The 55,195-nt window shown below is 44.4% G+C and overlaps 1 protein-coding gene across 1 annotated transcript; it reads left to right on the top strand.

The window, feature by feature from the left end:
• Positions 1–14,952: 14,952 nt before the first annotated feature.
• Positions 14,953–48,347, top strand: LOC115099639 (phospholipase D1-like). Its single transcript, XM_029617370.1, has 7 exons — positions 14,953–15,005; positions 19,436–19,714; positions 21,261–21,310; positions 25,490–25,624; positions 39,892–40,045; positions 41,146–41,263; positions 44,810–48,347. Exons 1-7 carry the CDS (start codon positions 14,953–14,955, stop codon positions 45,032–45,034), a joined length of 1,014 nt encoding a protein of 337 aa, XP_029473230.1. The 3' UTR covers positions 45,035–48,347.
• Positions 48,348–55,195: the final 6,848 nt, after the last annotated feature.

Genomic DNA, 55,195 nt, shown 5'->3' on the forward strand with positions numbered 1-55,195 from the left:
AAATTCAGGTAGCACCCTGAATTCTTGTTTACTGGTGAGGGACTCTTCCCTTCACCCAGGATTCCTTGAGGGTCTGGATCTTAAGGAAGATCAGGCAGGACAGCTGTGCCCAGTCCTTTAAGATGGTCTGAGTGAGTTTCCTAAGGCTCCCTCACATATCCTCCCCCTCAGCTCACCCTTTTTTTGGGTGAGTACCTGCCTGAACCAGGGAACCTCTTGGGACAGGAAATCTGCCTTGGTGGTTTCATTTCTTGCCCTATGCTATTTTGTAGTTGAAGGGCTGTAGGGCCAGGAACAGTCTTATCACTCTTGCATTGGACTCCTTATTTCTGTTTATACAAAGGAGCAGTTGGTGGACCATTACTAGCATGAACTACCATCCCAGCAGGTAATAGGGCAAGGCCTCTAAGGTTCACGTGACTGCCATGGCCTCCATCTCATCTGTTGAATGACGCCTTTCCCATGGCATCAGCTTCCAGCTAATATATGCCACAGGATGTTCTTGGCCATTCTTCTCTTGGATTAAGACTGCTCCCAAGCCTACTTCTGAGGCATCAGTCTGCATCATGTAGGGTTTGGTGACGTCTAGAATTATCATGACCAGTTTGGAGCATAATGCCTCTTTCAGAGTCCGGAAGGCCTTCCCTGCTTCAGCTGACTACTGGACCTTCTCCGGTGCTTTCTTCACCAACAGCCTTGTGAGAGGCTCTTCCTTCTCTGAATAACTGAGGATAAATCTTCTATAATACTCTGGAATGCTTTCACATTTGCTTTTGTTTGTGGGAATGGCACCCTGGTGATCGCTTTCCCAGGGTGTAGCCGAGATACTGGACTTCTTGCCCTCCCAACAGGCACTTCCTTTTGTGACTAAATAAAGTAAATACTTCTTATGGTTGGCCATCAGTCCTTCTTTCTTCAGACTTGTTAGCACAGCCTATGGTTGGCTTAGATGGCTTGCAAAATGTCCCATTGTGCTCTGGGGCACTTTGCAAATTTCGAACAGGACATAGAGCAGCAAGGAGTCCCAGTTCTTGCTGTCTTCATCCACAACATTTGCTTGAGCGCCTGGTCGAAGCGCTCAACGAGGCCATTGGTCTGCAGGTGATATACTGAGGTGCGCAAATTCTTTACTTTAAGCAAGGTGCAAAGTTGTTTCGTTATCTTGGACACAAAAGGGGTCCCCTGATCTGTCAAGATCTCCTTTGGCAGCCCAAGACATGAAAAAACTTCCACTAGAGCAGTCGCCACCGTTGGATTCTTCATGTTCTATAGCGGTACTGCCTTGGAATATCTAGTGGCATAGTCCAGAATGAGGAGTGGCCCTACCAGATCCATGATCACCCTTTCAAAAGATGGCTCAATTATGGACATTGGTATGAGAGGTGGCACTAATACGCTGGCAGGCTTTGTGAATTGGCAAGTAGGGCAGGTCTGGCAGTACAGCTGGACCTGTTCATGGCTGACCAAGATCTTCAGTTGTACCCATCTTGTTCGATACAGCCATTGGTCCCCATTTATGCATGTCAGGGTCACTACTCTGGACTCACTTCACTAATCTTTGAACAAGCATTGTCACACTTCCAGAGTTCACTAAGGCTTGGGTTGGAATGCCATCTAGCTCAACCACAATCACAAAAGTAGAGGCTCCCTGGCTGGAGACATCCATGAAATTACAAGTGTGGGGCTATGGCATTAACATCCATGTGTTCATCTTCTCTATGGGAACAATCTCTGGCAAATGGCCCCTTTCTCTACAACTGAAACATGGCAGCCCGGCTGAGGGGTGCGGTTGAGGTGAAAAGTCCAGCTGTACTGGTTGTCGGGGCCTCTGGCTCTTAGGACTCTGTTGTCTTTTACCCGGGTAAGGTGGCTTCTCTGGGAATTGTGATGACTCAGGCATAGTCTGGACTTGATAATAGGCCTCCGCTACTTCCAACGCCTTTTCAACCATAAGGTTTGGGAGTCCGCAGACCCACTGCCACATAGGCTGTTCTAGGCTGTCTAGGAACTTTTCCAGCAGAGCACTTTGGCTACCTCCACCCCAGTCTTCTCTTCTGGGTTCAGCCACTTCCAAGCAACATCTTTAAGTCTGTGGAATAATTCCTTGGTGTTTCTCTAGCCTGTAGAACTCCCCACCGAAATCGTGGTTGGTAGGCTTCTGGGGTGAGTCTTGCTCTCTCTAAAATGGTGGCCTTGACTTATTGCTATGTGGCCCTCCTTTCTGGATTGGCAGTTTGGAAAGCATCTTGACTATTCCCGGTAAGTGGATTCCCCAGAAAGCCCACCTGTCCTCTGGTCAGCCTGCAGTTGAGCTGTGTTCAGTTTTTCAGGAAACCATCTGAGTCTTCTCCTGGGGTCAGCTTAAGTAGTGTTGGTGACTTGGGAAGTGGACTGGTTACAGCAGTTTGCACAGCTTGTTCTATCTGGATTAACCCCTTATGCTGCTGCAACACCTTCTCTCGCATGCTGCTGCTGATCAATTTGCGTTTGCAGGGCATTCTGTAATTGTTGCTGATCTGTAGCAAATACTTGGATCACCTGCTCCATCTTCCTTGCTTACTGAGCTGCCTCCAAACTTTACCTCTCCGGGGAAAGAAGAGGGGGGAAAAAACAAAAAAAGCCTGCTGGCCTGTCCAGTCCTTTCTCACTGCTTGACCCCTGACTACACAGAGGCCCCCTTGGCTTGTTGTGTGAAGGTTGAGTTGAAGTGGAAGGTCTCAGGAAAAGGAAAAATAACTCTGCAGGGTTTTATTTTTCTTCCGTTGGTGGCTGTGGGCCCTGGCCAGTGCTTCCCACTTAGGCAAGAGATCCCACTTCTGCTACCATATGTGGCAACTTGGTGATAGTAACTTGGGAAACAGCCAGAAGGACTAAGGAGGCAGACTCTGGCTGTTTCCTTTAAGTGCAATTTATTTACATTCAGGTAGCACACAGACATCACACATATCAGGACCTTGCATAGAATGGTTTCCTGTCTGCTCCTTGGGGCCTCTCTTAACTCTTCTAGGCCCTGAGTTGTTGTACACTGGTAAGGGGCTCCTCCCTTCACCCAAGATTCCTTGCGGGTCTGGATCTTAAGGAAGACTGGGCGGGGCAGCTGTACCCAGTCCCTTAAAGTAGTCTGAGGGAGTTTCCTATAGATTTCCCTCACACAGGGCTTTCTGAGAAGTGTTGTTTAACATAGGACGTGATGATTTTTATTTGCCAAAGTATCTTTTGGCTGCAAAGGTTTCAGGCCTGATTTTGAGTGACGGGCACACGGAATAGAAATATTTTAAGTAGTCTCTTCTAATCCCTGAACCTGCTTATTCCAGGTGTGAACCGGCAGACTTTTTATGAACCAATGAGCTTGTCACGGCTGCGAGATTCTTTATTGTATCTGAGTAATTCTCGTGCCAAAACGTTTTGAATTACCGGGACTCAGAACCAATGTGAGGTAGAATTTCAGAATCCTTAATTAATATCCTCCCGCCTCGCCCGGCCACCACGGTGATGATCCTCGGCCAGCGGTCACAGATTGCAGCTTCCCTTTGGAACCGCATGCGTGTGTGCTCCAAATCCAGCCTGTGGCTGTCACCATTGACCAGTGGTTGGGACTCCCTCACCTAACCGGGGCAAGCCCAAAGAATCAAACCGAGCACCTCCGCGTGGCAGGGCACACCGCTGAGCTCCAGGACCAGCCCCCATATAGCTCGTCTTAAAGGGATTCACTGCAGTCAGTAACAACTAACGTGCGCTAGCCCACCAGTTTCCCCTCTGGCCGCCCTCCCCAGCTCCCATGCCGGCTGCCTCCCTTACTGGACTGCCTGTTTCCAAGTCCTTTCGGAAGGAGGAGGAGGAGTTTGTGAGTACAGAAAAAGGATATGGAGGTGTTGACGTAGAAAGGAAGGACTTAAAATGAAGCCCTCCCGAACTTGGCCTGGAGACCCACAGTCAGTCGGGTTTAGCAGCTGATGTAGCTGGGTAAATAGCTTTTGAAAATGTCCTTCAAAGTGCTTGAAAGGCAAATGCTGGCGATTCTTTCTTGTTTCTGTGGCTGGCAGGATCTGACCTGGTGGCATTTTCGTTGTAGGACTGGTTCTCTGGAAGGGAGGGAGGGAGATGAGATCTAACAGGATCAAAGGAAGATGGGGGTGGGGGGGGGGGGAGGAGGGTGGGGGGGGGGGGGAGAGGAGTAGGAAGAAGTGAAGCCAGAAGGGAAGAGAGCACAAGGGAAAGGGGGAAGGACAGGAGACAGCAAGGGAGGAAGGCGGGGAGTGGGGAGAATGGGGAGATCAGGGAAGAAGAGGGGAGAAAGAGAAGGTAGAATTTGAAAAGGACAGTGTGACAAAAGAACAAAACGGGGGCATAGCTAAGGATTCTGTGCCCCTCCCCCAGCAGCAGGATCCTGTCACTTCTTATTATTTATTTATTTATTTTTGGGTTTTTTTTATATACCGATCTTCTTACATAGTATGCAAATCAAATCGGTTTACAGAGAACATTTTAACTTGCTTGAAAGCATTACATATAACGAAGAACTATTTAATAACAAATAAATATAAGAAACATGTAAGAACAATAATTAACATGGTGATTAGGAAATAATCCTATTATACAGATGCCTTGCAGAGAGGCTAATGAAAAAAATCCTAATTAATTAACTAAACATGCGGAGGTATCGGATGAAGTAGGGCTGGGGAGCAGGGGGAGGATAAGCATTGGGAGGACAACGAGGATGGAAGGAGGAGAGGGACTTCTGCGTCAGCCCCTAAACATGCAGCTGTTAGAGGGCCTGGCCACACCAGAACCACTGCCAGTCCATGATCCCCTGGGCCTTTCAGGAGGCGAACCTCAGGGAAACAGCACTGCCCTTGGGCTAATCCTGTAAAGGTTTGAGGCCATCAATGTCTGTTTACTTTTGACAGGTAAATATCCCCTTCCTCTCAGCCCCTTCCAAGTTCAGGAATGCCAGGGTGGATGGAAGCCTTTTTACTTAACGGCTTACGGCATTTTGTCTAAAGTAACTGCCATGATCACAGACGGGCCGATTCAGTAAAGTCCGCCGGTGCGCCCGATGCAGTATTTAAATTAGGTCCGGCTATAGAAACGGGCCAACAGGAGGCGCTAGGGACACTAGCGCGTCCCTAGCGCCTCCTGTTGGCCCGGAGCGGCGGCTGTCAGCGGGTTTGACAGCCGACGCTCAATTTTGCCGGCGTCGGTTCTCGAGCCCGCTGACAGCTACGGGCTCGGAAACCGGACGCCGGCAAACTTGAGCGTCCGGTTTTCGACCTGACAGCTGCTGGCCGACTTCAAATTTTTTTTTTTTTTTTTACTTTTTTTTACCCTTTGGGACCTCTGACTTAATATCGCCATGATGATATTGAGTCGGAGGGTGCACAGAAAAGCAGTTTTTACTGCTTTTCTGTGCACTTTCCCGGTGCCCGAAGAAATTAGCGCCTACCTTTGGGTAGGCGCTAATTTCTGAAAGTAAAATGTATGGCTTGGCTGCACATTTTACCTACTGAATCGCGCGGGCATACCTAATAGGGCCCTCAACATGCATCGGTGGGTTGGACGCGCGTTTTCCGCCCCTTACTGAATAAGGGGTAAGGGAAAACGCGCGTCCAATGACAGGTTAACAGTGCGCTCCCTCGGAGCGCTCTGTACTGTATCGGCCTGAGAGGGAGCCAGGGCAAGGAGAAGATACAATAATTAAAGTGTTATGTAGCCATTGCTACATAGGATGGGGGAAGGGATTGGGGGAGGGGATGCTGCCAAAATGTCCCGTCCCCCCCATGTTAACCTTGGGCCCCCCCTAAAAATTCAGTTCCGTCTATGCCCTGGAACAAAGGAAAATAAATGAAGCATTCACTAAAGAGAAAAAGGCATAGAAAAAAAGAAACAAAACTGAAATGAAATGAAAAATAGAAAAAGGAAGGAGATCAGGTTCAGCAGAGAGATAGAAAAACACGGTGTAAAGAAGTGGAACGGAGGATGAGAATAAAAAAAGAGGGAGAAGCAGACCAGAAAATACAACTGCATGCACCCAAGTTTGGAAAACTATTCTTTGTTCTAAAAGAGCATGTCAAGTCAGGAAATCCGTACAGAAATTCAGAGACCCAATTCAAAGCATTATAATGTGGGTGTGTGGCGCACATAAGGAGGATTTATGTTCTGGAATAAGATGAATCTGATTGGCTTTTCCTGCTGTCTGTTTTCCCTTTTGCTAATATAGTTCCACTGAATTAAATAGCAGCACTAATATTTTATTGGTAAAAAAAACAAACAAACCCCAAAACTTAAAGAATATTTCTTCTATATTGGAACATTACATAATTTGAGGTTCATACTCAGACACAGTCCAGATAGCCAGATAAACTTACCCAATGAACTTTGGATAAATATTCAGTAGTGCAGCCGCACTGATGAATTCAGCCAGCTAGTTATAGCCGACAAACTGTAGGACAGGTCTGGCCCGACCAGACTTAGCCGGCAAAGTCATCCAGTTAAGTCTGAATATCAGGGTTAGCCGGTTAACCTAGCTCCTCCCAGTAATACCCCCAGAATTTACTTATCCGGCTAAATTCAACCTTCCTAACTTATTAGCCGGCTAGAATTTAGCTGGATAGGTACCCAAATATTCATTTAACCGGCTAACTTCTGAGTTAGCCGGTTAAATGCTTTTGAATATGGACCTCTGTGGGACTAGATTGGTAAAACCCTTCCTGAGGGTTACCTCCCCGACATCTTATAAACAGCTTCCGCACTGCCTACGTTACTAGTACCATGGGAAATGGATGTTCCAGATTTGCCTAGGAAAAATCTGGTAATCTTATAACAGGAACAGGAGCGCCAGTGCAGTGCAGCCCAGCCGGCTTATGCAGAGAGGTGACCAGAAGTATGTGCCAACAGGGAGAGGACTTGCAGGTGGGCTACAGCTCCGTCAGAGTCCTCACAGCTGTGCAGAGGCTCCAAAGGCAAAATGATGGTTGCTGGGGTGCCACGGCCCATCCTGTAGCCTCTGGGTGACTTGGGCTTAAGCTGGATCTATGTGCTGAGTGAGCAGAAGAAAAGAAGAGGGAGAGAGAACCAGGGATGGAGCTGAAGAGAAAGGGAGGACAGGATCGAGCTGGGGGGGGGAGGGGAAGGAAAGGGGGGGAGAGAGACACAATGACTGGGAGAAGGGAGAGAATACTGGTCTGGAAAGTGAGAGGGAGAGAGGATGGTTAATAATAAATTGAGCTCCTGCCAATAACTGGAAGCCCCCTTCAAAGGGTTCACTCTGCAGCTGGCCCTGATTGTGCCAAAAGTCAATATGCATATCCTTTGTAACTAGATATATGTAGTGATTTCTATAGGTTGGACTGTTGGTTCCATTGGGGAAAACCTTTTATTACTGCTTTTCTGATAAGTTTTTTTTGTTTTTTTTTTTGTTTTTACTGCGGTTCAAGCCAGATTCTTCATAACCGCGCCCTGTGCCTTCTCTTCTGGGAAGAAAATCTAGAATTTCACTTTCCTTCCATAATGCTGTCCTGAATCTTTTTTTTTTTCTTCATCAAAGTTTGTTTGCCATCTAGTGGCAAGTTTATGTCATTAAAGTAGCGTTACTTCTGTGTTTCTAAGTAGAGCATTTTAAAGCCAGCCACGTTCCCTCTCATTTTTGTGTGCGAGTGTGCACTACTTTTGTGCACATGATCTCTCCGGCGAATGGGGAGCAGAGAGCCCCTTCTCCTTCTGTGTGCTGTTCCCCCCCCAACATCCATACCATATTTCAATAGACACCATTATTTAAATGATATAATTTCTGAAAGTAACAGTGAGATTTTGAGGTGAAAATACCATTTCTCTTCTGTCTTGGTTGTTTGTTTTTCCTACTCCTGTCAATCTCATCCTTGATCTTGTCTGTCAGCGACGGCTGCCTTTCACCGTTCTCATTCACACAACTTTTCCTACTGTGTGTCTCTTCTCCTTTGCTGGCTTTCTTTCCATCTGTTTCTTGGAAATGTTTCTTTTACGTCACTTTACTCTCCTCTGTATCTCCATATTTTTCATATCTTACGCATCTCTCTCTCTCTGTCTCCTCCCCATTTTACCCACCATATCAGTCTCTCTCCTCTCCCCCACCCACCCCCAGTTTCAGCCCTCCAGCTTCCTTTTCCCCTCAGCTCTTCCTCATTGCTGTTTATCCTTACCCTCCCTGTTCTTCACTTTTCCCATTCCATTTCCCCTCGCTCATCTGAATCGTTCTGTAGCGAGGTTCCTGCCCCACAAGCTTATCATGTGTTGGAGCCTTACAGTGTGGACTGAGCTACGTTTGGATCTGTCAAAAAGGGGTTTTCAACCCTGCAGAGGCTGTAAGCTGCTGCAGCCAAGATGAAGAAATTAAAAAATACAACAAAACCCCCTGGTGAATAACAAATGTTCTGCAAGAACCAGCATCCAGTATTCACAGTGGTAACAAGTTGGGAAAAGGGCCGTATTGTTTAGCCTGCCCAGAAACAGCACTAAATAGCCAGCAGAGTAGGAAGCCAAAGGAATGCTGAGAGGCTATTTAAGGAAGAAAAGGTCAGGGATGGCTAGGAGTTGGAGCCAGGGAGAAAGGATTGTATCTGGAAGCCCTGCAATCCATTCTTCTCCTGAAGAGCTAATTATCAAGAGGGAGAGACAGAATCTGCGCTAAGTTAAGTAATCTAAACTTTGCATAGAGAGTATTTTAACAGAGGAGGGAGAAGGTTTATTTCCTTACATTTTCTCCCCAATTTTCAGTATCTCATTTTACTTGCTTCAGCCTTTTAGCCAAAGTCAAGCATAAACCCTTGCTGGCAGCTACTGGGAAAGAAAAACTGGTAGACCGTGGTCTTTCTGTAAGAGACCGAAACCAGGCCTGCTTTTTGTTTAGTACCAAGTAAACCATTTGGAGAAGCTCCCCAGGAGAGAGAGACCTTTCACACTGCAGTGCCACCTTTCACACTGCAGTGCCATCTATTTGGTTTGTCAACTAGCCAGCTCCTCCATTAAGAGGGACGTCTTCATTTTTTTTTATTGTTTTTTTTCCACACAATTTTGTGCTCAGGACAGGGTGCACCCTTTAAAACTGGTGACATTGGGGTCCACCTGTTCCCTCCCCCTCCCTTTTTGAGTTTAGGGCTAAAGACAAATTTTGTAAGCCGTTACTTCACTGCCTTTCCCCCACCTTTCTCTATTAGCATTCCCAATTTTTTTTTACTATCCATATGAGTGTATTGGTTGTCCTGGTTAACAGGCCATACCCAGTGTTATTTTTGCATTGCTTGATATAAAATATGAAAAATGCAAGTTTATATTATACTTCACTACAGTACCTTTACCACTTAATGTTCTGGTTGCGTTTACTGCCTACTTTCACAATACTAGTAAAAGGGTTATATTGCAGCTCCGCGGCCAGGCCTGCTCACCTCTCCCAGCTGACTACAAGCTCTGGTCTCACCTCCTCTGCCGGGCCCGGCCGTCCTTGTTGATCTCAGGCTCCCTCGGCATCCAAGGCCTCACAGCGGAGCTCCCGCGGTGGCTCCGCGTCCAGCATCTCCTTGGCCCTGCCCCTAGGCGCCCACGTGGCCGACATCATCCTCTTTTAAGGGACAAGCGTGGGAAACCCAGCTGAGACATGCCCGATGACGTCACTCAGTCCCAGCATAAATAGCGAGGTCCTGTCCCTAGGACCTCGCCTTAGCAATTGGGTTGATCACACTGTGATAGCAAGTTTGTTCCTGCGTTCCTGTGTCTCCTGTTCCAGTCTCTTTGTTCCAGCGTCTCCTGTGTCTCCAGTTCCAGTGTCTCCTGTGTCTCCAGTTCCAGCGTCTCCTGCTCCTTCATCTCTCCATTCCTGGTAGTACCCTTCGGACTGATCTCACGGTACTGACCTCTGCTTGTTCTTGACTGCTCCTTGATTGCTGCCTGCCCTGACCTATGCCTGGAACTCAGACTATCCTTGATTGCTGCCTGCCCTGACCTCTGCCTGGAACACCGACTACTCTCGTCTGCCGCCTGGAACCCGACCTCCTGTTTGACCTCACTACATCTGGACTGACCTTGCTACTGACCCTGCCTGGCTGACCATTCTGCATATAGTCTCTGGCCTTGATTCTAGCTATACACTTGGACACTCTATTCTGGCCTCCTGCGACCTCCAGTTCTCCTTATCTGAACACCGACCGCACACCCTTGTTCATGGTGGGCACTCCTTTGAACTTCCTCTCTAGGAGACCCTGCGAGGCCCACCTAAGACCAGGTGGCCCAGACTCAACCTGAGGGAACCCCAGGTTGCTATTGGTGAAGCTCCAGCACTCTAGCCTTCCGCCTCTCCATGGGAACTCTCCATGAAGAGGAAGATCTCATTGTATGTCCTGAAGTGTTCCACGCACTCAATAATCCTAGGACTGCCATGGCTCCATGGTGCATGGTCCGGCAATTCGGACTGGCATTCCCTATAACTAATCCAGTGGGGACCCCAGTTGTCAACACCGCTGCCTACGTCCAGTGTCTCCGCAGTCACAGGTGTTGAACTCTACAACCCTAACTGGGTGCCTGCCTCCGTATACGATGTATTCTCTAAACAGAATGCTGACATCCTACCTCCACTCCGGAGGTTTATTGCCCCCCCATTGAACTTCTACCAGGTACCACGCCTACCAAAGGCAGGATCCTACCCTCTCTGTTACCTGAGACTCTAAAGCAATGTCTGAGTACATTAAAGAGAAATCTTGACAAGGGATTCATAAGACCCTCTGACTCTCCAGCAGGAGTCGTTTTTTTCTTCGTGAAGAAGAAAGATGGCAGCCTCCCACACCCTGCATCGATTACTGTGGGCTAAACGCTGTAACCCATAAGGATCACTATTCTCTATCACTCATCAGCGAATTCTTGATTGTCTCTCAGGAGCCCCAGATCTTTACGAAGTTAGATCTTCGAGGGGCATACAATCTCATCATGGATCCAGAGACATTTGGAAGACCACCTTCAATGCCAGGGATGGCCACTATGCGTACGTAGTGATGCCTTTCAGACTTTGTAATGCCCCTGTGGTCCTTTCAACCGCTTGATGAACGAGATCTTCCGGGACCTACTATATTCATTTGTCATTGTATATCTAGACAATATACTGATCTTTTCCAAGATCTAAAATGCCATCATTCTCATACTCAGACAGTCCTTCAACGCCTCAGGGATAACCATCTCTATGCGAAACTAGAAAAATTATCTTCGAACGACTCATCTTCCGTTTCTTGGATATATTATTTCCAATGTGGTTTTACCATGGACCCTGAGAAGCTCCAAAGAATCCGAGACTGGACACAAACCTATAGGTCTCCACGCCTTACAAAGGTTCCTTGGATTCACAACTATTACAGGAATTTCATCGCCAATTACTCCACATTAGCTGCTCCACTCACTGCCATGACTAGGAAAGGCAGTAACCCCAAAGAATGGAGTCCAAGGCTCAATCCGCCTTCCAGGCCTTGAAAGAGGCCTTCTGCACTGGACTTGTCTTCATCACCCGGAATCTAACCACCCCTTCGTCGTCGAAGTTGACACCTCCGCCATTGGGGCAGGGGCAGTCCTGAGCCAGTACTCCTCCAAAGGAGCCCTAGTTCCCTGCTCCTTCTATTCGCACAAGTTTTCCCCTGCAGAACAAAATTATGCGATCGGAGATCGTGAACTCCTAGCAGTTAAGTTAGCACTCCAAGAATGGCGTCCTTGGTTAGAAGGAGCACAGCATAAATTTACGATCTTTACGTCTCACAAAAATCTTGAGCACTTGAAGGAAGCCCAATTGTTGAATCCCAGACAGGCCTGCTGGGCATTGTTCTTCGAATGCTTTCATTTCAAACTTCATTACCATCCTGCAGTCAAGAACACGTGAGTGGATGCCCTCTCCCTTTCTCTTGAACCAGAGGATATGCCTGACACCCCCAGGCATATCACTGACCCTGCCTGCGTAAACCTTGCAGTTACCCATACTGTGCCAGTGGGGAAGACGGTGGTCCCACACCGTCTCCGCGAACGCATCTTTCACTGGGCCCATGATTCTAAGTTGGCCGGCCATCCCGGCTGGGCTCGGACCCTTGAAATGCTAAGGAGGTACTATTGGTGGCCCAACATGGTCAAGGATGCCCGCAACTATGTGGATTTGTGTCCCATATGTGTGCAACAGAAGCCTCCGACGGGCCATCCATGGGGACTTCTCCAACCTATTCTGACGCCCAGAGAGCCCTGGTTGAGCATCTCCACTGAATTCATCATGGACCTACCTCCATCCAAAGGCCACACAGTCATCTGGGACATCATTGATCGATTCTTGAAAATGGGTCACTTTATCCCACTCCAGAAGCTTCCCTCAGCTCCTGAATTGCCTAAACTCTTCCTCAAACACGTCTTCCGACTACACGGACTACCCAAAGAGATCATCTCGGACCGAGGTCCACAGTTCACCACCAGATATTGGAAATCCTTATGCAAGAAATTCGAAATCACCTTGAGTCTGACTTCCGTTTATCATCCCCAGGCGAACGGCCAAGCAGAAAGAACAAACAGGTCCTTAAAGACCTTCTTACATTCCTACGTTAATGACCAGCAGGACGACTGGTCCAACCTGTTACCCTGGATCAAGTTGTCTCACAACACGCATGTCGCCTTCGCTACGGATGTATCACCCTTCTCGGTGGTATTTTGGCCGCCAGCCACATCTGCCTCTACCAGTCCCACTCTCAGTACCTTCACCTGCGGCCCAGTCAACAGCTCAAACAATCAGAAGATTATGGAATCAAGTTTAGGCGAGGCTGGGCCAAGCCGCTGAACAACCTAAGCGCTCTACCGATGCTCATCGTCGCACCGCTCCCTTGTTCCGACCAGGCCAAAAGGTCTGGTTAAGCATAAAACATATTAGATTGAGGCTACCCTCTCAAAGACTAGCGCCAAAATTCATCAGACCATTTCCTGTCCTCCGCCGTGTCGGAGCAGTAACATACCAACTCCAGTTACCAAGGTCAATGGGTATCCACAATACCTTTCACATATCCTTGCTGAAGCCACTTGTATTCTCCTGGCCATCACATAGGGCTCCTCCTCCTTCACAAGTTTCCGCAGAATCTGAAGAGACTACAAGAAAAGGAAGTCCTCGACATCAGGAAAAGGCACGGCCATTGGGAGTATCTCCTGTCATGGGAGGGCTTCGGGCCTGAGGAGAACTCGTGGGAGCCCTCCCACCACATCTATGACAAGCAACGTCTCCAGGAGGCCTAGAAGGGGGGTACTATTGCGTTTCCCGGCCCATCCACTCCACGGCCGGGCCTGCTCACCTTTCCCAGCCATCTACAAGCTCCGGTCTCACCTCCTCTGCCGGTCCCAGCCATCCTCATTGCTCTCAGGCTCCCTCGGTGTCCCAGGCCTCACAGCGGAGCTCCCACCGGGGCTCCGTGTCCAGCATCTCCCTGGCCCCACCCCTAGGTGCACGCGCGGCCGACATCATCCTCTTTAAAGGGACAAGCATGGGAAACCCGGCCGCGACGCGTCCCGATGACATCACTCAGTTCCAGCATAAATAACAAAGTTCTGTCCCCAGGAGCTCGACTTGGCAATCGGGTCAATCACTCTGTGATAGCAATTTTGCCTTCCTGCGTTTCCTGTGTCTCCTGTTCCAGTCTCTTTGAGCCAGCGTCTCCTCCTGTGTCTCCAGTTCCAGTGTTTCCTGCTCCTTTGTCTCTCCATTCCTGGTAGTACCCTTTGGACTGATCTCACGGTACTGACCTCTGCTTGTTCTTGACTACTTGATTGCTGCTTGCCCTGACCTCTGCCTGGAACTCCAACTATCCTTGATCGCCGCCTGACCTGACCTCTGCCTGGAACACAGACTACTGTCGTCTGCCACCTGGAACCCGACCTCCTGCTTGACTTCACTACGTCTGGACTGACCTTGCTACTGACCCTGCCTGGCTGACCATTCTGTATATAGACTCTGGCCTTGATTCTAGCTATACACTCGGACATTCTATTCTGGCCTCCTGCGACCTCCAGTTCTCCTTCTCTGAACACCGACCCTGTACCCTTGTTTGTGGTGGGCACTCCTTTGAACTTCCTCTCTAGGAGACCCTGTGAGGTCCACCTAAGACCAAGCAGCCTGGGTAACCAAGGGCTCAACCTGAGGGAACCCCAGGTTGCTATTGGCGAAGCTCCAGCTAGCCTCTGTCTCCTCCTGTGCTCTGCCTCCTGGTGGTAGGTGCTCTCCGGGTCCAACTGGAGAGCCGTACCAATCCTGCACCAGGCCAAGGGTCCACTCCCAGCGCAACAGGTTAATTACTGTTTTATTTTGGTGTGATGAATTTATCTGGTCTGTGGTGCCTCAACCAAGAGGCTGTTTGGGGAGGGCACAGAATTGTGGTATCAGGGTGACCGGGACCCTGTCTCATCCCCCCATTCAGGCTACAAACCCAAAGATAATATAATTTATAATGTGGTGTACTCCCCACCCCAAGCAAAGGAGTAATACATAGTCCTGACCAAGAGGGGGGGGGGGGGGACACACTTCTCTGTTGCCACATTTCCCCATTCCCATATCTATCCTTCTTTGTCCATCACTCTCCTGGCTCCGTATATCTCTAACCTACCCCTTGTCCTCATTCTTTCCATCTCTCTCCTCTTTCTCTATCCCTACTCTGTCTCATAATCTTACCCCTAAATCCCTCTGGGTCTCCTCCCTGATCCGATGTGCTCTTTCTCCCACCCCTATCCACCTCTAAACCCCCCTCGCTGTCATCTTTACTCAACGGCCTCCTTCCCCCAAGCCCCAAAGAAGGTCCTCCTCCCCTTCCTGGCTGGCAGGCACATGGTACTTTACTGCTTCTAGCCTCTGTCAACAATTGCAGCAGACATGCGGTATTTGAATAGTGTGGGGCTGTTAACATCTTGCATTTTGATTAACACAAGATGTAAAACTTCATGGGTGATTCAACAACATCTAGGCTACTGGAACAGACTGGCAGTGGCATGTGGTAAAGTACATCGTCCTGCCAACTAGGCAGGGCAGGAAGAAGGAACAAGAACATAGGCCGGGACCATCAGGTAGAGAAGTACACAGGAGCTGCAAGGGAGGAGCTGAAGATGTGCGGGGCCATGCACGCATGCAGCATATGTGGAACGTTGCTAGCTGGAGGTTGCTGTCCGCTGCCAGTCATTCAGGGTCTGCAGCAGCGATGTGTGGAAAAATTCAAACATAAGCCATTCACCATTCATAAGCCAAACATTCACCATACTCAGTCTTCTCACCCCCTTGAATCCCTCTCTCCACTACTTCCTCCCCCCCCACCTTCCCCCCCTCCCTTCCCTCATCCCCCCCACCTCTATTCCTAAATTACCTTACCAACAAGTCCCTAATCCTAATTTTATTTTATCAACAACACATTCATGTACATATGTTATTTTCTATAACCTTTTGTTATATCCTATAACCTTTTGTTCCATGTACCACTGTTATAATATGTTATAATTGGTTTTTTTTTGGTTACCATGTTATAATGTAAAATAGGGCGGACTACGCCCTATTCTCTTGGTTATCTGGAAACCGATGTGATATCTCGATTGAATGTCGGTATATAAAAGAAATAAATAATAATAATAATTCAGATTTCAGCCTGGTTTGAGCTGAGTGGAAATTCCAGCTCCCCCCCCCCTCCCCCCTTGAGAAAATCACCTGATTTTTCCTGCTAAATCTTCTCATAATCCAAAGCAGATCCAAAAAAATAAAAAAGCCAAAGCAAACCACCTATTCCAAGAGATCTGCTTGTATTTCCTCAGTTGTGCTCTGGAATTCACCATGAATGAGCATTTTCTTTAAAAAAAAAAAAAAAAATCAAATTCAAGCGAGGTGACAGCTTTGCAGGATAATTTGCACTTTTTAAATTTATGTTTATTGCATTATAATAATATAAGACAGCAAACAAGCATGTCAATGAAATACAGAGTCATATGGGAGCAAATTACAAAAAATAAAAAAATAGCTCCCATAGACTCAAGTACCAGGAAAATGGGAGAACCAAGGGTCATTAAGCACCATAAGACTAGCAGCAAAGGTAAAAAGCAATAATTGAGGGGACTACAGAGTATAAATGATTTCTGCCATAACCAAGTTAGCGAGTGTTTTCAGATGCAAATCAAGGAAAAACCTAAGTTGGGAGGGCTCAAAAAACAAATATCTATCATTGTTAAATTTAACTACACATTTACAAGGATAATGGATTATAATCTGAGCACCCATCTGACGAACTTCTTGAAACATTGCTAAAAATCTCTTTCTAAGCCGTTGGGTAGCCCTGTTGATGTCATATCCATAGCTTCCGGCCATAATATAAAGTATCCCTATTAAGTAGAAAAAGCTTTAAAACTAAGTCTTGATCAGATGGGAAAACAAAGGCGACAAGTGAAGTTCCACGATATTCCACAAGGTCATCTCCAGAGGAGGTTTCCAAAAACGCAGAGAGATCAGCAAAGGCAGTTGCTGGGCTAGGATTTTCCGGCGAAGTATTAGGTTTCCTCTCCTGGGAAGTACAGTAAATCCGAGAAGTAGGTGGAAGTGTATCAGCGGATATTTGCAGTACTTCCTGAAGATATTTTTTAAATTGATCACGAGGAGATATTCAGTTAACACGAGGAAAATTTAACACTCTCAAATTTAAAACCCTAAGAGAATTTTCCATATTTTCCATCCTTTTAGCCTTTATTACATCAGATTGAACCAATCCATTCGGAGTTGTTTGAATCTTCTCGACCTGTTGATCCAAATCAACTATCTTAGCATTATGAGAGGAAATTAAAGAAGCCATTGATTGCACAGATTGCTTTGTATCAGTCATCACCGAAGATAGTAAAGAAATAGAATTTTCTAAGGAAACTAATACAGCCCAGACTGAGTCCAAAGTAATAACTGCAGGTTTAACCAGATTTGACTTTTAAGATTACACTGGCCAAACGTTCCCTGTAGGATTTCTCCATACCTTCATGGGGCCCCACAAGTTCCTCTCATCCTTCCGGGGTGGACACCCGGAGAAACCCAAGATATTCCACTGGAGTAGCCAAAATATGTTGTTGCAAGGGCGGCATTAGACTTCCAGCTAAGCCTCCAACCCCGGCGTGCACAGCTCCAGACTTGAGAGTCCGCCCCAGCGGCAGCCGACAACGCTTTCCATCTGACTGGCTGACCCAGACTCGAGGTCGTCTCATGCAAGGGGGGAGAGGGAGTTATGGGTGCTCCGGGACTCAGAGTGACCTGCATGGCCAGCGGTAGAGTTGTGCGCTCTCCAACAACCGCAGCAGACTCAGCCAGAGAGAATCGCTCCATAGGAGTGAAGAAGCTCTGGAATTTGTTTCCAGAGAAGGTAATTAGTGTAGCTGGGTTTAAAAAAGGTTTGGATAAGTTCTTGGAGGAGAAGTCCATTACCTGCTATTAATCAAGTTTACTTAGGGAATAGCCACTGCTATTAATTGCATCAGTAGCATGGGTTCTTCTTAGTGTTTGGGTACTTGCCAGGTTCTTATGGCCTGGTTTTTGGCCTCTGTTGGAAACAGGATGCTGGGCTTGATGGACCCTTGGTCTGTCCCAGCATGGCAATTTCTTATGTTCTTAAGCCCTCCATGCACTGCTGAATGGCTCAAGTTAAGGGAGGTGCTGAGAACCCCCCTTTAGCTGTCCCTTCCTCCGAGTGTGCAGCATAACTTGTAACAAGGAAACTTTTTCTCGCAGAGAACAGAGCTTCAAACGCCACGTCCGTTCCCATAATTTGCACTTTTGCCAGATTGTGGGAAGGGCCGCAGACTTTTTTTTTATTGTTCATTCTGCCACCCCTCTGCCACCCGTCTGCAGTGCAAATTGCATCTGTTGCCATCTGTGTAGAATGACAAATTCCTGTATATGGAAGGAAAATATTGCTTTTCCTAAACAGATAGTGAAAATCACAGGATTAAAAGCGCTTAATTGCTTCCTGCCGTTTAGTAACTGTATTGCCTTTCAATGTCATAGGCCTTGGCGATAGTGAGAGAAGGAGCCCCAACATACAGTCCAACTGAGAACAACAAACTTAAATAATTCTTAATTTTAAATCCTGTTTCCCTTCATATTTCCTTTCAGGAATGCTGTCGGTCACCAGTCCTTTTCGGATGCCACCATAGTTATTTCAGAATGAAACACCATTGACAGAGATCATACTCGGGGGGTCGACGTGTATTCTTCCCCTCCTTTGGGTGCACCCGCCCCCCCCAGTGTCTGGTATCCTGCTGCCTCACCTTCACATCAGCCTTTCTTCTCCTTTCCAAGCTAATCACTCTCTCCACTTTCCCTAAAGTCGGCAGGGGAGTGGCGCTGATTCTGCTGATTTCGGCTGTGCCATGTGGTGCTCTCAGGTCTCCCTGTGTCCTTGCTCCACACAGCAGAGGAGTGTCTTGAGTTGCCACCACCCGGGCCTACCAATATGATTCAGGTCCAGCCTACTCTGCTCCTCGTCCGTCAGAAGGAAGGAAGGCAGGGTTGGCACAGATCCCAACTAGACATCAATTGAAAAAAAAAAACGGAAGAGACTCCGGAGAGAAATTCAAAATGAACCAAGAGTTTCCACACAGAACTAATGGAGTCTAATATCCCTGAATACGTGCGGGTCCATGCATATTTGTGAATCCTTGTCCCCCCCCCCCCCCAAAAAAAAATTCCTAATTTTTCCTGGAAATTTAGCGTGGCCAGGACACCAAACCCAAACGTTATTGGTTAAGAACATAAGAAAATGCCATACTGGGTCAGACCAAGGGTCCATCAAGCCCAGCATCCTGTTTCCAACAGTGGCCAATCCAGGCCATAAGAACCTGGCAAGTACCCAAAAACGAAGTCTATTCCATGTAACCATTGCTAATGGCAGTGGCTATTCTCTAAGTGAACTTAATAGCAGGTAATGGACTTCTCCTCCAAGAACTTATCCAATCCTTTTTTAAACCCAGCTATACTAACTGCACGAACCACATTCTCTGGCAACAAATTCCAGAGTTTAATTGTGCGTTGAGTAAAAAAGAACTTTCTCCGATTAGTTTTAAATGTGCCCCATGCTAACTTCATGGAGTGCCCCCTAGTCTTTCTATTATCCGAAAGAGTAAATAACCGATTCACATCTACCCGCTCTAGACCTCTCATGATTTTAAACACCTCTATCATATCCCCCCTCAGTCGTCTCTTCTCCAAGCTGAAAAGTCCTAACCTCTTTAGTCTTTCCTCATAGGGGAGTTGTTCCATTCCCCTTATCATTTTGGTAGCCCTTCTCTGTACCTTCTCCATCGCAATTATATCTTTTTTGAGATGCGGGAGGGGAGGGAGGGGAGACACATGGACGCACATGCACACACAAACATGGTGGTCTCATAAGCCTACTTTTCTTCCTTTGTAAAGTAGGCTAGTGAGCCCTGAAGGAATCAGTAATTCTAGGGTCCCTACCTCAATTTGGAAGCAAGGTTTTGGTTCAATATCCATTAATTTGATACATAAAAGTAGATTGGGCTGTTATATAATATTCCAAGTTAATGAATTAGTTGTTTCTTGTTTGTTTGCTAACTGTAGGGAAAACAAAAGGTACAGAGTGTACGTGGTGACCCCTTTGTTGCCGGGATTCGAAGGCGACATCTCAACAGGAGGAGGCAATGCACTTCAAGCAATAATGCATTTCAACTACAGGTACTGCTCTGTCCCAGGTACCCCACTGTGGACAGTTTTGTAGTTTTATGTGAAAAACATCACACCTGGGGAATCTTTGGTGATGATTCCAAAACTAACTTTATTGTTCTTGCCTCTATGTTAATTTTTGGTTTATACAAGCAGTGCGTGTTAAGTTGATAAATCAAAGTAAGTGGGTTGGTCGACTTTATGGCTTAAAAGAAATCATGATCCATTTTATCTTCTTTTATACAGTGAAGAGTTGTTCTTTGTATTTTTTTTTTTTTTTTTAAATAAAGCATGAGGTGGGCAGCTTGTTTTCTTCTGTCCGCCGTAAAGGATACCGACATGAACAGCATTCACTTCCGTTGATGCGTGGATATGCCGTGCTGTTCACGGAGTTACAGAGAAAGGAAAGATGATCCCTAGGTAGTTAATGGCTTTACCCCCTGCTAAAAAGAACGAAGCGTACACAATAAAAAAAAAAGTGGTGGATTTATCCAATTTGTGCCTCTTGTGAGAGATAAATCCATAATTGGCAAATTGCTTTCTACGTGTTAGTATACATTTATTCAAAAGAAAGGCAGCCTGCTGATATTCTAAGTTTGGTGTGTATTGTTAAAAAAAAAAAAAAGCTTCAGTAAGAACAATGCTTTTTGGTCAGCATGCAGTGAATTGCTCAATGGAACTGTCCAGGTATATTAAAAAAAAAAAAATAGCACAGTCGCACTAAAGTGGATGGGCTAGAAATTTCCTTCAGGGCAGGAGCCAGCTGCACTGTTCAGTGTTATTTCTTCCCTCTTCTGATTTTGTCCTCACTTTCTCTTTGTATTTTTTTTTTTTTGTCAAAAGTTTAATTTGCTTCATGTCTTGTTTTTATATTTCATTATTGTTGATTTTAGGTGATGAACCCTTAAAGAAGCATTTTCAGCCTACATTAGTTAATCTGAAACTTGACCTTTGCAAGGTCCGCTTTTAATTTCTAAAATCTCTTTTTTCCCCATAGTTTGGGGTATATCACATGCCAGGAGCTCTTTATTTCTCTAGCAGCTCCCTATGACCCTACTGAGCCCATCTAATAGCCAAAAGTCCCATATGGTTCCAGCTATTTTTAGAGGGTAATCAAAGGCGTAATGCCTAGAAGAGTCCTCCACAATTGTAAGATGCTCTTCATCTTTTAGATGAAGAGTGATTTTCTACTCTGAATAGGATAGTGCTACACACCTGTGGGGGAGTGATCAGATGGAATTCTTTTGGCCTCACTAGGTTGAAAGGCTGCTTGTCCACATTGAACGCTGTATCCTTCACATAAAAAAAAAGAGGAAATGATGAGAAAGGCAAGGCATGTAAGAAGATTAGACATTAAAATGAGAGCACTTTACAAAAAGAGTGAGTGCCTCTTTATGGCGGAAAAAGAAAGTATGTAGACCAGGTGTAAATTCTTGATATAAAACAAAAACTGTGAGATAGCAAAGCAATGCTTGCCCGATGTTGTTATCTAAGGCCATTCAGACCTGTGCACATCATGTTGCTTTTAGGTTGTAAACTGGTATTTTCTTTTATTCAGGACCATGTGCAGGGGGGAGAATTCCATCATTGGACAGGTGAAGGCAGAGAGTGAGTACATGGCATCCATTTCTTTGTGACGTTCAAGGTTAAAGATTGGGGTGCCAGGGCATGAGCAAGGGGGGGTAGGCAACCTCCAGATCCTCGTGGACACCAATCTGCTAGGGTTTCGGGGATATCCCTAATGAATATACATGAGAGAGGTTTGCAGACAATTTGAAGCAGTGGGCATGCAAACATGTCTCATCCATATTCATGTGAGGAGACTGATGCCACCTACCACTGGTTATGAAGAAGGTAACTTTTATAGCTTCGCCATATTTTGTAACACCAGTGAGTTAATTGTTTGTTAACTTTTTTAATTTATTCATGAGAAACGGGTTGTGGAAAATGTGATGTTATGTTATGTTATTGTCATATGTGATATCCTGCCACGTTTTGAGGCTGATTTATGTTTAAAAAGTAGATTGTACTACTGTTACTATGTAACATTTGTAAGGTGCTTTGATAGTTTTCAGAAATATGGGGCATAAATATTGTAAAATAAACTAAATCTGGCAATTGAGGAGAACATTTTCACAAAGAAGCACATCTTTAAAGCAAGAACAAAAAGATTAGTCTTGGGATAGTCAAGACTGACCATATCGGAGAAGGGCTCACGGCCCCTGAGGTTTAAGAAGGGGGAGGACTCCAAACCTGAGGTCTGCAGAACCTCTTGGCCCACTGGAAGTCATGTCAGGGGGCAGATGCACCAATTCCACCCACCTACCCCCCCCCCCCCCCCCCCCCCAAAAAAAATAAAAGCCCTGCTTTCTAATCTCATCCTTCAGTCCCCACTACTATACCCTCCTCAGTCCCTGATTTGTCAGCTGGAGGGCTGGGCCTCCAGAGGGCCTCTTTCTTTGTCACCGCCACGACCTGGCCAGCAGAAGAGCATAGCTGGCAGTCGAGTGCTCCTGCTGCCGTGAGCTTCTCTCCTGTGCGGGTCAGATCAGCAATTTAGCAGGCACGAGAGAGAGTGGAGCCAGCATCAGCAGGAGTAGGACAGAAACATTAGATCCACTCTCCTACTGGCCAGACCATGGACCGGCCTAATAATGACGCACCAGTACAGGAGTGCCCTGGTGTTGCAGGACTCTTCAAAGCCCACCTTTAAAGATGGCTCTAGGGACAGTGTATAAAGACATTGTGCACAGTGTACATTAAATTAAAATCTCTCTTAAGCACTTTCCACAGTGGCTGTTGGAGTTTAGTGGCACCCCACTGAAGACAGACATGTAAGCCATTTATTTGTCAAAAGAACCAGTATAGCAAGTTGTAAATATTAAACATTAAAAATCATTGAAGCTTAATTGATTTTCATTTGCCCTTGAGTAAGAGTTTGTTCCACATTGTCATTGCTGATTCTCTCACCACTCCCTGGCCTGTCGGATAGGTTGCCAGCAGGTAGGGTGGTGCCTGAGACTAGCTTGTGATGGAGTGTAATGACAACTCCCTCATTCTACCTTAAAAAGCCTGATTTAGGTTTGTAACCCAGTCCTCAATGGAGAACGCCGCAAGGGATTCAGGGAGAAGAACCCAGGCCTAGAAAGCTTGAGGAGGCCCCAAAGAGCTGGAAGGACCTCCTGGTATATTTGTATGGCGTATCTTTACCTGACAATTATTCCTGGTGCAAGGTGAGCCTCTATTTTGTTTCTGTAAGTGAGAAGCACTGAAAATAAATACATGCACCAGAACTGGACTAGTCCAGTCTTGTGTTCCTGGACTATTCCTGAGGCCACAGCAGGCCTGAATACACCAAATAGCCATGGTACTTCTCTATCCCTCCACCACCATCCCCACCACAACACCCATCACCGTGCGAAGCCTGAATATTTTTTCATTGTCAGGTAAAAACTCATAAACGCAGAATGGTGTAAGATTTTTATATTTTGTATGACCAAACCCTCCAGTCCGTCACTATGTGCCTTAAGTTGCATTTCCCTCTTTCTAAAACATCTTGAGCTATCCATCCCCTCTTACCCTCCTCCCATTGAGGAGAGCCCTTTAGAACCAGCCTTTTTGTGGTTTAAGGTGTGGCTTGTTTCATTTTAGAGGAGACAACAGAGAAGCAAGATGTAAGATTTTTTTCCTCCCTGCTGAGGCCTCCTGCCTCATCAGGTTTCTCCTTTTTGTAGGGGATTGGCCTCCGTGCACAACCTGCCAGAGGATCCCTAAGTATTCAAATTCAGTAAGATAGATTTTTGCCGGGTTTCCCTTTGGGGCAAAAGGGGCTCTCTATCGAGAGGACTGAAGTGGGCAAGACCGGTGACAGATCTTTCTGAGTGAGATTTTTGATGGCCAAAATGTATCCTGTTTTCATGAAGAAAAATACATTTTTTGTTGTAAAGAGGTTTTAAGCCACTCCTTTTCACTGGGAGCCTGGCTGGATCAGCAGGTTCCCACCCCCAAGACTTTTCAAGTCGAGGAGTCACCCTTTTAGAGCAGCTTAATAGAGTCGAGGAAGAGTGAGGAGATTCATCCAGATTCTCCACTAACTTGGGACCAGGACACGGGGCTTGGTGTTCAGGAAGACGCTGGACTGTAAGGGAGGATTTTAGTATTCTAGCAGGGGACCCCTGAACTAGGAATCCCGGTTAAGCCGCTGGTAGAGCTTTGAGTGCACAATTTATACCACCATGGGAAGCTCAACCAGGGTGCTGAAAGAAAAGGACACCTACCCACAATGAAGCTCTCTGTCTTTAAAGACATCATCTGTAACTGCACAAGTATTTCAAGATGGACTTTTATTTGCCTTAAACCAATCAGTAAATTATTATTTAACACCCAGCACCTGGTCCTTTTTGGTTATTCACAGCATCTCCAGAGGATGCCACAAATACACACAAGGAACGCACTAAATGTCTTTCATTGTCTGGGCCATAGACGAGAGTCTCCCCCCATAGAAAGAATTCCCCCCTCCCCCCAGGGATCAGGAGTCAAGCTGGGAGGAAGTCGGCTAGCCAGAACAGCCCCGAAGGTTATAAATAAGATTGTTTACCCTCGGGACTCAACATGCCGGGTCAGGGTTACATTTGCTTTGTCAGTCTTCCTAAACCGCAGGATGACAGACTATAGGTTGGTTCATTAAAATACAGAATATGAAGGCAGATAAGGTCCAATTTCATTCCTTGTGCATTTTCCATGGACTCTCTGGCTTCCTCCTCAGTTCTTCACCACTAGAGATCATTTGGGCTTGATGCACACTTTCTTGATTTCCGTTACTGTTTTTGCTTCCAACACCTCCACAACCTGCACTTTGATGAAGCCATTTCAAACGTTGGCTATGCTAAATGCTTGGGGTAAGATGTATGTGTGTATAGCTCTGTTGTACATAATGAAAATTTCATTTTTCCCCTGTAATCTTGTGCTAGCATGCACGCGGAGCAGCATTTTTGCTTCCCCCTGATCCCTGTTGGTTCTTTTCCCTCATTCGGGTCTAGTGTGAGTCAGAAGCCAACTGGAAGCAACATCCAGTACTTGGAACTGGCCCCATAATTTATTGCAGAAAGCAATGGCTGAATAGAAAGTTGCTTTCCCTACCCACAAGAATATTAAGTCCATAGCCCTGTGTAGCCGTTCAGAACATTTTAAAATGTTTGCGTTTCAAATGAATTATTTTAAAGTGTCATGTTAAATAAGGCCCTTTGAATTTGTACTCGGTTCATCTTTTGAAGCCCTGTATTCAGTCTCTCTCCTTCAGCCTTTTGCAAGATGTTCCAGCTCTCCCTCAACACACTTTAATGTGCTTGCATCCCTTCTTGTCACTTTTGCAATCATAATACTACCATTCTTAATAGTATAATGAAGTTAGAGCTTACTGCACAAATACTGCAGGAAGTTTGAAAAATATAGCCTGTTTTACTCCTGATCCAAATTAGATCTCAACTATGCGGCAAATATTTTTTTATCATCCCTTCTTTCTATTTGCTTGAAGAATGCTTTGGTTCTGGAACATATTATCCCCCTCTGTGTTTATTAAAAAGCTTCCTGCAGTGTCCTTTTTACTGTGAAGTGTAGATTTCTTTCCAGGTTGTAAGAAAGCGCATGGGACCAGCACATAGGATTTCTGAGGGAGTGAAAGGGACTGGAAAGCTGAGTAGGATCTGGATGGGCCATATAGTCTTTATCTGTTGTCATGTTCATTGTTTCTATGATCCATATCTCATTAAAATACTTTCTTCTCTGCAGTTGGCGACCAATGGATGAATTATATCTCATTCTGTGGACTTCGAACCTATGCAGAGCTGGAAGGAAAGCTTGTCACAGAGCTGATCTATGTGCATAGCAAGCTACTTATAGCTGATGACAACACAGTCATTATTGGTGAGTAGGACCTGCTGATCTTTCTCTGAATGGGCCTGTGAGACAGTGCCTCTATGTTGCCCCTTAAACCAGTGCAGGACCGGGCTAGGTGCCTGGTCTCTTTTAATTCTCCTTGTGAGAGAGAGCTCTGTGGACAGGGCCCAACAGGGGAGGAATAAGAGCTGCGACCCAGGTGGGTTAGTCAGACCAGGCCCAGGTCTCCAGGAGGAAGACAGCTCCTGCAGAATAACACATCCAAAAATGAGCTGTGACAAAGCTGTGTGAGTACTGAGGGAAGCAGTACTGAACTATGAGTATACTGTCTGAAGGTGAAGGAGGTCTACTGATATGTCCATGTTTAAGCTGTGAATAAAGATAGAGTGTTTTAAGAAAGGCTGGAATCAGGCTGTGTTTATGTCTCCAGGCCTGGGGGATCACCGCTCGGTTCACAGGGCCTTCATATAGAAATCATTTACTAAAGCTTAAGCTTGCATTGCCTTTGTGAGGCCGCCCTGTCACTTACAGGTCATATCTACTCAGTTTGATGGTTGAAAATGTTTCATTCTACTATGGCTTAATAAAAATATATTGGGACAGGAGCTTTCGTTCAGAAGCTGATATCACCGGACAGGATGATGATGTAATTGTGCCTGGCAACGTGTAGACTTCTGAAAGAAGCATTCTGACCCTGGTACTTCCTTTGCAGTTCCTTCTTTTTGCTGGAAGATATTTGGTAGTGACATCGCTGGTGACGTTTTGTATTGTAACTCTTTTTGCCATGTTCTGTACCCTTGGATGAAACTGCTGCTACAGCAATCCCTCGTTATACAGCACCACACTTAAAAGAACTTTACTGAAATGGAATTTGCTTTTCGAGACCTAAAACTTGAGATTTATAAAGTAAATGCTCATTATAATGGAATTTTGTTAGAAATAAAACAAAAACCAATGAATATGAAAAGCAGCAAAAAGAGTCAAAAGTGACTGATAAAATAACTGTTCTACATTAATTTATATCTGGTGGGCAGTACTTTTTGTAGTACAGGAGCTTTGTAGCGATATCTCCCCTCATGTACATAAGAAATGATTTCCAGGTGTTTTTAGTGGAAGTGAGTGGGAAAGTAAAATTCGATCAATGGATTTCAGTCAAAACTTATTTTCCCACTCACCTCCAGCAGTGCTACAGAAGTGAGTGGGATTTCTGTACTCGTGGAGATACAGGCCTGGAGCATCGGCATGATTGCTTTGGATCGTAAGCTCCATGGGGTTTACGATCTAAAGCGCTGCGTATTCCAGTAGTGCTACCGAAGTGATAAGGAATTGCTGTACCATTACAACGTATCACTTTTATAGCGCTAGTGGACATAATCGCAGTGCTAGAGATCATAAGCTCCATGATCCAGCGACTCCAGGGTAAAGGTTTCTAAGCTGGACAAGCCAGAGGGAGTGAGCAGTTTGTTTGTTGCTGGATCTACTCCGCATTTTGTTTTGCAGAATAGAAAATGTAATTGCTAGTAAAATTGGCAGCGAGCATGCTGGCAAAACGTTTACGATTCCCAAAGAAGGGGAGCTATCATGACCATTTTAATCAAACTCTTCCTGCCGAGAAGAATCTAAGCCTTCGTTTCATATACGGTGGAATGGCCAGTGAAGTCTTGCGTTGCCCTGCGTGTTCATAGAACATTGCTGAATTTTTTTTTTTTTTTTTTTTGCAACAAAATGCTCTCACTGTTTTTAGGATCTTTCCTTGCTCAAGTAGTGCAGGCAGTTGCTGCTCCTTTTGGCATTCCCTGGTCAAAAAATTAGATTGAAAAAAAACAAAGACAAAAAACAGTTCCCTTCTGCTTCTGTGGGAACCACAGCTGGGAATGGGCACCGGGAGCCTTCATTCACAACTATCCTGGGGATTTCTTCCCTAATTTTATAACCCAATTTGCTTTAGACATTCCAGCGAGGCTCCTTCTGGGATCCTGAAGACATAGGCACTGAATCCGGCCACTAGGTGAAGCTCCCTCCCCCTGGGGATTGATCCTGTTGACATTGTATATGTTCTATGTAATGTCATTGCATGCCATTAACAGCTCCAAAATAATGCACTGGGTACTCTAGTCGACAAACTCGGCTCAGCGCGGTGTACAAAGTAGATATGCTTTAAATGCGCTTACCGCTTACCTGTAATTGTTATCCAAAGGTGGCATTCTCTTGACTGCAAAACTGACAGGTCACATGACCCATCGGTGTGAGTCCATCGAAAAATAACCAGCTTTGGAGAAATGCATTTATTGTCAGTCCCACAAGCGGTACAGGTAGCGGTTGTCCTATCTGCTCTTCACGATGCAGTGAACCTCTGCGTGGAATAATAAAAATAGGTGCCACAGTCTGTCTCAGCTGCTTCAGGAACCCCCACCATGAAAGAGAGGTTGGTTAGGCACAAATTTTGCTTTCCCATCATGTTGTGCATCATATCAGGGTCATTGCAAAGAGTGGGCAAAATGGGCACCACGTCCACCACGCTGCAGCCAGCCACAGAGATGTCCTATGCAGTTGCTCTGAGCAGAAAGCAGCCGTGTTGAGGGATCCCCCTCCCTCCCTCCACCATTATGTCCTGCATTCTGCTAACCACAACAGTGCTCTACGTTCCGGTATACACTAAAGTTATGGTTATAGCTATTGAAAGTACAGCCTGACTTCTTCTGACCATGAATATGTACACGCAACTGCGTATTTTTGTTCTATGTACACCGACGTGATATCTTTGATGAGCGGCGGTATATAAAAACCAATAAATAAATAAAATAAATAAATGAATCTCAACAGTGGATCTTTCCATCAAATAAAATACATCAGCACTGTCTGAATTTTAAGGAAGGCTCACTGAATAACTGCACAGAGCAGCAAATACTACCATAAGAAGCTTGCTGGGCAGATTAGATGGACCATTTGGTCCTTTTCTGCCATCATCAATATGAATTAAAAAAAACGGGAATGTACAATATTAGCCAATATATTTTCAGGTTTATATTTTTCTTTTTTTTTTATTTAATACTTACATAACAACCCTTTGGGATCACCACTAGATGTCCCTAGTTCCCAACCTTTGAGTTAGGAGTAAGATTTAGGTAGTAGAGGGAGGAGCCATTTTTGGAACAGCACCTCCAGAACCTCCTGGCTGTATAAAAGCAGGTTGTATCAAAGATCAGTGTGGCAGTGCAGATTTGGTTTGGAGTTATGTGGAAGTAAGAGCTTTTTTTTTTTTTTTGGTTGAAGTTTTTCCTACTCCAGGGACCCAGGTCACATGGTCTGTGATCCAGGAAAGGAGGGAGACTTACCCCTTCAGTATGCAACCTGCTTGGTAGGGTTGTTGCCAGCTTTGGGTTCCTGGATTTTTGCTGAGTTTTTGGGTCTCTTACAAGATCCCTGGTTTTTGGCCTAGGTCTGCGGTGGTCAAGATAGGGGAGGACTGTGCCCACTGCAGCTCGCAGTCCATAATTGGTGGCCGGTGGAGACTTGCTGCCAGAGAATTCCAGTTTTTGGATATTTTTGTAAAGTCCTTTGTTTTGTGGATCTAGGAGGAAGAATTTTACTGCAGTCCTTGTTGCCCTAGAGTAGGGAAACTAGAAGAATTGATTAGTCTCTGCTGCCTGAACCTTTCTTATTTATTTCTTATTTAATAATTTTTATATACCGACTTTACATGCGAGCATATCAAATCGGTTTACAGTAGTTAGCAAATATTCATTTAAAAATATTTGCATTTCCAAAGAAGAAAGGAAGTAAACATAGTTTCATAATGTAAATAATTAAATAGTAAACTAAAATAGTAGGCTGAGTAATCATAAAATGTAAACAATTAGAGAGGCAGTATAGTAAAAATAGAGATAATAAAATCAAAATATACATTACCTTGGTATAAAATCCGAGGTGTGAAATCGTTATGTTAACAGCTCTTGGAAGGCTTGTTTAAAAAGCCAAGTTTTAATCCCCTTTTTAAATAATTTGATGTCTGCTTCTAATCGTAATTCCTGTGGAATAGGGTTCCATAGTTGGGGTCCAGCAATAGAGATAGTTCTTTCTCTTACATTATTTAGATGCGCAATTTTGGGGGAAGGGATTGGCAACATCCCTGTTCCGGTTGATCTAGTGATGCTTGAAGGGATGTGGATGTGAAAGATCCTGTGTGTCATCTAGAGAAAGAGAACTGTTAAAGAGACCATTTTGCATAACATGGGTGACCCCCATCTGGAGTATTCACCCTGGGGCGAAGAGGCACAGTTGGCAGCTGTGCAGGGTTGAGACCCTGTGTTGTCTGCCAGTATTTTGGAAGGAGATTTCCACTCATCACTAGGATACCCCCGTCCATCTGGGAAGTCTTGCTTCTCCATGGCCCTGGAAGGTGAGTTCTTCTCTGGCCTATCTGCTGAGGGATACTTGCACAGATAAGGAAAGCTAGAGAAGTGTGATAACAACTGGCTGTGCCCAGAACTGGGATGTGTAGTGCTACAACTTGATTTTCAAAACTTTATTGCAGTAAAGTTTTTTGCTTGGACTCTCATCCTGAGAGTCCAGAGTATTTGGCTGGCACCCGCATCCGTTGAGCATCCACTGAGAAAAGTACTTCCAACACCTTGGGCCTTGGAGGAGTATTTCTCCCCCATCCCCACCCCACAGAAGAAACCTGACCCCGGGCTTGGGGGCAACCGGTGGATTTATCCCCAGGACACTGTGTATTTGTATTTATTAAAATGTATGAATCGCCTGTGCCTGGGCCCTAAGCAATATACATAATAACATAATTGGTATAAAAGATTCAAACAAGACAAACAAAACAAAAATAAGACAAGTTACAATTTAAGGCGAAAGCAGCCATCGCCAAAATCATAATCAAATGGACTGCAAGCTCAAAGGCGTTCTAAACACACAAAATCAAGCAAAAGCTAGTCCCAGCAAGAAAGATTGCAGGAGTGCTTTAAAGGTTTTTGTGCATTCCCTAAGTCTTAAAGCTTTCAGATATTGAATTCCAGATGGAGGGTGCAGCCACAAAGAAGGCACAGTCTCTTGTAACTGACAATTATGCTGCTTTTGTTGAGGGGTACCTCAAGGAGTCCTCTTTGCTGAGATTAAATGGTTCTTTACCAATCAACATGAACTTATGCTGAGCAGTTTGTGAGTTATAAGTAGTACTTTGAACCATACCCCAAACTGGACAGGCAAGCAATGAAGTTGGAATAGCATTGGTGTCATGTGGTCAGTATGCTTATGTCCACTGATTAGACGAGCTGTAAAGTTCAAAAGCAGCTGTAGTGGTCTCAGTGATAAGGCTGGCAATCCTAAATAAATTGAATTACAATAATCTAGTGTAGGTAACAAGGATGCCTGTACCAGTAGGATAATCACCAGAAGAGGGACTACACATATTTACTATAAGTAGATATGAGATATGAAGGTAAAATAATCTGTAACAATATCGCTGTCAGTGCTATCATATGTGTTCTTTGTTATTCATCAGTCGGCCATTATGAGCCCATGCTGATCATTTTAGGAGCTTTAAAAAAATTACTTGTTTTCATTTTGTCTGTCTGGCCCTGTGCACATTGTTTCATGAACCATTTTAACGTACAGCAACCACATTTTCAGGATAGGTAGGTTTGTACGAAAGCTTGGAATAACATTTTCCTAGAAAACTTAGGGATCTAGCCAAAACTTGGGGAAAATCCACTTTTTGTGTGCACCATTCAACCTACAGCAACCGCATTTTCAGGATAAGTGGAGCCATATAAAAGCTAAAAACTGGAATAAAGTTTTCCCAGAATACTTATGGATATAACCAGAAATTGGAAGCAATCACTTTTTCAGCTGCAGTACCAGGACTGGCCAAAAGGTCGCAGTATCCTGTTATTATAATAGATGATACTGGCACCTTGTGGCCACTATGAGTCCTGCAGGCTGCCCAGGCCAATGGATAAAATGAGTTCCCAAGAAATCAGAGGGTTGTGAGGGGGGGGGAAGCACATCATAAGAACTGCTGTGAAACTCTTTCCTTACTTGGTAGTTTAATGTAACAGATTTTTTTGAGCCCATATGAATTAGAACAGATATACTCATGAGGGAGATATGCTTGAATAGTGAGCAGAATGCTGTCCATCTGTCTTGAACCAAAGCCAATCTTAGCAAAAAAATAGATCTTTAAGAAATCCATTTTCTCTCTCAAGAACAGACAGTGCTTCGATATGTGAAAGGTGTTTGGCAGGCTGTGTACTTCACCAGCTCTTTAATTTTGACTCAATTAAAAAACTGTATCCTAGCCAGCAGCACAGCAATTTTAAATGTATTTTTTCCTTTAACCTATCAGCAGTCCCCAGTATTCATCAAGGCACATGCTAATGTATGCACCAAGCTATGATTACATGATATTTAAATACCCTTTATGCACGAAAGCCTTCAAATTTGAATCACATCCTCAAAGAGGGAAACAAGTAGGGTTTTTAGATGTTGCAAATAGTTGCTTACCATTTTTTTTTGCGGTGCAGGTGCTTTTTCTAGGAGAAGTTTTAAGTTAATTGAAAATGCTGTCCTAGCAGACTTCTCCCACGTGACCTTTTTTTTTTCCCACCTGGTATTCACAATCAAATAAATTATTGAAACAATAGGCACAAACTCACGTCTCCCTCGCCTCATCTCGTTCATAATAAGAAAATAAAATAGCACACAATAGTTTCGCTATCTACAACCTCCACTACACACACACACAGCTAGCAGGACTGGGAAAGAGTTGGTATGTGCACTGCCCCTATAGGCCTTACGTCTAGGAGCCCACATCTGTATTTGATGTCTGCACTTGCCTCCGTTCAACCAGCATCTAGACACAAAAGTGCAAAGATTGTTTTGTTGGTATCAAACCTAAGTAGTTAAATGCAGCACTGAAGTGAAAGTTGCATTTTCTCTGAAACTTCACGTAGGGTTGCAGACTTCTGATTGCGAGCTGCGCGTTGCTGCTGCAATTGCCTGATAGGCGTACGCTCACGTTCAGATAACCATTACCAGTAATTGGAGCGCGTTCTATTTTTTAAACTTAGGGATAGCTAGAGATGATTCAATAATAAGCTTAGAGATCCGATTACCGTATCTCACAAGTTATGGACAATGAACTTGAAAAATTGAATTTCTCTCCTGATATTTGTAAGGTAGACATGTCTGTAATGACTCAAAAGTAGTCCAAACAGGCAATTGATTAGTTTAGCTTCAGGCCAAAAAGGGGCTGGGGAAGATAATCCAAAAAAGATGGAATTCCAGCTGTTTAAATAAGCCCTGTTGAAGCTAAGCTGCCCTTATTACAGAAAAATTGGAAATAACTTTAAAACACTGGAGCCAAGCTTTCTATGTAAAATGGAAACAGAACTGATAATCTAGCAGCTTAATGTTGAGTTCTGCAACACTAAGAGTTCCAGTCAGAAAAAGAGAGATTTTTCATTGGTTTAAGTCTTGTAACTATCACCTCTGGCCCTTTGGTAAAGGGTTCAGAGACCCCTGAATACTGTCCACTCGTTGCAGCGTTCGGTAAAACCACGGATTCATGCTGTGGGGACCAGGAGATCACCAGAAACAAAAACAAAACAACGTCTGCACCGAGCATTGGGTTTCAAATTCAAAATAGCTTTCTTAAAGCCCCAATATTCAGAAAAACAATTCAACAGTAGCTCCCGATAAAAAAAAAAAAAAAGTCAGTCATCCCTTACTCTCTTCTCATGCTGCTTGAGTTACGTGAGATAGAAAAAATAATCCTCTCAGACTCTCACCAAGGCCCCTGTCTTCCTCAGGCCCAGTTCTTCTGTATCCCTGTCACTTACTGGCTGAAGACGTCCCTAGTCCGATCCTTTCACTGTAGGAATGGAGGGTCCCATTCTTCCTGGATGGCCTGTCACTCTCACCGGAGAGAGAAATCCCTTCTTCAGCGGAGCCCTAGATGCCCTCGACTGCCTCTCCCCAAGCTCCCGGGTGAGACGTCATTCGCCGCGCTCCAAACCAGAACCCCCCTCAACGCTCCAGAACTCCTCCTTCTGAACGGTGGAGCTCACTGACCCAGCCTTTGGGAGGTGGATCCTCCTGTTAGCCCACCGGCCCCGGCCGGCTCAGCTCACCTCATACCATGCTTGGCCCTTTGCTCCCGGTGCTCTCGCGGCCACAGCCGGTCACTGTCGCCGCGTTCCTCCTGGCTCCCTGTGCTCCACGTGGTGGCTGGGACGCCGCTGACCAGTGTTCCAATCCTGGGCCTCTCCAGGTGCACGCGTGCACCGTCCTCCCTTTAAAGGGCCAATGGCGGGAACTTCAGGCTCGTCCCCGGCTGATGACATCACCAGCCATGGGTATTTAAGGACTCACCACCACTAACTGACTTGGCAATGAGTTCCCTGGTTCCTAGCTGGTGCTCGCTCCAGTTCTCCGGACCTGTTGTTCCTGTTCTACGGATCCCTACTCTGCTCGTTGGAATCCTTCGCCCTGCTCCTTAGGGTTCTGGCTCAGCGCTTCTCCACCTGGGACCCTGCCCCGGTGCTCCGCTTCTCGGGGTCTGGCTAAGTGCTTCTACATCTGGGACACTGCCTCAGTGCCCCGCTCCTCGGGGTCCGGCTCAGCGCTTCTACATCTGGGATCTGCCTTGGCGCGCCGTACATCATGACACCCTGTTTCGGCACTCCAACTCTCGGGGTCTGGGTCAGAGCTTCGACATCACGAGACGCTGTCTCTACACTCCTGCTCAAGGCCTGGCCCTGCACTCCTACATTACAGGGAAGGACCCACAAAACAAAGCGGTAAACGGTCTAGGAAAGCCACGGATGTGAAGAAACAAAAGCAAGACCGATGCCTTGGAAAAGAATTTATTCAAATAGATTTGATACGCCCGACTCTGGCCAAAGTTTCGCTCTATGGCTGCATCAGGGGCTCTTTGGATTGAAGTACATCTAGAGTATGTTCTCAGTTGCAATACTTATACTCTGGAATTGTTCACTCACGAAGTCTCACAATAAAGATTGTAGTATTGTGTTCACTGCAAGGACTTCTTTCGTTGAGAGAACTTTGTAGCCAAGTTGTAGGATCTTTTTATCCACATTTGTGACTGTTTTATTTTGCTTCATGCGATGGTGCTTTTTTTAATAACAGGACTCTGTAATCAACTTAAGAGTTTCTTTTAAAACAAACACCATCGCGATAAAAAGATCCTACGAAGTGATTAGTAACCCTGTTACCGGAACCTCGGTATAAAAAAAGCCATAAATAAATAAATGTCAAATCTATTTGAATAAATTATTTTCCAAGGCATCGGTCTTGCTTTTGTTTCTTCACCACTCCTACATTACAGGACTGTCTCTTTGAGTCCTGGCTCTGCGGGGTATCCTTCAGCGCCTCTACTTCACAGGTTGCTGCCAGTGCACTGCCGCACCCCAGGCAGTGCCTCAGCACTCCCACACTTCTAGAACTTGTCTCAGCGGACTCCCCGCTCAGGGCTTGCTTCCACATACTATTACTCAGGCCCGCTGCTCCTGCACTTCCTTCCCACGGGTCCTACCCCCTGTGCTCCTGCTCTACTGACTCTGGAACTGCAGTAGCATCTCTTCACTTGAGGCCTTCTCTCTCTCTCTCTCTCTCTCTCCTTGAGAGACTCTCAGCCTTGGACTGAATCTGAACTCTCTGATACTCCCTGTCTCCTCTGGAACTACTTACACAGAGGCCCCCCTAAGACCAGCCGGCCCCCGGCACCCAAGGGCTCAACCTGCAGGGAGTGAGGGCTGGTACTGGCGAAGGTCCTGTTTGCCTCTGCTCCCAGCCAGGCTCGCCTCCCAACGGTGGGGACCTGCGGGGCTCAACCCCACCTGAGGGCAAGGGATCACAAATCCTAACACCTCCTTTCACCTAGACCACCTTCTCAACCTCCCGTTTCTGGAAAATTCTCCCTTTCAAAGAATACTGAGGTCTAGGGTGCTCTGCATTTGGTGTTCTACATTTATTTAGAGGTGATTTTTCGGTCCTTTAGGCATTTAAGAATCTGTTAAAAGCAACTTCTGTGCCCTGATTTCAACAGTCAGCAGCAGTGATTTCCCCTAGTAAATTGTGATAAATGTTTTATCCGAAGGGTATGTTCTCTTACTTTTTCCCCTCCTCCTTCTTTTAGGCTCAGTCGGAGTCAGGGCGGATCTGGCACCGTGAGCCTTCATTCATAAATGTGCAGGGATTCTCTTTTCTCTAGTTTTATTTCCCCTGCCTGCACCGTCCTGCAGAAATCACTTAAGCCCAGCCACTGCAGCAACGGTCCTCGGCCAAAGTCACACCCTGGGGCTCCCTCCAGAACCCTGTGCTCGCAGGCACTAAGGCGGGTCACCGTCACAAGATGACCGGGGGGTCCGCAAATCCCTGAGGCATCCGCAGCCCTGGCCAACCCACAAAACGGAAGGCCCAGCCTGGGAATCGAGCCCAGGTCCTTTTCATGGCCGGCCCCTAAATGGCCTGAATTCAAAGCCTGCCCAAAATAACATCCATGGCAGCACCCCATTTCACAGATGGGTAGCAATGCACTCCTGGCCTTTGCAGGGAATGGTGGAATGACAGCTTCACTGACATCCATTCACTTTTCTCCCTGTCCTGCTGCACTGAGAAATTCAGTCTAAGATGTCACATGCTACAGGTGACCAGGCTGGTGAGGGTATGATCTAGGGCTCTGAAGTTTCAAATGCAAGAGAAGGGGTAACTAGAAAAACTCTTCCCATGATACGCATGGCGTTTCCCCCCTCCCTTCCCCCTAAAGAAGGTGACATTCTGAAATCAAGGCATGGAACAAGATTTGTTTAGCTGCGCCACAGCTCTCCAGCTGGCTTCTCTGGATGATTGATTCTTCTTTTTAGTGGTGATCCTGTTGCCTCTTTGGAAGATGTTCACGTGCGTTACAAGCAGCTGCTCACCACAGTATCATCCTTTGCTAAAAATGTGAGCCCTTCCCACTGTGCAGAAATGAATAAGAGCTGGTCTGAGGCATCCTAAGGAAGGGAAAGGATAACCTATGACTGTCTTCAGTGCCAGCAGTACCTCCAGGGATTGTCTTCATTGCACGTAGTTCATTGGATTTGAAGCATTGGGGCATCGATTTCTGCAAAATCAGAAGGGCTAGATTACACTTGTGTCCATTTTATTAATATCACCTTGTGCACTCAAGGGCTGATCTCTGTGGGGGAACCATGTGACATTTGTAGTATCAGAGTGCCACTTTCTGATCTTAAATCTTCACAACAGAATTGAAGAAGGTCAGTAGATCAATGGCTGACAGCATTTTATTTGTTGTCAATTTATTACAATTTTTGATAATTACTTTTAAAATAAAATGGAGTGTTTTTGTGGTTTCTGGATCTCGGGCTACCAGTGCTGTGGAGGTATCCTTCACAGTTCCTTCTGCTCCCACTAGTCTCCACTATCGCACACCAGTGGCACCTAGTGGACAGAGGCAGAGTGCATGGGTGCCATGTTGTGGAGGAATATGTAGTCTGTAGCTTCTGGCTGAGATCTATTGCTGCAAAGATTGGGCTAGAGGGAATGGGGCAGAGAGTCAGGAAAAAAAAATACCTGGGTCGTTGGAAATAAAGTTTCGTAGCACTATACTCCACTAATGGCTGGTTCCATTTGAAATGGAGCCCAAAACAGCAGGAGGAAACTGCCAGACCAACAAAAAAACAAATTATATTTTTTGCATAACTGAAAGTTTTTTTAATCTATTTATTCTTACTGGTGCATCTGACATAAGGTTGTTGACTAATGCATGCAAGGTCTAGTACAACATGTTCTCTTCCTTTAGTACAGTTTTTTTTTTATATGTACTAGGTTTATAAAATGAAGAAAGATTTTAGAAAATGAACAATGCTGTCTTTGCTATCATGCAACCAAACCACAGACCGCATTCAAATAAATTTTCTATCATTAAATTAAAAAAACAAAAAAAAAATGTTTGATAGGAGTGGTGTAGAGCAGAATGTAGAAGAGTTCATGTAGGGAATGGGTTTCTCTGAGGTTTATTTTATGATTCATTTTCATTGCATGTTGTATTTTATGATGATGATGTTTTGATTATTGTTGATTTTATAATTACTTTATATTTGTTTATGCTGGGCAAGTCACTCTATCCTCAGGTACAAAACGATAGACCAATGAATGAAAAAAGGTGTGCTCGGTGGTGCACGAATATTAACATGTGATCATGCACACATTTTTGTGTAAACAACTTTGCTACCAATTTAACATGACATTTAGCACAGAAAGAAATGTGCACACAAACGATGTATTCATTTATTTGTTATATAGATTATTTCCCACCTTTTTGAATAAAATGTTCACCCAAAGTAGGGTATAATTTATTAGAATAGCGTAAAATCAAATGTCATTGGATACTCAACAATATTGAGATGCACAATGAGGACTAAACTATTACATATATAAACAATGTTTATTTAGTTAAATATAAGTCCCGCACTCCAACCAGCAGATGGAGACAGAGAAGAAACGATCCAGGAAACTATAGACTAGTGAGCCTGACTTCAGTGCCGGGAAAAATAGTGGAAATTATTCTAAAGATCAGAATCATAGAGCATATAAAAAGACATGGTTTAATGGAACACAGTCAACATGGATTTACCCAAGGGAAGTCTTCCCTAACAAATCTTCATTTTTTTGAAGGGATTAATAAACATGTGGATAAAGGTGAACCGGTAGATGTAGTGTATTTGGATTTTCAGAAGGTATTTGACACAGTGCCTCATGAGAGGCTTCTAAGAAAACTAGAAAGTCATGGCATAGGAGGCAATGTCCTTTCATGGATTACAATCTGGTTAAAAGACAGGAAACAGAGAATAGGATTAAATGGTCAATTTTCTCAGTGGAAAAGGGTAAATAGTGGAGTGCCTCAGGGATCTCTACTTGGACCGGTGCTTTTCAATATATTTATAAATGATCTGGAAAGGAATATGACAAGTGAGATTATCAAATTTGCGGATGATACAAGATTATTCAGAGTAGTTAAATCACAAGCAGACTGTGATACATTACAGGAGGACCTTGCGAGACTGTGAAAGTTGCTAATGCTCTGAATTTTCCATGGGCGGAGGGCTGCAGTAGTGCTTCTTGCATACTGGTACAATGCTTATTATGTCAATCAGCAGTCCATTTTACACATTCCATTCTGGTTCTTCTTGCCCTATGCACAGAAACACCTCCAACAAATCCAATGAAGGTTTACAGCTGACACAAAGAGCGTGGGTGATGCTGAATCAACCAGAAAACACAAGACTGATTAATAAGAATAATAGGGCCTCTTCAGGGAACTGGTTCTGCAGCTCACATTTCCAAAAGTAAAGGGAAGATGAAAATGCAGTATCATTTGGTGAGAAAGCCCCTCTGAAATAAGGCTTCCAGGAGCTGACATAGCTGCTAAAGTGGCACTCAGAGCCCTCAGGAATAGGCTGGAGCCAGGCCAGCTATTTCTCTTGGCTGTTCTATCAGTCAAACTCTTAAGTATAACAGATATAAAAAAAAAAACTATCCGCTTAGACAAAAGGATTCTGTGACTATGGAGGCAATGGCATATTGACTGTCCTGAGCTAACAAAAAGTGAAAAATTAAGGGGAAAAACTGCCAGTTCATACAAGCACACCTCCTTTAAGATAATCATAAGGAAGAGTGGCTCAAAAGGTAATCCTGACTGGACTATTAAAAAAACACTGTAAAAATGATTACAAAACTTTATTTAAATCGAATTAACTCATTCAAATTCAGCTAGCATTCTTCCATATTCAGTGAGCAGCCAGCAAAATTTAACTAGATATCTTCATTTTGAAAGCACTGATTTAAATAACAGGTTTGCTAATATCCCAGCAAACTCTTGTTTCACCAGACAAACTGGTTTCTTCAGGGGGGACACAGAACAGAAGGCAAACTTTTAGCTGGCACACATCTGTAAAATAAGCTAAATATTTAATTAGAAAACTTTTAAAGTTTTCTATTTAAAAATGTATTTATGGGAAAAATCTTTTGCAAATAGGGTCTCCTATGCTCTCCAAGAATCTTATAATGTTAGGGTCCTCCTGGGAGATAAATTTACAAGTACAGGAAATCTTAAAAATCTTGGAAGGGGCACTCATAGGTTTGCACGTTTGGGTATCCTGACAACCTGCCTGGTTTGTGGCCCTTGAGGACAGGATTTGCCTACCCCTGCTATAAACTATGAATTCCCACTGAGTGTTTGACATTAAATTCCTTCTCAGGTTCTGCTAATATCAATGATCGCAGCATGATGGGAAAGCGAGACAGTGAAATGGCGATCATTGTCCAAGACACTGAAACAGTTCCATCCTTGATGAATGGAGAAGAATACACAGCTGGAAGATTCGCACAAACGCTACGAATCCAGTGCTTCAGGTATTCTTGCTGAATGAGCACACCTGCATGTGAAAATTTGCTTTTTCCGTGAAAGGGTATAGGGCAATTGCTAATGTGCTAAGAAGCCATTAACTTGAGGTTGCATCTTTAACCACTTGGTGCCAGCAATAGTGTCTTACTAGCCGGTAGGACAAGCTTTGGGAAATCCTGTCTTCTAGTATCTGTTAATACGGAAGAAAGCCTTCCATCTCTGGTGAAGAATCGAGGACAGAGCTAAGTTCCTCACATAATGAAGGTTGAGCACTCATTTTTTTAGGGGCAGTATAGAAAGATTACTTAGATCAGATCTTTTCCATCTCTCTCTAAATCTGTTTCCCACCTTCATTTCTCCATCTCTTCTCATTCATTTCTGTTTCTTCTTTTCTCCATCACTCCGCCCTTCCATTTGGTCTTCCACTTTTTCCTACTCTCCTACTCCCTTCTCTTTAATTCCCCTCCTCTCTTTTTGTCCTCTTCCATCTCCCCCCACATTCTCACGTTGTCTCTTTCACTCCTTCCTTATTCTCCCTTCCCCTTTCCTTTCTCTCTCTCCCTTCAATGGATGCTTCTTTGTGCTGTCTGCAGTGCAGGGGGAGCATGTAGGAAGTTACTTTTCCTATATAGACTCTTCATCAGCCACACAGATGCCACAAGGACATACAAAGAATTTTAAACAGAGTAGGAAGCATATCCAAAATAAATGGGGGAGGGGGAACCCCAACCAAGGCCGGATTTAGGAACAAGCAACATAGATTCTGAAGGCACAAACGGGACTTCCTCTGCTGGGGGTAAAATCTCCCACCCCTGGTCCCCTGCCTAATCCGGCCCTGACCCCAACTCAAGATTTGGGGAGCCTTAGTGTTTCCCCACTAGAAAGGATCCTGGCTTTCTCTCTACAGAATCATCACTACAAGCGGAGGCCATGCTTTATTGGATGAAAGTCAGTAGTTATAAAGCACAGGGGTCAGCAATATTTGAATTAGCAGCTTCTTTTATCCGTACCCCCCCCCCCCCAAAGCATGACCTTCATTACAGCCTCCTTTATACAAAAGTTTCCTTTCGATGTAATCTTTCGATAACAGTATTTTGCCTCCTTGCAGGGTAGTTCTCGGTTGTTGTAATGACACTACCATCGACATCCAAGATCCTATTAGCGACAAATTCTTCAAGGAGGTCTGGGTAGCCACAGCAGCTCGCAATACCACTATTTTTGACAAGGTAGAGTGGCCATTTTCTTTGTATACTTTTTATTTAATAAGGTTTTCATAAACAAATTACTTGCGACTGTAATATAAGAATACAGCCAGAAAAAAAAAAAAAAGAACCCATTAAGAGACGGCAAATCTAATGGAGAAAAAGAATTGTAAATAAAACTCTGCATCTTATAGCAGGACCATAAAGAGAGGAGGGGGAGAGTGGATCCAGGAAGAAAAACTTTGAGCGTAGAATCAAGAAAATGAAAAAAAGAAAATTAGGAGTCTTATCATTTCAATGGGGGAAACCCTCCACCATCTACATTTTCCAAAAACTCACAACATAGCTTTTCAGATGGAGGAAAAACTTGAGTTGAGGTGGCTGAAAAATCACAAGCCACACTTTACATCATGCGGTCTCCAAATAGATTTACAAGGGAAGCAGAGTATAAATGATGCCCCAGGAAACAAAGCTTCTTGTCACATCATAAGGCATTTTTTTCCTGCACTCCTTTGTAGACCTTGCGATGTCAGGAAATAACCTAACATTTTGGCCAAAAAAGAAAAATTGTCCATTGTGAAAGCGCAGTTTCATAATGGAATCCCAGTAAGTGAGGGAACTTTGGATGGCGCAACCAAAGGCTCCCATCTTCTCTGCATTTCCTGAACGGAATTCAGGCACTCGATTGCCTTCGTTCGTGCAGCTGCAAAGGTTCCAGCAGCACGACAACAACAAATAAATAACTAAAAACCTCCAGGATGCCGTAGACTGTGTGCATCATGTGACCAGAGATCTTCCAGATTCAGTTACAACCACATCGGGATCCTTTCAGAGGTGGGAATGGGTGCACGTAGACTGTGTGCATCATGTGACCAGAGATCGTCCAGATTCAGTTACAACCACATCGGGATCCTTACAGAGGTGGGAATGGGTGCACGTAGACTGTGTGCATCATGTGACCAGAGATCTTCCAGATTCAGGTACAACCACATCTGGATCCTTTCAGAGGTGGGAATGGGTGCACGTAGACTGTGTGCATCATGTGACCAGAGATCTTCCAGATTCAGTTACAACCACATCGGGATCCTTACAGAGGTGGGAATGGGTGCACGTAGACTGTGTGCATCATGTGACCAGAGATCTTCCAGATTCAGTTACAACCACATCGGGATCCTTACAGAGGTGGGAATGGGTGCACGTAGACTGTGTGCATCATGTGACCAGAGATCTTCCAGATTCAGTTACAACCACATCGGGATCCTTTCAGAGGTGGGAATGGGTGCACGTAGACTGTGTGCATCATGTGACCAGAGATCTTCCAGATTCAGTTACAACCACATCGGGATCCTTACAGAGGTGGGAATGGGTGCACGTAGACTGTGTGCATCATGTGACCAGAGATCTTCCAGATTCAGTTACAACCACATCGGGATCCTTTCAGAGGTGGGAATGGGTGCACGTAGACTGTGTGCATCATGTGACCAGAGATCTTCCAGATTCAGTTACAACCACATCGGGATCCTTTCAGAGGTGGGAATGGGTGCACGTAGACTGTGTGCATCATGTGACCAGAGATCTTCCAGATTCAGTTACAACCACATCGGGATCCTTTCAGAGGTGGGAATGGGTGCACGTAGACTGTGTGCATCATGTGACCAGAGATCTTCCAGATTCAGTTACAACCACATCGGGATCCTTTCAGAGGTGGGAATGGGTGCACGTAGACTGTGTGCATCATGTGACCAGAGATCTTCCAGATTCAGTTACAACCACATCGGGATCCTTTCAGAGGTGGGAATGGGTGCACGTAGACTGTGTGCATCATGTGACCAGAGATCTTCCAGATTCAGGTACAACCACATCGGGATCCTTTCAGAGGTGGGAATGGGTGCACGCCGCACCCTGGAATTCTGTGAGCCGCCCCCCTCAATTATTTTTTCATTCAAAGGTTTTGTAGCGTTACATTGCGCTCAAGTCTGATTAGCGCGTCTCATTGTACTGAAGGACATACTGCAGTAGAGTTTGGGTTCGGTTTTCAAAGGATCGAGCTGCCTAACTTTGGGAGTTTTGACACCTAAATCAGCCCTTTTGAAAAATGACTAGGGCTGAGCACCTAAAGTATGCGGCTGTGAGAGTGGAGTTACGATGGGGAAAATTTGATACCCACCACTGATTTACAATGCCAGACACCTAATAGGACAGTAACTTTCAAACAGCCGCGCAAGCACACATGTACACATGTATGCCATCTTGTGCCAAAGGAAGCGGCCATAGTATACACGTGTACATGCGCGCATGGTATAAAATAGTCTGTATGTGCATATAAGTGCACACAGTTTTATACGGATGCGCGCAAATGCCACCTCTACCTCGTAAGTGGGGGGATTTTAGTAGACATACGTGCTGACGCCATTACCAGTTTCCCCAGTTCATTCCCAGTTCATCCAGGTAAAGGATAAGACTTCCTAGCCCCCTTAGGGGCCGATGCAATAAAATTTGCGGAAAGCGGGCGCTGAAAAGTCAGCGCCCGCTTTCTTAGCGCACGCATGGCGCCCGCAAGGGGGGCGCCATGCAATAAGCAAATTTGTGGGTTGCGCTAGCAAGGAGGCGCTAGGATCGCTAGCGCGACCTTAGCGCCTCCTTGCTAACGCGACCCCGCGGTTACCGGCGGTCTGCCGGTTATGAACACTGATCCCGATTAAACTTGGCGTCGGTTTTGATAACTGCAGTCAGCCGGTCATGAAAAGCGATGCCGACTTTATCGGCGTGGGTTTTCATTACTGCAGCTTTTCTGTACTTCTTTTCAATGCTCTCGGCTATTAACACCTGCTCCAGGCAGGCGCTAATATCTGAGCGATAAATGTGCGTCTGAGACGCACATTTATCTTTTTGCATTTGGAGTAAATGAGTAATAGCCTCATTCACATGCATTTACATGTGATGAGCGCTAACTCATTCACTCCGCGTCGGACGCGCATTAATTAGGCGCTATTGCATTAGGGGGTGGATTAGCGCCTATTAAATCCTCATCCAACAGCGGGTTAAACAAACATCGGCCCCTTAGTTAATTAGCCTCCCTTTTACCCTATTAGTCCTGACCCTTAAAACCCCGCTGACAAGCCTATTTTTTTGTGTTTTAGACTTACACACCACCCATAGCAGGACCTTGGCACGTGCTTGTGCGCATAAGTATTTACGCTGGTTTCATTCATAAATCCTGAAATGCCCATGCCCTTCCCAGACCATGTTCCCACCCTGCTCCCTTTCATGAAAAAATGTTTGTGCATGTACCGGGAGATACGTGTGTATGCGGGCCTTTTAAAATCCGCGTGGTGCACACCGGCCCGACTTCTGCGCGTTTCTCCCGGCTTTGGCACGCACTGGGCTTTTAAAATTCCCCCCTAAGCTCCTACCTAAATGTAGACAAATAAAGTATAGACCCATATTTAGTCTCCTAAGACACTTACATTTAAGAAGATTTTCAGATAAAAGTCTTTTAGCACTGTCAGGCTCCTGAAAGCCCAAATTGCAGATCTTTCTTTACAATACAGATTTTTACTTCTCGATCAGGTTTTCCGATGCCTTCCCAGTGACGAGGTCCACAACCTGCTGCAGCTGAGGGAATTCATAACCAAACCAGGACTCGCCACAGAGGACCCAGCTAAAGCAGCTGAAGAACTGCAGAGGATCCGAGGCTTCCTTGTGCAGTTACCTTATTATTTCCTTGCTGAGGAAAACTTGCTTCCTTCCGTCGGAACAAAAGAATCCATGGTGCCCATGGAGACTTGGACCTAACACGGTTTTGTAAGGACGCTTTTGTATCTGAGGATCCGATTCTTTGGACGTCGGCATGAACACAGCGGGGCGTCGTGAAGATTTAAACCAAGCCAGAGATTATTTAACAATGGTTGCTCAAACAAAAAATGTTAAAAAGAAAAAAGTCATCAAAAATGACTGTTTACATTTGGCAGATGTGCTCTGAGCATCTGTTTCCATGACATAAAAGTAAGCATGGTATGATATTAGTGAACTCTAGAAATTAAGCACATAACTGTAATGCATCTTAGGAGAATAGTAAGTTGCTTATGTGTCCTCAATACTCTGGCTCTGGTTTGACAACCATGGGCAGCCCATATCTCTTACATAGAAGGGGTATATACTTCCTATTTGGGCATATCAGCCAATCACATTGGCTAGTCGTCCTTATGTGGAAAATAAACATTAACCAGAGCTGTTTAGATCGGGCCTGTTGTGTATGCAGTCTTTCAGTTGGCTGAATGGCTCTTCTTTGTATGTTCTTACATTTTATTCAGCTGACACTCTTTGAACCACTATATAATAACTGCTAGTGTGCACTTTCTGTATTAGCCTCTGGCATCACTGTGACCACTGCCTGTCGTGCTTTTAATATGATCCAGCTAATATAGCAGAGGCCTAACCAGCTTACAGTGTGTCAAAATCAATACCATGCTCCCATGGCCTTTTCCTACGCAACATGGAAGCAGTGCTCAAATTAAATGTACAATTAATGATAGCTATTTCCCATTACTTGTCACCATTTTGGTGAGAGGCTGTATCTGATTAAATCTTTTTGACCTATAGCAATTGTACACATGAACCTAAAGTGTACTCGGCAGCTCAAGGCATTGACATGCCAGTGACAAATGAATTAAACCAACATGACAGGTTTTAATTTTCTATAGTTCACAGTGACCCGGTTGATGAGGCTGCACCATCTCCAGGTCATGCGCTCTTGAAAAGTACAGAATCTGCTTGCTTACAGATCTTTGCTAAATTGTTTTTTTGTTTTAATTATTATTATTTCATTAGTCTGCTGCAGCTCACAGTTTTTAGATGGAAAGGTTTTTATAAAGTGTAGCTATTTTCTATTGATCTTAGTCCTATGAACTATCTTTGGTTAAAATATTTTTTTTAAAAATGCAGTACCATATTTGCCAAGTATATCAGACCACAGTGGCATTTAACTCTTATATTTTTACGAGCTGTAATTAAATGCAGAATAATTTCACATAACGTATCACTTCAATTATGAACACTAACATTCCTCAAGATTTGCTGCTATTTCATACCCAGATAGCTGTAAAAAAAAATATGTTGTACAATTATGTGCCAACATTCTTCTTTGTGTGTCAGGTTCTGCTCTTGCCTTTAAATAAATTCCTGAAGGGACTGACCAATTTCTCCTGAAAATGTAAATTGAAACCGTGAGCTATGCTAGTTCCTTGATATTCAGCTGTCGGGGAAGAACACCCATGAGGAAGACCTGAAAGGTTCTTAGCCAACCTTGCAGTACTTATACCCCAGGCCCATAGAAACTGAAATCTTGGTACTGTAGAAATGAGAGGCAAATAAAGACCCATCCAGTCTGTCCATTTTCCCCTAATACTGTAGACTCTTCTTGGACTTTATGTGCTTCAGAACCGATGCTTCTAAATATCCATACAGGGGCAAAAAAGGTCTTTTTCAAATACAAAAAGGCTTAATGTATTTGCAGCAGGGGTTCTTCTCCCTGTTTTCGGGACCCAGCTAGCCAGTCAGGATTTCAGATACCCACGATGAATATGCATGAGACAGATTAACATGCCCAGCCTCCACTGTATGCAGATCTATCTCATACATATTCATTGAGGATATCCTGAAAGCCTGACTGGCTAGGTGTGCCCTGACGACTGGGCTGAGAACCCTTGCACTAAAGGGATTTTTCCCGTTTTGAATCTACAGGGGAAATGCTTACTGCCTGGTCTCCTAAACTGTTGGCATGCACACTATAGAAAGTGAAATCAACCTTGAAGGATATAATTATTAGCCAACTGCCTGAGTCCCAAGTATATGGACTTTTGCAACATGCCTTATTGCCATGATTCCATCGGACAGGCCACCAAAATTATAGTTTGCTGCATAATAGCACTCAAGCAACTAAACCAGCCATAATGCTAATTATATCTGCCTTCTGTAGATGTATGGATTATTTTATTGTTGTAAAGTTAGACATGCTTGTTTTTGTATAGCACATAAATACACGACTATAGGCCAGATCTTTAAAGATGATGAAACACTGTTAATATTGACCTTATTGTAATATAGAAAGCTTTACTAAATTCCATCTGAGAATGTAATATATAACATTAACACTTAACTGTAAGTAGCACAAACCTTCCACAAATTATATTTTTGCTGTTTACTGTAAGATATTCTCTCATACAGTGTTATGAGTGTCTGTGTCAGAAGGTTGTTGCTTTTAGGTTTAATCAGATGAATTTAGTGATAATTTATAACAAATTTGAAAGACTTTATTTTATTTTATTTTTTGTCCCAACAGCACATGCATTATTTTTAAGGTATTTAAAATCAAACCTCAGCCATTACAGACATGAAGAACTGATATGGTGGTGTCTCGGTGTATTTCATTCTTTACGGTCACTTTCAGCACATGATGTCTTTTTTTGCCTTGGTCACTCGAGTATCCGTGTATCAGAAATATATATATATATTTTTTTTTTTTTATTTTTTTTTTAGCTTAGATGAACTCACTCAAGTGCCTGGCACAAGTTTTAAAATGTTTCTAGAGATTTGAAGCATTGCATCTGAAACTGCACGCCATCTGCCTCGGTCTGCCTGCCCCTTTTTCCCATGTAGCTGGGACATGTGCACTGTAGCGTGTCCGTTCTGGCTGCTAGAATATTCCTTAGTTATTGAATCATTTATCCCTTTGCATAGTGCAATCCCGATCAGAATTAGAATAGTAGGTGGCTTTGAAACTACTCACTGAACATCAACTAAATCAGAGGTTACTCTTGAAAATACACAAAGAAGAATGTCTGTATTTTCAACCTGTGTAACGAGTTAATCCAGGTTGAAAGGAGTAGACATGAGTCCATGTATTTTTACCTTTTTGGAATGATAAAGAGTTACGAGAATGGCGGGCACTGTGAATGTTCCCTTCTATAAAGGGTTTTTGAGCCGAAGTGCTTGCAAGCTCTCTTCCACTTGTTGATCATTTCTTTTCTACTTGCAGTTGTAATTATAATTTTTTTAAAAACAGATATTCAGTGATGACTGCAAATAAAGCTTGTGTTTCTGAAATACTTTTGCACGATGACTACTATGTCAGTGTTATTGGAGAATGGGTGGTTGCGCATGTTGCAGCCTTCTGAGTTGTGATGTGTTGAGGAAATGAAACCAGACTGCAGCCTCATCCAACAGGTTCTAAGCGTCACCAACTCAGCTCGTCTTCCCTTTGAACTCATTTGCCTGAGAGAGGGAGATGTGATTAACCGCCGTGGTGAGCCAGCAAAAATTTCCTAACATGCAGCAAATAATTTTCCATCTGAATGCAATGACAACCTTCTGCAATATCTGGCTGAAAATGTCTTCAAAGTCAGGAAGTCCTATGGTGTCCTGATGTCAAAGAAAACGTTAGCTTGAATATGCAGTACCCACAGATCCACCTGCTAATGTTGCATGTCGCAATGGAATTTTTGTAGGTTGGGATAGCTTTTGAAGAACCAAGAAGAAAGAGGTTATACTACATTAGCTTTAAGATCTTCTCTTCTTCTGATGCCGGCAAAGCTCATAGACTAAAATCTCTTTCTTCTTGGTCCTTTAAAAGGTATCACATCCTTTTAAGTTTTGTCCAGGAACAATTTGGCTACTAGTACCCTATAGGAATGTGCAGCGGTAAAAAATGTGTTTTGTTTTCGAGAGGTTTCTTCCTCGCAAATTTTGATTCATTTGATTTGTTTCTTTCATTAAAAAAAAAAAAAATGAATCAAACATTAACAAAAAAAACAAAAATGAACAAAAAAATTAAACAGAGCCTCCCAAGGCCTCCTGACTCCACCACCCATCCCTCCCATCTGGAAAAATACCAGAGCCAGGATACTCCCCAGCCCCACTTAACCTGGTCTGGTGGGGATATGCTGCAGAGGCCTAGGCCCAGCAAAAGCCTTGGCCTCGGTAGGTTGAAGCTGCAGTAGGTCGCCACTATCTTGGCCTAAGATCTACACAAGGCCAAGGCTTACAGGGCTGGTCCCAATGCCTTAACCTAATACTGACACCAGGGCCTAGTCCTGATTCTGGGACCTTGGCCAATCTTCAGGCCCAGGTCCAACACTGGGGCCTGGTCCAGAGATCGGGTCCTGACACCTGGGCCTCGGTCTAGACCCAAACCTGATTCCATGGCCCAGCCCGGAAGCCGGGTCCTGGCACCTGGGCCTAGGCAAGAATGAGGCCCGGTGCCAGGGCCCAGCCCAAAGGCCATATCCCAATGCCTAGACCTCAGCCCAGACCCAGACCCGGACCTTGGCTTAGACCAGGCTCAATGCTGCAATCCAGCCCGGAGGCCAGGTCCCTCTACCAGGTCCCTCGACACAGACCCAGGCCTAAAGCTTGGACCTTGGCCCGGACCCAGGCATAATGTCTGGACCTCAGCCTTGAGGCCAGGTCCCAATGCCTGGGCCTTGGAGATCCTCTTCATTGGTCATCTGTCTTCTTTCTTCTAATGATGCTTTCCACTGGGGTCACGCTGGAGTAAATTAACTCCGGCGCATCCTCCTCAGCTGAGAGCACCATTTTGCTCTACGGTGTCTGGCCTGTGTCAGGGCAGAGGCCCTAGCATTAGGGTCCAGCCTTCAGGCCAAGCCTCAGCTTTGGGCCTGGGCCCAGGCTCCGGCCTACGCATTGGGATCTGGTGGGATACCCAACAGATCAGTTAAGTAATTTTTTGGGGGGGGTTCTGGTCTTTGCTTGGGTCTCTGCTGATACCCCAGTGTCAGCTTGAGCCTAGGACGAGAGCCCGGTGTCGTGCTTGGACCTAGGCCATGACCTTTGCTTTAGGCCCCATCCTATGCCCTAGGCAATGCTCCAGCTTCAGGCCTAGGCCGAGGCATCGGCTTCGCACTCAGGCTTAGGCTGCAGCCCCTGCTTTGGGCCTCATCCTATGCCCTAAGCGAGGCCCCGGCTTCGGGTGTAGGCCTAGGCCCGACCGGAACTTTTAAATAAATTAAACGAATAGATTAGTTTTATGTGTGTGTGTGTGGGGGGGGGGTGTTCCTTCAATTTCTTTCATGGCACCCTGAATGAAACAAATTGCCCATTATTCATTGCATTTTGCAAATTTGTGTAAAACAAATGCACCTCCCTAGTACTCTACACTATATGTAGCTGTACAAAAGGTTCAAATAAATTATTTAGTTCAGCCTAAAATTTTATACACATCTGTTTGCCTCAGAAATGCCGAATGTTTGCACTTTACAACTACGCTTTCCAATATTAATTCCCTTCATTCCAGTTAAAAAAAATGTAAAGTTTTTCTTGCATCAATTATCTGGTAGAAAGACCTCACCACATTAGAAAACAAAATGTTCTCAGGTACTTTCAATACTACAAAGCAAGTCCAAAGCTCACTAGAAAGTCCTTGTCAGAAGTTTGCCAAGCTGTGCTCCACATTTTAACCCAATAAAGGTCAAGCATAACTCCAACTTAATCCATGCATTATGACGCATGGAGCCTCATTGAATACCAACTGCATTGTCAAAAGTAACTTAAATTCACCAGCTACCTATAAAAATGCTACTAAACTTTGCCAGACATCCCTTAGAAGAGGATCTTTTGTACTGAAGATTTTTATTGGAATTTGTAATGAAAAAATGTGGGGTTGAAGTCTAATTTTTTTCCTGGTTAGCTATTGTCTTGACATTCAAGCTATTATCCCAGTGCTTCTCATCGTCGCGCACTCAGCAGAGGGATGAATGGGCTGAAAAGTTTGATTTAGCTTCCGATGCTCGTGAGATGATTTATTTAGAATCGAATGGAGAAGTGTGCACTTTATACCTTTGTCAGGAAACTAAAGAAGCAATAACAGAATAATAGAGTAAAGACGATAGCCTTTATGAGGCTTATTACTAATTTTAGGGCCCCGAAGTTTCCTTCATCAGACGGTGTCTTCAGTCAGACTTGGTCCACACAGTATAGCCCTTCTCATTGCCTTCACAGAATATGGCTGTTAACAGGTGATCCTTAACCTACAGGCACGGTGGAATATTATTCTATCTTCTGGTGGATTGTAAAGCAGGTACGTTCGACTCGGCAGTCATTTATTTTGGTTTGATTTAGTTTTCGGTTGTTCAATGTTTTATTAATCATTAAGTACATACCCACTCTCGTAAATTAGGAAAGCAGCTCATTGTTTTTAGGCTAAACACATAAGCAAAAATGGGAAGCCAAGAGGGGTCACAGGAAAGTCAGTACAGACTGATAGTGAGCATAGACCAAGGTCAAAGAAGAACCAAACTGATATGCAAAAAAAAAACAAAAAACCAAAGTAGCAAAACATAAATGCAAATTTTTACTCTTTATTCAAAAACTATTACTGAATGGCTTCTTACATACAGTAGCTGGGCCCCTGGTAGATAAAGGCGCAGTGTGTGAGAAAGCAGTCTTGCAGATATTTAGGATAGTGTAAATACCGAGTTGTCACTATTTCTTGCAAGGCAGGATCTTTAACAGAGTTTTCCCAAACAGGACCATTGTGCGTCTCACTTTATTTGTCCCCGAGATCAAACAGTCTGGTTTAGCAGTTCTCTTCCTCTCTGAGAGCAGCATTTCAGGTAGCCCCAGTGACGGTTGGCGCTATTCCTGTAGGATGCTAATGAGCAAAAATAAGGATCAACAAATAAATTGTATGTAATACCTTTTTATTGGATTAGCTTAATACACTTGTGACCAGCTTTGGAGAGCTACATTTCATCGGGTTCATTGTCTTAATGAAGGTAGCACAGCTGTCCATAGCTGGCCTCAAATATATTAAAGTTAGCTCAAAAGGAAGGCATCCCTTATGCAATATTTGTTGACCCTTGTTTCTGTGTAAGCAAGTGAACTAATACGGCAATCGCACTAGTTTATGCGCAAAGCGATGTCCTCTTCTTTTCAAGCTTTTACGGTTCCAGCCTGGATCTCAGCTTGGGCTCCAGTTTTCGCCCCCTTCCAATCCTCCTCGGGCTCCTATCTGCCTTCAAGCTTGCAAACAACCCCATTCTATGCCGAGGGACAACTCTTCTCTAAACAAACTCTTACTGGAACTGTCATACCTAGCCAACTCATTAATCCCCCCCTTCCCGATTCACCTGACAGAAGCCTTTGCAGCTAGCTCCACTACAACTTGCTAGGGTTTTCAGCCTTTTAAGTCCATCAAATGCGTGGGGTGCGTTTATTCCATTACACATAGTCAATGACAAAATCCTATGAACCAGATGTAAGCTTGGATAGAAGTCCTGCTGTATAAACTGCCTGAGTTTTGGATTGTAGAACTTTTGCTGTCTCATTTTTTTGGCTGCAAGGGAAATTTAAGCCTTAGATAGCAGAAATGCTATTTCAAAAATGTGCAAGAATGAAGGTCAGCAAACAGGTTAAAGGTTTCTGCTCGGCTGATTTGTGGCCAGATTTTGAGAGTTATATTCCCGTCATCAAGGCAATGCAAAACGAACCAGCATTCCTTGAATATCATGAGCGACTCATTATTTTACATTGACCTGATGAATAGATTTCTCAAGAGCTGATAATAAATATGTTGTTCTCACCCACAGCTTGTTTGCTGACCTTTATATCTCAGTCTAACACAATGGACATATTTCATTCAAAAATGATTAAGGAAAATTACTTGGTAATTATTTTGTGATATTGTTTCCCATTTCCCTAATGAATGTTCATTTTAAGGGGGATGTCTGTAAAGTGATATTGTAATTTTTTTTAAAGGGGGGTACCAGGGTTGCTTTTTTGTTTAAAGGAGGAAATATTTTCAAGAGATTTAATCCTGCTACAGTGAGCTGAGTACCCATTTGCCTTTTCACGTTTCTATTTTTTTTTTTTGCACGTTTTTAAAAGACTTTCCATTCTGACAGATCCATCACACTGTGTCAGATATACTTTCATCCTGATAATACTTTTAAAGAATGGACACTGAACATTTTATTTTTAAACAAAAAGCATTATTACCATGGTAACACGGTAACTCGTGGCAGATACACACTAACTGGCTCATCTAGCCGGCTGCCCTGGTTTTCTACCACTTTGGATATGCGAGTCTGGATGCCCAAGTACATTTGATAATAAAAATAGTGGTTGCTCCGTGCAAGTCACCTCAGCCTTCTTAGAAACACAGAACATGACAGCAGATAAAGACCATGTGGTCCATTCAGAATGCTCATCCATTTCTCCTGCTCCTCTCCCTCAGAGATCCAAACTAAACTAAAACTCTCTTGAATGTTAATACTGACCTTGTCTCCACCACCTCCATCTGTTCTCCATCCTTTCTGTAAAGAAATATTTCCTTAGATTACCCATCAGTCTACCCCCCTTTTTACCCTTATTTTATGACTCCCCCACCTTCCATTCCAGAGCCTCCTTTCCTCTGAAAGAGGCCTGCTTCCTGTACCTGTATGCCGCGGGGGTATTTAAATGTCTCTATCATATCTGCCCTTCCCTCCACGGTATACGTGCATCTGTATATCTGCCCCAGGGGCGGATTGGCCTATCGGGGGATCGGGCATCCCCCGGTGGGCCGGTCGCTCTGGCCACGTGGTCTGCAGAGCGCAGCCGCGACAGAGTCACACTTGGCAGACCACGGGGTATCTCCTGGGCCGGCCTGGGCGGCAAATCCCCAGGCCGATCTTTACCCGGAATCCGCCCCTGGTCTGCCCCCATGTGCTTTATTATAAAGGTCAGTCTAGTAGCTGCCCCCTGGATTGACTCTATTCAGTTTATATCCTTTTGAAATTGTGGTCTCCGCTTTGTACATATTACTCCAAATGGAGTCTCATCAAAGACATTTACAGGGGCAATATCACCTTTCTTGCTGGCTATTCCTCTCCTCATGCACTCAACATAATTCTGGCTTTTGACATCACCACCTGTTTGGCCACCTTGAGATCATCTGGTGTGATCACACCCAGATATTTCTGTTTTGTGCACAGAACTTGACTCACTATACTATACTGCTCTCTTGGGTTTTTGCAACCCAAATGTTTGACCCTGCATTTTTTTTTTTTTACTTTTTATTTATACAATTATCATTTTACAATATCCAGAAAAAAGATCTTGAAAATGAAAACAGAAATAAATATTACAAATATGTATAGGAAATATATTTTTTTATCTATCATGTCAATTCCAAATCCAAGTCCACAGTATTTTATTTAGATTTTTTATATTCCGCACAATTCAAAGATAATAAAATAAGGAAAAAACCGACACTAAGCAGGGCTTGTACCCATTAATACAGGATTCACATCTGCCTTTCCAATAATTAAGTAGCTGCAGACTGAGGAGAAATAACTCTCAAAGGTACCTACCTTGCCCCTTAAGAACTGAGACAATTGGGCAGGCTGGAAAAAAAATGAATGATACATTCCTAGAGTTAATATAACACTTGCAGGGTTATTTTAAAAAGAAAAAGGCACCCAACTGAAAAACTCTAGGTCTCATCACAAGAAACTGCTGCCGCTTTATCTGAGTTTGTCTTGCCACATCTCAAAATACTCTGACTTTTTAATTAAGGAAAGTCTCATCTCGATGTCTAAAAAAAACAACCACAAGATCCAGTCTCTAGCCAGCTCTAAAACAAAAGAAACGATCAAAGTTGCAGGAGTAACTGCTTCACTGTCAAAAGTTTCAAGTATGGCCGAAATATTTTCTAGATCTATTGAAGGCATAGCTAAAGATCTGGCAGATAAAGCATTAACCCTCTTGAACGGACGCAAACAATGCACCTTAGAAATCGGGGGAACAGCTTTCTCAGGAACCTTCAATACTTCCAAGAGAAAAATGTATATATCTTATTTGTAAGCAACTGATTTTATTTAATAATGGATTTGTTGAAGCATTTTAATAGAGTCAACTTCTTGCTTGAGAATGTGTTGCGCTTGGAGGTGGACCTTTGTT

This window comes from Rhinatrema bivittatum, chromosome 9, assembly GCF_901001135.1.
Source record: "Rhinatrema bivittatum chromosome 9, aRhiBiv1.1, whole genome shotgun sequence".
Taxonomy (NCBI): Eukaryota; Metazoa; Chordata; class Amphibia; order Gymnophiona; family Rhinatrematidae; genus Rhinatrema; species Rhinatrema bivittatum.

What these genes read in the sequence shown, in the direction of transcription:
- LOC115099639 (XM_029617370.1), top strand. Translation starts at nt 14,953, where the DNA reads ATGGGTGATTCAACAACATCTAGGCTACTGGAACAGACTGGCAGTGGC. An exon ending in CAGACTGGCAGTGGCATGTG is followed by an intron (nt 15,006 to 19,435) that starts GTAAAGTACATC and finishes TTTGTAAAGTAG; the next exon opens with GCTAGTGAGCCCTGAAGGAA. An exon ending in ATAATGCATTTCAACTACAG is followed by an intron (nt 19,715 to 21,260) that starts GTACTGCTCTGT and finishes TCTTTTATTCAG; the next exon opens with GACCATGTGCAGGGGGGAGA.